The 72089-nt window shown below is 39.5% G+C and overlaps 1 protein-coding gene across 9 annotated transcripts; it reads left to right on the top strand.

Moving 5' to 3' along the window:
* Nucleotides 1-22822: 22822 nt before the first annotated feature.
* Nucleotides 22823-67832, top strand: AADAT (aminoadipate aminotransferase). 9 transcript variants are annotated; one of them, XM_078002446.1, is made up of 17 exons: nucleotides 22823-22848; nucleotides 27319-27465; nucleotides 28885-28963; nucleotides 35386-35484; nucleotides 38491-38602; nucleotides 39662-39830; nucleotides 40926-41058; nucleotides 50000-50074; nucleotides 54313-54522; nucleotides 57397-57462; nucleotides 58805-58887; nucleotides 59344-59440; nucleotides 60660-60721; nucleotides 61573-61637; nucleotides 63233-63339; nucleotides 66060-66161; nucleotides 67089-67832. In XM_078002446.1, the coding sequence occupies exons 5-17, from the start codon at nucleotides 38536-38538 to the stop codon at nucleotides 67128-67130; spliced, it is 1278 nt and encodes a 425-aa protein (XP_077858572.1). In that variant the 5' UTR covers nucleotides 22823-22848; nucleotides 27319-27465; nucleotides 28885-28963; nucleotides 35386-35484; nucleotides 38491-38535; the 3' UTR covers nucleotides 67131-67832. The 9 variants fall into 9 exon arrangements, with proteins under 9 accessions (XP_077858572.1, XP_077858574.1, XP_077858570.1 ...); XM_078002444.1 differs by lacking the exon at nucleotides 22823-22848 and adding an exon at nucleotides 23787-23993; XM_078002445.1 differs by lacking the exon at nucleotides 22823-22848 and adding an exon at nucleotides 23797-23895.
* The last annotated feature ends 4257 nt before the right edge of the window (nucleotides 67833-72089 follow it).

Here is a 72089-nt window from a genome sequence, read left to right as displayed (position 1 = left end):
CTGCAGCCTTCAATGATACCTGCCATGCTATTACTCTTCTCATTAAAGAAACTACCCAAATTGGTTGCATTACTTTGCAAAACTGTATGGCCCTAGTTATCTGAACTGCCATCCAAGGCATAACTTGTGTGTTAATTAAAACTAAATGTTATGTATATATCCCTGATGACTCTCACAATGTAACCCAGGCCATGCATTCCCTAAGTACCCATATTTCTGCTATAGAGTCTCTGTCTTTTTTTCAAGATGGCAGATAAGAGGCAGAGTTAGTGTGATTCTCCCACTTGGAAGAACAGAATAGTGGGTAGAGAGTAACACTGTGAATTTCTTTTTTCAAGAGCCACCACAGAAACTTACCAGGAAAGAAGCAGCAGGCTGTAGTATAGTCCATGAGACAGGCAAAAAAACTAAGTTCCCAGATTGCTAGAAGGGGAGAGTCTGCCTCCAAGCACTCATCCCCGCCAAGGAATCTGAAAATCCAGACCACAGGAGAAGGTCTTAACCCTACCCAGAGCTGGAATGGAACTGGGGAGCAGCATGCAATATACAAGTAGAAGCAGCATCAGGAAGTACTTGTAGGCACTCCCAATCTCCAGCATGAGCCTAGGGAAGACATTACTTACTAAATCTCACAGGGGTCCTCGGGGAAGTCAGCCAACAATCTTAGGGAAAAGTTGCAGGGTGAAAGAAGCTCCAAACTGAATTTTGTGACATAATCTCAAGTGGGGATGAACTCCCTCGAACAGAACCCGGAGTGGGGCGGTGAATGGGAAATGAACCACAGACACGAGGGCAGAGCTGGGCTCCCAGCCTTGCCAGCAGACATGGAGGAGCATGGCCTCAAAGCTCTGGTTTCTATCTCTGTGGGAAGCTTATGGCCTGGGGCAGGTCTGAGTTCTGTGCACAGACCTGGATCTAAACCCAGTGCTGTTGGTGGAGCACTGCAGGAGCAAGACCAGCCTCTCCAACTGCATGGGAGCTGGGTGCGACTTGCTGCTGCCCACAACTCCCCACTCCCTTTGTGAACTCTTCTGTGCAGCAGAGGCACAGAGGGGAGGGGCAGTTTTCCTCTCCCCTCTGGAACATTGCCCCAGTTGCCTGAGAATGACTCTCCCCAGAGGGACTATGGCCTGCCCCACCCAGGAGAGTCTGAACTTAGACCCACCTAACCCTGCCCCAACCTGGTGGTATTTCTCCACCAGCCCTGGTAGCTTAACACAAAGGACATAAACTTTTGGGAGCTTTATGGCCCCATCAATCACCTGAGAAACCAGATTACTTCCCCTGGACAACTTACAGAAAGCTCAAATCCCACTGCTACTATTGAAGCTGGTGCTCTCTTGCAAGCAACACCTCCTGGCTAGAGGCCAACCAACTCGGGCCATTACAGCACCTCTAGCACTGCACCCAGGAAGGAGAAAATGGCTGAATGATCTCAGCTATCACCACTGCCTGCAACACCCTGACTAACCAGAGATCCTGAGTCTGATCATGTCATGAGTTCACTACCAATATAAGCAGCATTTGAGAAAGCCAGCATACTAGGTTTGTCTCAAATCAAGGAATCTCACAGAGTCTACATCACTCCCCTTCCACCTTTGTCAGAGCAGGTGCTGGTATCCACTGCTGGGATATTTGAAGACAGGTTACATGACTGGATCTTTTGCAGATATTACCGAGCACCAGCAAAGAATCTGGTAACCCCATTGGGTTGCTAGAACCAGAAGAGCAGTAACAATCACTGTAGTCTGGCTCCCAGGAAATCCCATTCCTAGGGTAAGGGGGAGAGCACCATATCAAGGGAACACCCTGTGGGACAAAAGACTCTGAATGTCAGGACTTGAGTCCCAGATTGTTCCACTGGTGGAAAGCTTCTTACAATGGAGACACAACTGCAGTGCTGGGCACAGTAGGGAAAATCTGCACCTCTACCCCATCAGGCAGGCAGCCTCTGTGATCATAAAGGGTCTTGGAAAAGGGATCCTTGTTCTCCCAGGCACACTACTGCAGAAATGGTTAGGGCTTCTCCCATAGGCATGCAGCATAGATGAACCTATAGACAGCCTTCTTGGAACAATTCAGGTTGATTGCAGCCCCACAAGAGAAGCACTCTCCAGGTTCAGGACTGCACAAGAGGCAAAGTCATAATTCTTTTCTACTTGGAACATCAACATTTCTACAGATAAAAAGAGATGCCTGTCTGACCTGAGTAACCAGAACATTAGGATAGGAGTGGGGCTGTGAGGTGGATAGCTTTTCTGCTAGCTTTATAGGAGAGATAAGGTAGCTCCCATCATTCAACCTGATAAAACTTCAGCACATCTAATTGAGACCCCCCCACACCAACCACCACCTTCATCAAGGCTGGGACCTCTACCCACCATTGGCTGTTACATCTACACACCTGCTTTAGCTACAACTGGTGCCAACAGAGGGATACTTCCCCTAGTTGTCTGAGGCCTAAATCATTAACTCAATAAATAAAATACTGTGGAAAAGAGTTTCTGGGGTGTTAGTTGAGTTGGCCTCCCATGTGTGAGACACTCATGGGGAGCCATGGGCGACCTCTGAGGAGAAAAGTCTCCTTATTGCCTTCATGTCTTTATGCCCCGAGAGCATAACCACTCAGTGGCCTTCCACAGGTTGCTCAGGGAGACAACACTCCCTTGAAGCAGTGGAGTATAATCAAACATCTTGGCTTCTCCTGAAACCTGCTCCCATCCGTTTCAGTCCTAATAAGTTAAAGATCTTAAGTAGTTTAGACACGTGCTTTTGCTCAAGGAAATTCACAGAAACAGCCACTGCTGTACATCTTATTGAATTACTCATGAGTTCTCCTTCACTGATTAATCCTTTTCCTCATCACTTCCTCCCCCTCCCATCTGCCCTAAGAACAAAGAGCTTGTAAACCAATAAATTGTGAGGAGCCCGAGAGCTCTGGGCCATGAGCAAGCCTCCAATGCCCCGGACCCTTGGACCCACCTTTTAAATGCTTATTCTGTCTCTTTCTAACTCCTTTGTCTCTGCCGGACTCAGAGTACCCACTGGGTGGTGTTGGGCTGGTTTCCCCAACATCTGGCGCCCAACGTGGGGCTCCCTGTAATCTCTACAAATAACCCAGTGAAGAAAACCAAAGTGTGGAAAGTGGAGGATGACTGAAGAAGGACGCCTGGGTATGTTTTCACTTCAGGCTGTATGAGAAAGTAGGGCATTCAGAGAATTCCAGGGTAACCTCGGGAAAATATGGGTCAGGCTGAAAGTAAGTTTGCTAATTATTTAAGCCTAGTGTTGCAGTTATTGCACCATGGGGGGTAATTGTGAGTACCCAAAATCTCACATCTTTGTTCCATCTCGTAGAAAACTATTCTTCTTGGTTCCTGGAATATGGAACCATGAATGTAAAAGATTGGGACAAGGTTGGATCAGACTTAAAACGAGCACAACAAAAGGGCCACAATATTCCCTTCTCCACTTGGTCTGTGTGGTCAGCAATTAAAACAGCCCTGGAGCCCTTCCACACTGAGAAGCAGGAGGAGAGTTTCAGGATGACACAGAAAAGTTTAATAATAGTCTGATGATCAGCAAAGTGAACCATCACAGTCTAGTTTAGAAAAGGGGGAGAAACAGGAAGGTATATATGCTAACCTCCAAAAACTTACGAAAGAAACAGTTCCACCTACTGCAGAAACAGTGCCACCTACTGCACCTTTAGGGAAAGGTTCGGAAAGGCCACCACCACCTCAGCCTTACAAATTTTTGGAAGAGGAACCTGAGACGCAGCTTGCCGCTCCCATTGTTGCACACCCTGCCATTAACTATGGTGAAGGGAAGCTTCAGTTCACCCAACAGCCAATTAAAGTGAGGGAATGATCCAGGCTTTCCCACCTGTTAATTATTATAGAGGAATGCTGCAAGCCGGCCCAAATACAAATTATGGTGCAGGGACAATCCAGGCATCCATTCACCAGGCACAAGAAATGGGGGATTTAAATGCTTGGCAGTTTGCAGTAATTATTTCACCAGCTGAGGAGCCCGGAGAACATGCTCAAGCAGGCTGGGAGCCATTTCCTTTTAAAATATTAAAAGACTTAAAGCAAGCAATTGGACAAGATGGGCCAAATTCTCCTTATGTTCATTCCTTGTTACAATCTGTGGCTTATAACCAGTGTTTAATACCTATGGATTGGGAGTCATTAGCCCAATCCACCGTATCCCCCTCTGAACTTCTCCAATTTAAAACCTAGTGGATAGATGAAGCAACAAATCAGGCATGCAAAAATGCTCAAGCCCAACCACCCGTTAGTATCATATCTGATCAATTGCTTGGAATCAGACAGGCATGGGGTACTCTAAATCAACAGATGGCAATGGGTGATGAGGCTGTTGATCAGCTCAGAACTCTATGCCTAAGAGCCTGGGGAAAAATTCACAACCCTGGTACTGCTTATCCTTCTTTTAACTCAGTTTAACAGGGTCCCAGGGAGCCTTATCCAGATTTTATCACCCATTTGCAAGATGCGACTTGAAAGGCTATTTTGGATTCTCGTGCCAGGAAAGTGATCGTTCAGCTGCTTGCTTATGAAAATGCTAATACAGAATGTCAGGCAGCAATTAGACCTATTAAGGGAAAGGCAGATCTAAATGAGATCTAAAAATCTTTAAGTGAATACATTAAAGCCTGCAATGGCATTAGGGGACACTTACATAAGGCCAGCCTCCTTTCTCAGGCAATGGCTAGACTAAGGGTAACAAAAAATACATGAGCGTTCCCTGGATCTTGCTATAATTGTGGACAGATAGGACATACAAAAAGAGAGTGTACAAAGAGCCAAAAAAGGGAAAACTCAGGAAGAAAAAAGCAGGGAACCAGGTACCTGTCTTAGATGTAAAAAAGGAAAACACTGGGCTAATGAATGTCATTCAAAATTTGATAATAGTGGACAGCCCTTGCCAGAAAATGGACAGAGGGGCTAGCCCCAGGCCCGGATTCAAAATGGGGCATTCTCAATTCAGGACAGAATGTCCCTGACTCCAAATGGAGTGTTCCTGGCTCAGTCTATCCCTGTACAAATGTATAACAATTGTCCCCCTTCACAGCTAAAAGTAGGGCAGTAGATTTATGCTGTACCGAAGCCGTATCCCTCCTTCTTGGGGAGCCTCCTAGGAAGGTCCCAATGGGAGTTTACAGCCCATTGCCAAATGGCACAGTGGAACTTATACTGGGAAGGTCCAGCTTAAACTTAAAGGGAATTCAAGTACATACTGGAGTAGTGGATCTGATTGCCAGGGAGAAATTCAAATTGTTATCTCTTCCCACTGTTCCCTGGAGTACTAATCCAGGTGACAGAATAGCTCAACTGTTGCTTTTACCATATGTTAAGTTAGGAGAAAGCTCAGAAAAAAAGAACAGGAGGATTTGGAAGCACAAATTCAGCAGGCAAGGCTGCCTGTTGGGTAAATCAAGTCTCTGACAACAGACCTATTTGTATGGTCACTATTCAAGGAAAATAATTTGAGGATCTGGTCGACACAGGAGCAGATGTGTCAATCATAGCTCTTTATAAATGGCCAAAAAACTGGCCCAAACAAAAGGCCCCAGTGGGTCTTGTTGGGATTGGAACTGATTCAGAAGTTTTCCAAAGTACTTTTCTCTTACCATGTCTTGGTCCAGAAGAACAGGAAGGCACAATACAACCTCTAATTACACCCATTCCTGTTAACTTATAGGGGAGAGATCTGCTTCCACAATGGGGCACAGAAATTTCAATCCTTTCTCCCAGGTACAGTCAAGCTAGTCAAAAAATAGTATCAAACATGGGCTATGTTCCTGGAAAAGGCCTAGGAAAACAGGAGACAGGCATTATTGAACCCATACTATAAAAAATGACCAAAAAGGATTAGGTTACCATTTTTAGGGGCGGTCACTGTTGAGCCTCCAACTCCTATTCCCTTGAAATGGAAGACCCAAAATCCTGTTTGGGTCAAGCAGTGGCCGCTTTCTCAGGAAAAACTGGGGGCCTTATAGGAATTGGTCAAAGAGCAATTAAACAAAGGAAACATTGAGCCCATATTTTCTCCATGGAATTCGCCAGCGTTTGTAATAAAGAAAAAATCCGGCAGATGGCGCATGCTAACTGACTTACGAGTGGTCAGTGCAGTCATCCAGCCAATGGGAGCCCTGCAGCCAGGGCTTTCATCCCTCACCATGATTCCTGGAGACTGGCCATTAATAATTACAGATTTGAAGGATTGCTTTTTTAATATTCCTCTAGCAGAGTCTGATTTTGAGAAATATGCTTTTACTATTCCTGCCATGAACAACAAGGAACCAGCAGCCAGATATCATTGGAAAATCTTGCTGCAGGGCATGTTAATAGTCCTACTATTTGTCATACTTTTGTGGGGAAGGCTATTCAACCTGTGAGAGATCAGTTTCCAGATTCGTATATCATTCATTATATGGATGACATACTGTGTGCAGCCGAAAATCGAGACCCACTTATCCAGTGTTACTCATATTTACAGGAGGTGATAGCCAATGCTACATTGCTCATAGCACCAGATAAAATTCAAATGGCCACTCCTTTCCAATATTTGGGAATGCAGGTTCAGGAAAGGGCAATTAAGTCCCAAAAGGTTCAAATTTGAAAAGACTCTCTGAAAACTTAGATTTTCAAAAATTATTAGGGGATATCAGTTGGATTCGACCTACTTTGGGAATCCCTACCTACGCTATGTCTAATCTGTTCTCTATTTTAAGAGGAGACCCTGCTCTCAATAGTAAATGAGAACTGACTCTTGAGGCTGCCAAAGAATTACAAATGATTGAAGAAAAAATGCAACAGGCCCAGGGTAATAGAATACTCAAGTTTACCATTAAAGTTCATTGTGTTCCCTACTCTCCGTTCTCCTACAGGGGTTATAGTTCAGAGTGAGGACTTAGTTGAATGGTCCTTTCTGCCTCACAATACTGTCAGAACACTCACAGTACACTTGGATCAGATAGCAATCTTGATTGGGCAAGCTTGCCTTAGAGTTGTTAAACTTTGTGACTCAGATCCAGATAAGATTATAGTTCCAATGAATAAAAATCAGATTTGGCAAGCCTTTGTTAATTCAGCCAATTGGCAGATAAATTTAGCTGGCTTCATTGGAGTTCTTGACAATCATTATCCAAAAAAAAAAAAAAAAAACAGTGCAGTTTTTAAAGCTAACAATATGGATCCTTCCAAAATTACCCATAGTGCTCCATTGGAAGGAGCAGTGATTGTGTTTACACACGGCTCTAGCAATGGAAAAGCAGCTTATGTAGGACCTAAAAATGGAATTATTCAAACTGACTTTCAATTGGCACAGAGAGCTGAATTATAGGCAGTTATAGCTGTGTTAGAAGATGTTAAGCAACCTGTAAATATTGTCTCTGATTCAGCTTATGTTGTTCGATACATAGAAACTGTACTCATTAAATATCTTATGGATGAACAACTCTATCAGCTGTTTTCTTCTTTACAAAAGGCAATGCGTGATTTCTGTTTTCCTTTCTATATTACACACATTCAAGCACACACTAATCTTCCTGGGCCCCTTGTAAGGGCTAACGATCAAACTGATTTACTAGTTTCTACTGTGCTTACTAATGCCCAAGATTTTCACTCCTTAACACATGTAAATGCAGCAGATCTTAAACAAAAATATCAAATTACTTGAAGACAGGCAAAGGACATTGTGCAACATTGCCCTCAGTGCCAGGTACTACAACTGCCACATGAAGGGACTGGTGTTAACCCAGTATGTTGTGGCAAATGGATGTAACCCACGTACCTTCATTCAGGAAACTTCCATACATCCATGTTACTATAGACACCTTTTCTTATTTTGTATGGGTAACTTGCCAAACAGGTGAGGTGGCTGCTCATATTAAAAGACATTTACTTTCCTGTTTCGCTGCCATGGGCATCCCACAAAAGATTAAAGCAGACAATGGCCCAGGCTACTGTAGTAAATCTTTACAAGCGTTCCTTCAACAATGGCACATTGAGCACCATTCTGGAACACCCAATAATTCTCAAGGCCAAGCCATTGTTGAATAGGCTACTCGAACCTTAAAATCTCAATTACAAAAACAAAAGACAGAAGGGGGAACTAGAGAATACTCTACTCCACATATGCAGCTACAATTGACTCTTATCACTTTAAATTTTTTGAATTTGTCTGGAGATCAGGTTACAATGACAGCAGAGCAGCATTTAACAGGGCAAAAAATAAATCCTCATGAAGGAAAACATGTGTGGTGGAAGGACGTCAGAACCAAAACCTGGGAAAAGGGCAAAATCATTACATGGGGTCAAGGGTTTGCTTGTATCTCACCAGGAGAGAATCAGCTTCCTGTCTGGGTACCCACAAGACATCTTAAGCTGTGCCATAAGCCAGAATCCAAGGAAGAGGAAAAGACCTTGGAACATCCCTGCACACCCAGTTTGTCAGATGGCTCAGAGGAACATCTCTGTTGAGCAGATGGAAACCAGTAAAACTCACCAAGCAACTCCAGCAACCTGGGGGCAGATGAAGAGACTAGCTCACATTGCAGAAGAGAACCTGAGATCTCAGAACAAGTCACTGACCACTAGTAATCTAATGGTAGCTATGATGGCGGTAATCTCCCTGGTGGTGAGTCTCCCCATAGCTGAGGAAGATCAAAATTACATATAGCCCTAGTAGAGGTTCTCCATGAGAGTCTTGCCCCTGTAGCAAACTTCTGCCTGGACATTGAGGTGTTTCCAGACATCCTCTGAAATCTAGGCAAAGGTTCCCAAATTCCAATTCTTGACTTCTGTGCACTGGCAGACACAACACCACATGGAAGCTGCCAAGGCTTGAGGCTTTCACCCTCTGAAACCATGGCCCAAGCTCTACATTGGCCCCTTTCAGCCATGGCTGGAGTGGCTAGGACACAGAGCACCAAGTCCCTAGGCTGCACACAGCATGGGGGGCCTGAGCCCAACCCACAAAACCACATATTCCTCCTAGGCCTCTGGGCCTGTGATGGGATGGGTTGTCCTGAAGGTCTCTGACATGCCCTGGAGACATTTTCCCCATTGTTTTGGTGATTAACATTCAGCTCCTCATTACTTATGCAAACTTCTGCAGCCAGCTTGAATTTCTTCTCAGAAAATGGGATTTTCTTTTCAGTCACATTGTCAGGTTGCGAATTTCTGAACTTTTTTGCTCTGCTTCTCTTATAAAACTGAATGCCTTTAACAGCACCCAAGTCACATCTTGAATGTTTTGCTGGTTAGAAGTTTCTTCCACAAGATACCCTAAATCCTCTCTCTTAAGTTCAGTTTCACAAATCCCTAGGGCAGGAGAAAATGCTGCCAGTCTATTTGCTAAAACATAACAAGAGTCACCTTTGCTCCAGTTCCCAACTTCCTCATCTGAGACCACCTCAGCCTGGATTTCATTGCCGATATCATTATCAACATTTTGGCCAAAGTCATTCAACAAGTCTCTAGGGAGTTACAAACTTTCCCACATTTTCCTGTCTTCTTCTGAGCCCCCTACACTGTTCCAACCTCTTCTTGTTACCCAGTTCCAAAGTTACTTCCACATTTTTGGGTATCTTTTCGGCAGCACCCCACTTCTGGTACCAATTTACTGTATTATTCTGCTTTCGTGCTGCTGATAAAGACACTCCCAAGACTGGGCAATTTACAAAAGAGAGAGGTTTAATTGGACTCATAGTTTCACGGGGCTGAGGAGGCCTCACAATCATGATGGAAGGCAAGGAGGAGCAAGTCACATCTCACATGGAAGGTAACAGGCAAGAACAGAGCTTGTGCAGAGAAACTCGTGTTTTAAAACCATCAGATCTCATGAAACTCATTCACTATCACAAAAACAGTGCAAGAAAGACCTGCACCCATAATTCAAACACCTCCCACTGGGTTCCTCCTATGACATGCGGGAATTGTGGGAATTACAATTCAAGATGAGATTTGGGTGGGGACAAAGCCAAACCATATCACTATATAACCCAAATGCCACAAACAGTATAAAATAATTGAAGTGCTTACTTATTCTAGAAATATTTATGAAGTACCACAGATGTTTGAGGAACTAAGGAAAGCAATTCATTCTAAAAAAATGAAAGGAAATAAATTAAAAAGGCATGAGGGCCAAATGCTCTTGGCCCCCTAAATGACTGCTAAAAATCACTGACAGGAGGCAGATTGATTAATGCAAGAAAGGGCATACAAATTTATTTAACAGTGTATAGAAAGGAGCCTTCAGAATGAAGACCCAACATCCCAATGAGTTACAGACACTTACATACCATCCTGAGGCCACTGTAAAGAAAGCACACTCAGATGGCCAGAAACAAGTGAATCAGCTTTAGTGGCAAGAGGTGTTAAGAGAGAAAGGAAGAAGCTTGGCTAGCAAAGATGGCCTTGTTATGTGGATGAAGACTCCTTCAGAGGAAACAGATGGTAAATGTTTCCTTTCAGACTTTAAAAGGTGTCAGACTGTCAGTCTCTCCTGGATCCAGGGAAAGGAATAGGAAGGGAAGGAAGGCATGGCTGCATTAAGGGAGATTCTCCGCAGATGCAAATTTTCCCCACTTAAGACAGTTTTGCAATGCCACCTCTAATAAGATGGCCAAGAGGCAGCCATTTCAAAATACGTCAAAGAAATATATTTGGGGGTAAAATATTTTAATTTTCTTCAGTCTCTACCTTGCAATTTAAAATAAGTTTCACATATCAAAAGCCAAGCTGATAGCTTTGGAGAGATTTGATCTAGAGATTGTTAGATAGACATAGAGAAAGGAGTAGAAAGACAAATTGAGATGAATAGAAAGGAGCAAATTTAAGTATATGTTCCCATATCTTCTTTAGTCAGTCTCTGAGTACTGAGAATAGACCAGTTCAGTTAAACAACTGTGTCCCATTCTGAGAGGTGGCACTGCAGATGGACTAGGCCTCTATATATGATATAGGCAATCAGATCTCTAATAAAGGTATTTCTATAAAAACACAAGAAAAAGAAAAGATTAATGATTGGAGCAGTCTATATACAGCTTTCCTAAGGTCTCTGAGGCATCTTCAGATTGCAATGACAATCTGACAAATTCTTCTGGATTGCAATTCAAACCAGGCATTCAGGCTAACTTTCTGAGAAGTCTTTACATTAGCAAGTAGGCTCAAAGCTTATTTATATGTAAGTTGCTGTTATTTTCCCCTGGAGTTTAAGTTGCATAGCTTCAGTTTGCAGAGCTTTAAGAAAAGCAGAGTTTTAATTTCTAGTGATTTCAAGATAAAAAAAAATTGGAGGGCAGAAACTGAACATATTAGCTTGGTGACTTGTAGCCAGAAAAAAAAATTTAGGATCCAGTCCAAGTGGTATAAAATAATCAAAACTGAATGCAATGGATAAGGCTAAAATTCAATAACAGGTATAACATAGTTTCCTTCTAAATATAATTTTTGTGTCTCCAATCTTCCAATATTACTAAAGACAAAATCATAGTAGGATCAATTTCTTAGCAAAATTAGTTTAGTCTTATTATGCTTGGACTGATTATTTGCACAAAGTGCAGCAAGAATAATTATTTTTCATATAGACTGTTTTAAGATGACTTTTCCAAAAGCTTTTTTCATAAAGAATCACAAATTAGACCTTTTAAAAGTCATGAGCACAGCCAAGTATTTATCCCTGCAGGTACCTGTATGAATTGGGAAACTTCTCTCTTCCTGAAATCCCAAAATAACTTGGGGTTCCTGGGCCTGTCAGAAAGTGACATTCTTTACTTACCACAGGTCAGGAACATGTAAGGAAATCTGTAAAGGAACTACATAGAAAATGTTTGAGGTCAGTTTTTCCAAAGAACTTTTATCAGATCTATAAGTCAATCTCAATTCCTCACAGAAATCTGCTCATATCTGAAAATATACCCTTCCAATTAAAGCCTTGGTAAAAGAGCCAGTGCCTCCAACTGTGTCCTGTTACACAAGAAAACAGATCTTACTGAATTTATGCAAATAACTATATTACCATAAGTTAAGAATACTCACAAATAGCTTTCAAATTCTGGAAAAATCAAGTAGAAAGAAAGAAATGTGCTTCAAATTTTGCTCTAATCAATTGTTAATTGTTAATTGTTTTGAGTAAGTAACTCAAAAAAGATTTTCTCAACTCTGTAAAACGAAACAAAAAGAATTAGCACTGCTTCAAACACAAGAATTCATAAAAAAAATTATTTCAATCTTCTATTAGTTCAGTCCATGCAATTGTAACTGCCCCATGGGTTCACCTTGCCTGCTGTCTAGATAGAGCCAATTTATTGAGACAGGAGAATTGCAATGGAGATGGAGTAATTCACTCAGACCGGGCTGTGTGGGGAGATCAGAATTGTATTATTACTCAAATCAGTCTCCTCAAAAATGAAAACTTGGGATTGGAGTTTTTAAGGATAATTTGGTGGGTAGATAGTTGGGAAGTGAGGAGTACTGATAGGTTGGGCTGGATATGAAATCACAAGGGGTCAAAGTGAGTTCTTGCTGACATCTGTTCCTGTGTGGGATTGCAGAACTGGTTGAGCCAGATTACTGGTCTGGGCCATGTCAGCTGGTCCATCAGAATGCAGGGTTTGTGAAATATCTCAAGCACTGATCTTAGGCTTTACAACAGTGATGTTAATCCCCGGAGCAATTTGAGGAGGTTCAGGCTCTTGCAGCCAGAGGCTGCATGGCTCCTAAATGGTAATTTCTAATCTTGTAGCTGATTTGTTAGTCCTACAAAGGCAGACTGGTTCACAGGCAAAAAGGGATTTTTTTCAGGAAAGGACTATTATCAGTTTTGTTTTAGGGTTAAACTATAAATTAAATCATTTCCCAAAGCTAACTTGGCCTATACTCAGGAATGAACAGAACACCTTAGAGGTTAGAAGCAAGATAGAGTCTGTTAGGTCTGATCTCTTTCACTGTCACAATTTCCTCTGTTATAATTTTTCCAAAGGCAGTTTCACAGTTAGCTCCTGTTCTGCTCAGTATTGGGCCAGCAAGCCTCATGAACACATCATGAGTCCTAGATACTTTTTTCTCTGCTCCAATGGCACAATTTGTAAAGTTATCAGAAACCTGCATTTAAGGGCATCTGTGAGAATCATTTAACTATAATTAGTTTATAATTAAGCTGTCTTTATAAAAGATCAAAGCAAAATAATTTTAGATAACAAAAGTCTTAGAACAGTCACGGTCAAAGACACAATTGACAAAGAAATTTGGTTATTTCTGTGGTATATAACAATTTAACATAATAATTATAATTACTACTGATAATGTATGCTAATAGGTACCAGAATTACAGGAATTCACAATTTTGGAACACATACTAATAACACATTTACATAAATATAAACCAAAAAAAGTTGAACACTGTTTTATTTTTGACAATGTTTCCTGTATGATTTTAACATATTAATTAAGCTAAATCTCTCTCTCTCTCAGACTTCTATAAAGTTAGTTTGAGGTCAAAAGTTTGAATCTAGAATTTGACTTTGGAATAGTTGTCAAATATTGAAGATTTAGAACACTTTATATCACAAAATAGGATCATGAGTCATTGTAAAATAAAACAATTGTTTAGCCAAAATGATAACTTAAAATTTTCAGAAAGCGAAAACCTTTACTCTTTGAGAATGGAGACTTACTTCCCAAACAATAAGACCTAATAAAGACAGCATGAGGCCAACTAAATATGTCTCTCTCTCTCTCTCTCTTGCGATTTACTCAAAAGGTAAACACAAATTTTTCACTATGTCTTAATATTACACAAAAATTTTGTTCAAGAGAAAACCAATTTTTACCTTTGTGTGGTGTATTATTAGCACTAAATCTAATTTTAATAAAACCATATGAACAAATCTAACTTTAATGAATTTGGCCATAATATAAGGTTGTCATAAGCCTTTTATAACCTTTTCTAATTTCCTGTCGAAAAGCAGATAGATCAATACTCAAAAAAAACCCTGTTATTCAGACACAGGAGCCCAGATACTGGCTCTCCATCATTGTGCTTTTTATTTTAATGCTTAATTTACAGAAAAACTAAATAATCCCCTTCAAATTTTAGCAAACTCGTTCACATACAGAATTCCTTTTACAGGATCAATCTTTTCTCAAACTTTCCACAACTTGCTTAACATCTTCCATTTTGTTCTATTTATAACTTAAAAGAATCCTTAAAACCCCTTAAACTAGACAAAATTCCTTCCCCTTATTAAAAAAAAAAAAAAAAATATTCTCATGCCTTCTTTTAACTTTTATTTTTTTGCCAAAAATACGTCTTACTTTTCTTACACAGTTGAATATATCCAGTAATTTTCATTACATGCATTAATTGTAATGTTAATTCTCAGTAACTCTTATTTTAGTGAAAAACCCTAGTAAGTAAGCAATTTTAATTATGTACCAGGTGCATAACCCAGAGCAAAGAACAATGCCTGGAGTTAGGCTTCATATCCTAAAGGCATAAATCTAAGCACGTAAGTTACAGACAAGTTAAGCAAGTATCAGGAGCAAAGTTTTGTATCTTAAAACATCTAACAGAGACAGTGACTAATTCAGATCAAATGTCTAAATTCTGAACATGCTTCTATTTTATTTTACTGATAATTTTAAAACTATATTTACCAAAAATTACTAAAATCATATTACTTGAAAAGCATTTAGGATTATTTACTTTATTTATGAGTAAGTCAATTTAAAACCCATGCAGACAGTATACAGACAAACATATACCCATGTACACATAAAGATTATACTAACATAAAGACTTTGTAGTTTGTATTCATTTTAAGTCCCAGGCTACATGTGCAGGAAGTACAGGTTTGTTACATAGGTAAACGTGTGCCATGGTGGTTTGCTGCACCAATGGACTCATCACCTAAGTATTAAGCCCAACATGCATTAGCTATTTTTCCTGATGCTCTCCTTCCCACAATCACTTCCCCATAGGCCCCAGTGTGCGTCATTCCCCTCCCTGTGTCCATGTGTTCTCATTGTTCAGCTCCCACTTATGAGTGAGAACATGCAGTATTTGTTTTTCTGGTCCTGCATTAGTTTGCTGAGGATAATGTCTTTCAGCTTCATCCATGTCCCTGAAAAGGACATGATCCTTTTTATGGCTTCATAGCATTCCATGGTGTATATGTACCACATTTTCTTTATCCAGGACTTCATAGTTTGATTTTAAAATTTTAGTCATAAGATAGATACACTCACTAGTCCAAAAAGACAGTTGGATTAAATTGTGAAAATGTTAAAGTTTATCTATTTCTCATGGCCATGACTAATGCCCTCACTGAGTTTTGGAGAAAACAAGATAGCAAATTTACTTCTCAAATCAGAGAGAGAGAGAAAGTTTGTGTGTGTTAGAGAAGTTTTAAAATAGATGTCGGTCGGGCACAGTGGCTCATACCTGTAATCACAGCACTTTGGGAGGCCAAGGTGGGCAGATGACTTGAGGTCAAGAGTTCAAGACCAGCCTAGCCAACATGGAAAAATCCTGTCTCTACTATAAATACAAAAATTAGCCGGGCATGGTGGTGAGCGCCTGTAATCCCAGCTACTCGGTGGCTGAGGCACAAGAATCACTTGAACACAGGAGGCAGAGGTTGGAGGGAGCCAAGATCGTGCCACTGCACTCCAGCTTGGGCAACAGAGCAAAACCCTGTCTCAAAAAATAAAATAAAATAAAATAAAACAAAACATGGATGCCAAGACAGCACAAAATCATAAAAGTCTATCATAGTGTTTTGTTAGACCAATTTTATTTAGATAGGTGTTTTTTAATTTACTATCTTTTAACTGAACCACTGAGCCCAGAGCAGAGCCCACACTGAATCCTGAATCCCAAAAAGAGAGAAATGCCATGGGGCCAGGCCACATAATATTTTTACAGCGCATTTTGTCATGAAGACATTTCTCTACGTGTTTAAACCATGCCCTTTCTTATCTCAAACACACAGAGTATCCCCTGTAGTAATAACTATTTGCTCTAAGCAACTACCATTAACCATCTCAGAAAGTATATCTATTACAAACACCAATGTCAAACATTTTTTCATAATGCAAAGTAATTTTCAATTCCCCAAAAGCCAAAAAGATTAGGTAATGCAATACAAAAGAGAAAAGAGCTTTTAGATCTGAGTGGAATCTGTCCATTTACAACTCTTGGGATTCCATGAAGAAAATCAGAGGTTCCTTCCAGACACAGGAGTCTGGTACATTTTCCATTTTTCCCAGGGGATCCTGGGCTGTTAGAAATTCCTTTTTTATTTTTAGGTCCCTCATGTGGCATACATGATAGAAAGAGGAAGGAAGGTAGGGAGAAGTAAATGGTGGAACAGACAAAATTCACTGAGAAGTTTATACAGAGAGAGAACAGAGGCTTTAAAACAATATAGATACACATAGGTAGCCTAAATACCTGTTTTAATTACGTTGACTTTTGACTATAGAACTCTTTAAAAATTCTTTCAAATCTCTTATTATCAGATTTTAGTCAGGACAAACAGCTGATATTTCTGAACTTTTGAACTTCTTTACCAAAGGTAACTTCCTAGGTGAAATCAATAAGCCTAAGCTAAGGCTATGAGTTAACTATGGCAAATTTTTCTCAAAAAAAAATTATTAAGGCTAGCTATAACATTATTACATGTCTTTTTAAAAATTTAACCTTTTCATCAATTGTTTAGTATAAGAGATCTCACAAATCTTTCTTTTAATCTATCTTCTGGCCACTGGCAATTAGAATTTTCAATGGTGTACTTTATTCCAATAGCAACTATATTCAAAAGCCTCTGTAAAGCCCAGGTGGTAATTTTTCAGGTTTTACATTACTGGAGTATCCCCTGTAGTAATAAACACACACAGCATATCCCCTGTAGTAATAAACACACACAGAGTATCCCCTGTAGTAATAACTATTTGCTCTAATCAACTACCATTAGCCATCTCAGAAAGTATATCTATTACAAACATGAGGAAAAACATGAGACATCCTCATGACTCCCAAAAATCCACCCTGAGAAACAGAGTTAAGATAGACAAAAGATGACAAAAGCTCCATAGGGATGGGTCTTGTAAGGCAAAATTTCCCTAAGAGTGTGACACATTCAGTATAAAAAGTGTCTTGCTTAAAATATTATGTGTCTCAGACTCCCAGTCTTTTCAGACTGCCCATCTAATGTGAACCAAAAAATGCATGCCCTCTATTCTAAACAATTGATGAAAAGGTTACATTTTCTTTTTTTTTTCTTTTTTTTTTTTTTTTTTGAGATGGAGTCTTGCGCTGTTGCCCAGGCTGGAGTGCAGTGGCACGATCTCGGCTCACTGCAAGCTCCGCCTCCTGGGTTCATGCCATTCTCCTGCCTCAGCCTCCCAAGTAGCTGGGACTACAGGCTCCCACCACCACACCCAGCTAACTTTTTGTATTTTTAGTAGAGAGGGGGTTTCACCTTGTTAACCAGGACAGTCTCAATCTCCTGACCTCATGATCCGCCCACGACGGCCTCCCAAAGTGCTGGGATTACAGGCGTGAGCCACTGCACCGGGCTGAAAAGTTTAAATTTTTAAAAACACATGCCCAGATGGTAAAGACTAAGAGAGAGTATCCCCATGTAGCCACAAAGGCAAGTTCTTAAGGACATAGAACAAGATGAGAGGGAAACCTCATCTGATTTTTGTATCAGGGACTCACAGAAAAGTGTGTCTGAACACATGCTGGTCTATCCAGAATTGAAAAAAACTGACCAGTATGCAGGATAAGCTTGAACAGCAGGTACAAAGGGGTTCTAGACCCATGTTCTATCCAATGCCACCCCTCTTTATGACAGAACAACACAGAAAGATAAAAGAAAACAGCAACAGAAAAGGCTATTTCTGAGAGAAAAGGGGGCACACAATATGAGTATTCACACCACAAAGTACTGAAAGTACATCAGGGACACTACAATGCAAGACTAGTCAAATTCCTTTTTCCTGTTAATCAAAACCTTTCAGATGAGACTGTGATTTTTACCATCTGCTCACTGGGGTACACAGAGAAAGAGAGGCCAGTAGCCTAGTTGGTAGGAAATTTGTATCCCTTTGCCAGCAGAGCAGTCTCTTGGTTTCTCTTCACTGTAGCCTCTAGAAGAGAAGAGCAACTTTGATGATCATTCTGCTCTGTAGGGGGTCACAGGCTCCTGGACCCCTAAATGACCACTAAAAGTCACTGACAGGAGGCAGATTGATTAATAAGAGAAAAGGCATACAAATGTATTTAATGTATATATAAGGGAGCCTTCAATGTGAAGACCCAAATTCCCAAGGAGTTACAGAAACTTATATACCATCCTGGGGCCACAGTAAGGAACACAGACTCAGAGCATGGCCAGAAACAGGTAAATCAGGTTTAGTGGCAAGACAGGCTAACACAGAGAGAAAGAAAGAAGCCTTGGCTAGCAAAGATGGCCTTGTTATGTGGACGAAGCCTCCCTCGGAACAGATGGTAAATGTTTCTTTTCAGACTTTAAAAGGTGTCAGACTGTCAGTTTCTCCTGGATCCAGGGAAACGCATAGGAAGGGGAGGGAGGCAAACTTACTTTCATGGGGATTCTCTACAGATGCAAACTCTCCCTACTTAAGACAGCTGTGCAGTGCTACTTCTGACAGGGTGGCCAGGTGGCCATAATTTTTAAACATGTCAAAGAAGTACATTTTGGGGTAAAATATTTTAATTTCCTTCAAAGAGTGTCTATCCCCAAGTAGTTTACCAACTATTGGAAAGTGAGATGCTTATAAGCAATGTTGTAGATACTGTCTGTAATAAACTTGCACAGCATTATAAAACCAAAGAGAATGGCTGAGATCACTCTCGATTAATTTAGAGGTTTATTTTGCCAAGATTGACGATGCACCAAGGAAAAAGAGACACAAACCACAGTAGGCTCTGTGGTCCATACTTTTTCCAAAGAGGATTTTGAGAGTTTCAACACTTAAACGGGAAAAAGCAGGCAGGAGGGAAAAGAAAAAAAGAGGGGGGAAAGTATGGTCACATCCTTGTGAGGCTTTGATTAGAGTTCAATGAATCCATATGTTGTACATGAAAAGGAGGTGGTTGAGGGAACAATCGGTTATGTATTTGTCTCATGCTTAGTGTCTCACACTTAGTAAATCTGCACTTTACAAAAGATAAACAGAGAGAGCACAGGGAAAAGTCTAACAGGGATTTGTCTCAGGGTCCATGAGGGGATGATTTCTAGTTTTCTCTTGTCCCACACTTGTGAAGATAAGCTGTTGATTTACATTGTCAGCGTGAGAGAGGTCACCTGCAGAGACATGTGGCCTTCTATCCTTTAGCTATTTGTTTAGGAACAAAAGGAACGGCAGTTTTTGTTGTTGTTGTTGTTGTTGTTGTTGTTGTTGTTGTTGTTTTGGCATGACTCAGTTTTCAAGCTTAATTTTTCCCTTTTGGCATAGTAATCTAGAGTCTCAAGATTTTTATTTTTCTTTCACAGGGTAATGGTAGGAAGTGGTGAGTTAAAACCAGAACAGACATCTGTGATAAACCTCACAGAAGTAGATGAATTGGAGATCAATTATTATACATGTCCTTTGCTCTGGTAAGTCATTTTTCTGAGTCACTGCCCTACACAGACTTCTTTTCTGTCTCCTTATGCAATCATCTCCCTCCCTTCCTCCTACTCTTTCCTATTTTACCCATCCATGTGCAACAAATTATCTCAGTTATACTCTGGAGTCTTTTAAGCAACTCTGGTCTCAATTTTCAAACCCACACTATTTAAAGTGGACAGTTTCTGTAAGCAATGGCTGTAATACTGCATGGGTTTCCAAAAAGCAGACCACAAAATCTCATAAAGTGCAAACTGAAAACCTCATCCATCTCAGGACATGTCCCAGAGGCCCACTGCAAGGTGGACAGTGCTGACCACAGCATGTCCATGCGCTACCGATACATCATAGGTAAGATCCAGCCTACCTTGGAAAGGCTCCACATGCTTTTCTGATTGAAACAAGAACAGACAGACACTAGGAAGGCATTCTCTCTTCACAGGAGTACAGCTGCCATAGCAACCAGTATGGAGCAATAGAAAGGAAAGAAACACCCAAATACCCTGCCAGCCAAGTCCACCAAGTCAACTCTGGAAATCAATGTAATGTGTTAACAAAGATATTCCTGCCAACACCCACACATCCAACAACAACAGCCATAACAAAATCCTAAAACCTGTCAAGTGGGAATGTTTCCCTATTGTTCAATAAATCCCATTCTCTGGATGCAAGATGTTCCCATGGATGAATGCCATGGTTGCATCGTCAGTTTCAATTTCTACTATTACCTCTATGAGTACACATACTCACTGAGGAGACTTGAACAAAATACAAATAGATCATCCTGCATTTTTTAAATTTTACAACAATAAAATTCACAATATTCATGTCTGTTTCCCTTCTCCCAGATGTTATTAAAATATTCTGTTATTTTAATATCTTATTCCAGGTTTTAGCAATGTTTTCCCCATGTTTGCTAAGCAGGCTGTTTCTCAGAGCAGAATCTGAAACTTCAGTGGAATGCTGTGAACCCATATGACTAAGTCTAATATCTTGTAAAACAAAGGTACCTTAAATTGTTAATTCAGATTTTAGCAAAAACACTCCTAATCAACACACAGCATTCTCTTCAACTACTACTACTAATAATAATTAAACTTCATGCCTTATAAAAATTGGCTGAATGTGGTGACTCACGCCTATAATTCTCGCACTTTGAGAGGCTGAGGCAGGTGGATTGCTTGAGCTCAGGAATTGGAGACCAGCCTGTGAAACATAACAAAACTCTGTCTCTACCAAAAATACAAAAATTCGCCAGGGAGGTGGCATACACCTGTGGTCCCAGCTACTTGGGGGGTCAGGGGCACTGAGTGGGAGGATCCCTGGTGCCTGGGAAATCAAGGCTACAGTGAGCAGTGATCACACCACTGCACTTCAGCCTGGGTGACAGAGCGAGACCCTGTCTCAAAAATAAATAAAAATTAAAATCTTTTGCATAGATTATTTAAATTTTATTATTATGGATACAAGCCTCTTCTTGGCTTGTTCTCGTTGGTTATATCATTGATTTTGTATTTTCCTTGTCACTGATGGCCACACCTACAGAGGAAGCCCTTTTCTAGGCTGAAGGCCTTGTCATTCCAACACTTCTCCCAGATATCCTTGAAAAAGGTCTTTGCTTTCCTGCCCCATGCTTCAGGAGCGCCAACCCTATGGACAAGCCCCCATTCTTTGGGTAGAGATATGCAGTGTGCTAACCATCAGACTCTGAGCTTTCTAACTACATAATAATTATTAGTCCAAAAATATGACATCAGAGAGCCTGCTTGGGCTATTTCAAAGACAAAGAGATTTTCAAAATCATAACTCCAATCTAATCCTTGCTTTATTAGATCCTTTCTTAATGTGTTCTAACATAAAATATTCTCAATTTCAATTTTCCTTTCCTTTATCTGATACTAGATTTGACAAATGAATTGTCATATAGTCTACCTGTTTGTTGACATATTGCCCAAGATTTATTTTAAAATCTGTAACATTTTAGCCAACCAATTAGTGTTTCAAGGCTCTTGAATTTATAATAATTATTGTATTTCATTTATTAGCAGCAGTTCCTCTATCTGGTAGGTTCAGGTTAGTTTGTTTTCCATATCAGCTTTACCTAAAAGTCTTTATCTTCCTTAGAAATGATTGGCTCATGTGTACATTTTCTATAAAAATATTCATTACATATGTGAAGAATTACCCCCAAATAATTATCTATTCATGCACAATAATGGTTCATCTTATTTTATTGTGTTTAGCTTATTAAATTTCACAGATACTATGATTTGCACAAATTAAAGGTTTGTGGCAACCCTGTATCAAGCAAGTTTATCGGAGCCATTTTTCCAAGAGCATGTTCTCACTTTGTGTCTCTGTGTCACATTTTGGGTAGTCCTACAATATTTCAAACATTTACATTACTGTTATTTCTTTTATGGTGATCTGTGACAAGTGATATTTGATTTTACTACTGTAATTGTTTGGGGACACGAAGATTTACACCCATATGAGACACCAAATTTAATACATAGACGGTATGTGTGTTCTGACTACTCCACCTACCAGCCATTCCCCACATCTCTCTTCCTCTCCTCAGGTCTCCCTATTCCCTGAGAGAAACTGGGCCAATTATGAATCCTACAATAGCCTCTAAATGTTCAAGTGAAACGAAGAGTCACGTCTCTCACTTGAAATCAAAAGCTAGAAATGATTCTGCTTAGTGAGGAAGGCATGTCAAAAGCTGGCAGAGGCTGAAAACTAAGTCTCTTGCACCAGATAATTAGCCCAATTGTAAATACAAAAGAAAAGTTCTTGAGGAAAATTAAACGTGCGACTCCAGTCAGCATGTTACCAGCAGTGAATCCATACGGTCTGCAGCCACCTCAATTCTTCCCTTCTCCGAAGAACTAATTGGACCGAGGGGGCATAAGGCAGAAGGAGATACCGAGGTAAGTTTTAGAGCAGGAGTGAAAGTTTACTTAAAAACTTTAGAGCAGGAATGAAAGGAAGTAAAGTACACTTGGAAGAGGGCAGAGTGGGTGACTTGAGAGATCACCTGATGTCGCCTGACATTCCTGGTGGGGGTTGGGAGCCCTCTCCTACCCTGCTCATGTTTAACTAGTTGCCTACTGTAACATTTCCCCCTCTGGAGTCCAAGACTCCAATTCTTTGGGGAAAATGGATGAAGGTCAGTCTTCTGTAACTGCTTCCTACTGACAGAAGGGCAGTGGTGGTGGTTCTGTGGGTCTTGGCCTCTTACTAGCTGTCAGGACAGGGTTGGCTCTGTGGGTTGTAGAAACCAGTATCCAGCCAGGCTTAAGGGAGAAAGGGGCAGGATTTTGCCTCTGTTATGTTCTATTGACGGGCAGTCTAGAGGCCCGCTGCAGAAGGGTGACTTTTGACTATTTGAGAGGTCAGTATCCTTCACTGAGGATCATCTGGAGCTTGATGGCCTGAACGTGAAAGGGGACAAATCAAGTTATCAGATTTAGAAGAACAGTTTAAAAAAAAAAAAAAAAAAAGAGGAAGATGACCGCTCCAAAAAAAATCCTAGGGCTACCAACACACCTAGGTGGCTGGTGGGTATAGTCATGCCTGCTAAGACTTGGGTGTATGGAGTTGCTAGCTGATTTTAATACATGCCCAGAATTAGAATATTGTTCCAGAGTTTTACACTACCCATCCATCTTTTCTTCTGAGATGCAGCCAGAGATCACTGATTATTTCACAGGAATAAGAAGGGTTAGTCTAAATTGCAGACAGAAACTCAAAATAACTGATGAGACTGGAATCTAAATACAGGTGTACTATAGTTCTTGAAATGTATTTTTTCTCTCTCCAATCCTCATTTTTATTAAAAACAAATCATGATAGGACTGATTTGTTTGTGAAATAAGCTTCAGTCTTAATATACGTGGCCTGGTTATTTGCACAAAGCATAAATAAGAGTAAGCATTTGCCATTTAGCCTTCTGATACAGTTTTGATTTCTGTCCCTGCCCACATCTCATGTCAAATTTTAATCCCCAGTGTTGGAAGAGGGGCCTGGTTAGAGGTGATTGGATCATGCCGGCAGTTTCTAATGGTTTAGAACCATCCCCCTAGTGCTGTCTGGTGATAGAGTTCTCCTGAGATCTGCTTGTTTAAAAGTGTGTAGCACCTGCCCGCCTCTCTCTCTTTCTCCTGCTCCAGTCATGGTGGATGTGCCAGCTTCCCCTTCATCTTCTGCCATGATTGTAAGTTTCCTGAGGCCTCCCCAGAAGCAGAAGCCTGCACAGCTGGCAGAACCATGAGCTAATTAAATCTCTTTTCTTTATAAATTACCCAGGCTCAGGTATGTCTTTATAGCAGTGCGAGAACAGACTAATACAGCTCCTCTTTTCCTTTCTTCATTGGTTCTCTTAAATTTCTTGCATCAATGTTTTATAGTTTTCTATGTAGAGATCTTTCACTTCTTTGGATAAGTTTATTCCTAAGCATTTTATTTTATTTGTAACAATAATACATAAAAGTACTTTCTTGATTTCTTTTTCAGATTGTTCACTGTTGACATGTAGAAATGCTACAGATTTTTATACGTTGATTTTGTGTCCTGCGACTTTACTGAATTTGTTTGTTAGTTCTAATAGTTTTTTGGTGGTATCTTTAGGATTCTCCAAATATAAAAGCATACCATCTGAAAACAAGAGTAATTTGACTTTTTCTTTCTAATTTGGATGCCCTTTATTTATTTCTCTTGACTGATTCCTCTAGCTAGGAATTCCAGTACGATGTTGAATAGCAGTGGTAAAAGTTGGCATCCTTACCATGTTCTAGATCTTAGAGGAAAGACTTTAGTTTTTTGCTGTTCAGTATAATGCTAACTGCAGGTCTGTCATATTTGGCTTTTATTGTGTTCAGGTATGCTCTTTCTATCCCCAGTTTTTGAGGGTTTTTTAATCATGAAAGGGATTTTGAATTTTATCAAATGCTTTTTCAACATCAATTGAAATGATCATAAGGTTTTTGTCCTTCATTCTGTTGATATGATGTATCACATTGATTGATTTGTGTATGTTGAGCCAACCTTGTACCCCTGACATAAACTCTGCTTGGTCATGATAAATACTCTTTCTAATGTACTGATGAATTTGGTTTGCAAGTATTTTTAAGGATTTTTGCATCAATGTTCATCAGAAATATAGGCTCATTGTTTTCTTTTTTGATGTGTTTTTGTCTGCGTTTGGTATCAGGGCAATACTGACCACATAGAACAAGTTTGAACGTATTCCCACCTCCTCTATTTTTCAGAATAGGTGGACAGGATTTGTGCCAGTTCTTTAAGTGTTTGGTCGATTTCAGCAGTGAAGTCATTGGATCTCAGGCTTTTCTTTGCTGGGAGACAATTACAGCTTTGATCTTGTTACTTGTTATTGGTCTATTCAGGTTTTTAATTTCTTCATGATTCAATCTTGTAGCTTTTACATGTCTAGGAATTTATCCATTTCTTCTCAGTTTTCCAATTTATTGGCATATGAGTCACTTATAGTAGTCTTTAATAATCCTTTGAATTTCTGCAGTATCAATTGTAATGTGTCATCTCTGATTTTATTTATTTGTGTCTTTTTTTCATACATAGTTTGGCTAAAGGTTTGTTAATTGTTTTGTCAAAAAATCAACTTTTTATTTTGTTGATCTTTTGCATTTTTTATTTAAATGTTACTTATTTATACTCTGTTACTTATTATTTCTTTTCTTCTACTAATTTGGGGTTTGGTTTGCTCTTGCTTTTCTAGTTCTTTAAAATGCATTGTTAGATTGTTTATTTGAAGTTTTTCTACTCTTGATGTAGGCACTTATCGCTATAAATTTCCCTCTTAGTATGGCTTTTATTGTATCTCATAGGTTTTTGTATGTTGTTTTTCCATTTTCACTTGTTTCAAGAAATTTTTTAATTTCCTTCCTAATTTTTTTCATTGATTCACTGGTCATTCAGGAGAATATTGTGTAATTTCATGAGTTTGTATAGTTTCCAAAATTTCTCTTGTTATTGATTTCTAGATTTATCCCAGTGTGGTCAGATAATTTTCCAGCTCCAGAATTTCTGCTTGGTTTTTAAAAATTATTTCAATCTTTTCGTTAGTTTTATCTGATGGGATTCTGAATTCCATCTCTGTGTTATCTTGAATTTCAATGAGCTTCCTCAAAACAGCTATTCTGAATTCTCTGTCTGAAATTACATATCTCTGTAATTCTTGGATTGGTCATTGATGCTTTATTTAATTTGTTTTGATGAGGTCATGTTTTGCTGGATGATCTTAATGCTTGTGAATGTTCATCAATGTCTGGGCATTGAAGAGTTTGGTACTTATTCTGATCCTCACAATCTGTGCTTGTTTGTACTCATCCTTCTTGAGAAGGCTTTCCAAGTATTCAAAGGGACTTGAGTGTTGTAGTCCAAGTCTTTGGTCACTGCAGCTGTATTAGGGGGCACACTAAGCCCAGAAACACTGTGGCTCTTCCACACTTGTCACCTTGGGGGTCTTGGGTAAGATCCTGAAGAAATCTCTTGATTACCATGCAGTCTCTAGTTATCTTCCTTTACTTTCCCTCAAACCACATGAGTCACTGTCTCTGGAGCTGCCTGGAGATGGGAAAGGGGTTATGCAAGCACTTCCATGACTACCACTGCTGGGACTGGGCTGGTTCACACCTGAAGCCAGCATGGTACTGGGTCTTGGTCAATTCCTGTGGTGACTACTACCTAGCTACCACTGATGTTTCTCCAGGCCCAAGTGCTCTTTACTCAGCAGGTGATGGGACTTGCCAGGCCTGGATCTCTCCCTTCAACAAAGCAGGTTTCCTACTGGCCCAGGATGAGTCTAGAAATGCTATCCAGGAGCTAAGGCCTGAATCTGGGAACTTTAGGAATCTACTTGATGCTTTCTTTTACTTTGGCTGAGCAGGAATACAAGTCGTAAGACAAAGTGCTTTTTATTCTTCCATCTTCTTTGCTCAAGCAGAATCTTCTCTCCCAATGATTACCACAGCTGGGAATGTGCTGGTAAACACCTGAAGCTAGCACAGTATTGGGTATTGCCCCTGTGGTGACTTCTGCCTGACTACCACTGATCTTTATTCAAAGCCTACGGGCTCTTTACTCAGCAGATGGTGTATCCTGCTGAGGCTAGTTCCTTCCTTCAGTGTAGCAGGTTCCCTTTTGGCCCAGGGTGGGTCTAGAATTGCTTTCTGGGAGCTAGAGCTTGGATCTGGAAGCTTTAGGAATATACTTGGTACTTTATTTTACTGTAGCAAAGTCAGTACCTCAGTTGCAAAGCAGTTATTTTAATTCTTTCCTCTCCTTTCCTGAAAGAGAAGGATTATCTCCTGTGGCCATCACCATCCCAGGCCCCGGGCAACTACTGCCTGGCTACAACTGATGTTTGTTCAAGGCCCAAGGGCTGTTTAACCAGCAGGTGGTGAATCCAGCCAGGGCTGGTTCCTTCCCTTCAGTACAGCAGGCTCCCTTCTTGTCCCAGGGTGGGTCTAGATATATCCAGGAATTAGGGCCTAGAATCAGGAACATTAGAAATCTATGTAATGCTTCATTTTACTGTAGCTGAGGTAGTACCCAGGTTGCAAGACAAAGTCCTTTTTACTCTTTATTTTCCTTTCCTCAGGCAGAAACAGTCTCTCCCCATGGCCACCACTGTCCCAGATCCTTCACGACTACTGCCTGGCCACCACTGATGTTTGGTCAAGACCCGAGGACTCTTTAGTCAGCATGTGGTGAATCCTGCCAGGACTGGGTCCATCTCTTCAGTACAGTAAGCTCCCCTCTTGCCTAGGGTGGGTCTAGAAATGTTGTCCAGGAACTAGGGCCTGGATTTAAGAACTTGAGGAATCTACTTGGAGCTTCATTTTCCTGTGGCTGAGCTGGTACCCAAGTTGCAAGACAAAATCCTTCTTATTCTTTCCTCTTCCTTCCTCAAGCAGAAGGAATCTTTTCACATGGCCATCACCAGGCCACTGGCAATAACTGCCTAGCTACCACGATGTCTATTTCAGGCCCAAGGGCTCTTTAGTCAGCAGATGGTGAATCCTGCCAGGACTGAGTCCTTCGCATCTGTATAGCAGGTTCCATTCTGGCCCAGAGCGGGTCTAGAAATACTGTCCAGGAACTAGGGCCTAGAACTGGGGACTCTAGGAATCTGATTGGTGTCTTATTTTACTACAGCTGAGCTGCAACCCAAGTTGCAAGACAAAGTCCTTTTTACTCCTCCCTCTACTTTCTTCAAAAAGAGTCTTTCTCCATGGCCATCACTGTTCTAGGTCCGTGATGAGTACTGCCTGGCTGCTACTAATGTTTATTCAACGACCAACGGCTCTTTAGTCAGCAGGTGGTGAATTCTGCCAGGACTTTGTGTTTTTCTTCAGGGTAACAGGTTATTTTCTGGCCCAAGGTGGGTCTAGAAATGTCATCCTGGAGCTAGGTCCTGGAATGGAGACTTCAGGGATCTGCTTGTTGTTTTATGTTACTGTGGCTGGGCTGGTATCCCAGTTGCCAGACAAAATCCTCTTTACTCTTCCCTTTCCTTTCCTCAAGCAAAAGGAGTCTCTCCTAGAGTTGCAAGCTGTGCGTTCTGGAGTCAGGAAAGTGTGACACTAGCATTCCTTTGGCCACCCGAGCTGGTGTCTCACTAGGTCATACACATGGCAAGTCCTGTGAGTGGCTCTGAGTCCAACACTGTAGTAAGTAACAGGAAAATGCTCAGGAATTGCAGTCCTTGTGGTCTAGACTGCCTTTCCAATTTATTTGGGACTACAGAGTGCTTTAGCCCATGGTGAGTGGGGCTAAACAGAACTGAGTTTCCAACCTTTGGCATGGAAAATTTCCCTCTGGCTAAGGCTGGTCTAAATGGTCCTTCCATGGGCACTTAGCAGCTGAATTCTACCTATGTTGCTTTCTGCCATGACAGAGCAGCATTGAGTTTCAACACAAAGTCCCACAATCACTGCACTCTCCCTCCTGCAAGCACATAAACTCTCTCTCCATGCCACACAGCCACTGCTGAGGGAAAGGGGATGGGTGGTGTAGGTAATTCAAGACTGTATTTCCTACTCTCTTTAGTGCCTCTTTCCTTGACACGATGTTAAAACCAGGTACTGTGATTGCTCCTCTGATTTTTGGTTCTTATGAAGGTGATTTCTTGTGGGCATAGTTGTTCACTTTGGTGTTCTTGCAGGAGGGGACAATCACTGGAGGGTTCACTTGGTCATCTTGCTCCACCTCTCCACTCAGCAGTAAAATATTTTTAAATTAAGGTATGTATATTGATTTTCAGACACAATGCTTTTGCACACTTAGTAAACTACAGTATAATATAAACATAACTTTTACGTGTACTGGGAAACCAAAATATTTTCATGACTCACTATACTGAGATACTCACTTTATTGCAATGATCTGGAAGCAAACTCCTAATATCTATGAGGTATGCCTGTATATATATATATATGCACATGCAGAAGTAGGTACCAAGAGCAACAATTTGCCACAACAAATTTTATGCAGAAACTTGCTGATCTATTTTTCTCCCTTTACTTCAAACACAAAACACAATAGGGCATTAAATATTTTTAAAACATAAAAAGACAAACGTGAGCTCAAAAACAATTTAGAAATCTATATGAAACCAGAAACAGAATGGAACTACATAGTGGTGTCTGGGATATGAAAATGCATATCTATAGGGCTCTGAGCCTCAGTATAGGTTGTCCACCCTAACTCAAAGAATTGTTTTTGGGCGGATGCCATTTATGAACAGCAATTTCATAAACCTCTGCATGCAGCCAACCAGGGCTTTTTGCCCAGGGATACCGACCTTCCCTACCTTTCTAGTAACTTTCTTCTCCCTGCCCCCACCCACTCCAGCCCACCCAAAGTTTCCATTCTTACCTGTAGAGGTCATGATGGAAATTTGGGCCCCAATTCCCTGCAGCATGTGCAGTCTCTCCTCATATCCTGGGTGGTAATCATAGATGCAGGCAGTGAAGATGTGCAAGCTCATGTGTCTATTCTCCCTCAGAAATCCAGCAATTTCCTGGGCACAGTTGAAGCAGGAGCTCCAGGAGATGAAGTAGATGATCCTGTAGCACTGGGCAGGGTCTAGATGCCAAGAAGAAACCAAGTCCAGGAAGCACTGCTCCACATGGTGGCCTTGACAGCCATTGAGAAAAATCCAAGCCTAGAAAAGAAAACAAAGAGATTGGTCACTTGTGAACAGGAAGGAAGAACCTGGACGAGATGAGACTAAGGAGGCAAGGAGCCTCCAGCACGAAATTAGAAAAGGCACCAAAATCCCAGTTATCAGAATGAATGAATTTCTACAGAATATTTAAAATGTAAAAATTGAAGCAGCAATTCCAAGATGAATAAATATCAACCATGTAAATACAAAGAGATCAGGAGTGAGGATGTTTTATTTTGCCCCAACTCTGATATACTCAGCACATCACTGTTACTATGTCTTCTTCTTCTTTTTTTTTTTTTCCTCCCCCCAACTGTTTGTCTTTATCTAAAATCTTTTGGATGAATTCTGGTATTTCAACTCCTGCAAGGGAATGGGACTGATATGGTTTCGCTGTGTCCCCACCCAAATCTCATCTTCTCATCATATGAATTGTAGCTCTCATAATCCCCACATTCAAGGGAGGGACAACGTGGGAGGTAATTCAATCATGGGGGCAGGTTTTCCCATGCTGTTCTTGTGATAGTGAATAAGTCTCATAAGATCTGATAATTTTATAAAAGGCAGTTCCGCTGCACACACTCTCTTGCCTGCTACCATATAAGACGTGCCTTTGCTCCTCCTTCCCCTTCTGCCATGATTGTGAAGGCTCCTCAGCCATGTGGAACTGTCAATCCATTAAACCTCTTTTTCTTTATAAATTACCCAGCTTGGGTGTGTCTTCATAGCTGTATGAAAATGGATTAATACAGTAAATTGGTACTGGTAGAGTGGGGTATTTCTTTTAAGATACCCAAAAATATGGAAGTGACTTTGGAACTGGGTAACAAGCAGGAGTTGGAACAGTTTGGAGGACTCAGAAGAAGACAGGAAAATGTAGGAAAGTTCAGAACTTCCTAGAGGCTCAGAGGACTCAGAAGACAGGAAGATGTAGGAAAGTTTGGGACTTCCTGGAGACTTGTTGAATGGTTTTCACCAAAATGCTGATAGTGATATGAACAAAAATGTCCAGGCTGAGGTGGTCTCAGATGGGGATGAGGAACTTGTTGGGAACTGAAGCAAAGGTGACACTTGTTATGCTTTAGCAAAGACTGGAGGCATTTTGCTCCTGTCCTAGAGATCTGTGGAGCTTTGAACTTCGGAGAGATGATTTAGGGTATCTGGTAGAAGAAATTTTTAAGCAGAAAAGTGTTCAAGAGGAAGCAGAGAATAAAAGTTTGGAAAATTTGCAGCTGACCATGTGATAGAAAAGAAAAACCCATTTGCTGGGGAGAAATTCAAGCCTCTGCATAAATTGGCATAAGTAACAAGGAGCTGAGTGTTAATCACCAAAACAATAGGGAAAATGTCTCCAGGGCATGCCAGAGACCTTCATGGAAGCCCATCCCATCACAGGCCTGGAGGCCTAGTTGGAAAAAATGGTTTCACAGGCCAGGTCCGGGGAAAGGACTGCTGTTTGCAGCCTAAGGACTTGGTGCCCTTGTGTCCCAGCTCCAGCTGTGGCTAAAAGGGACCAAAGTACAGCTTGGGCCATGGCTTCAGAGGGTGCAAGCCCCAAGACTTGGAAGCTTCTATGTGGTGTTGAGCCTGAGGGTGCAAAGAAGTCAAGAATTGAGGTTTGGGAACATCTGCCTAGATTTCAGAGGATGTATGGAAACGACTCAATGTCCAGGCAGAAATTTGCTGTGGAGGTGGGGTGACTCATGGAGAACCCCAAGTAGGGCAGTATAGAAGGGAAATGTGGTGTTGGAGCCCCCACACAGAGTCCTCAGTGGGACATTTCCTACTGGAGCGGTAAGAAGAGGGCCACCATCCTCCAGACCCCAGAATGGTAGATCCACTGACAACTTGCACTGTGCACCTGGAAAAGCCGCAAACCCTCAACACCAGCCTGTGAAAGCAGACACTCAACACCAGCACCTGGAAAAGCCACAGATGCCCAACACCAGCCTGTGAAAGCAGCCAGAAGGGGGGCTATCCCCTTCAAAGTCACAGAGGTGGAGCTGCCCAAGGCTATGGGAGCCCATCTGTGACATCCTGTGAACAAGGGCCACAAACCTTTATAGTAGAGCTGATTCTACCTCTCTTGGAGTTTTGGAGGAAGCAATGAATACTGCCAGAAGAAAGGAGAGAGTACTAGGAGAGAAAACACCAAACTACTCATGCAAAATGTCAAAGACATGGGGAAAGCAGACACTATGAAATATAGGCCAAGGGAAGCTCAACAGATGGGAATTCACTCTCATGAAGACGAAAATAAGAAAGCAATATGAGAAAGACCTAAAAACAAGTTTATTTAAGACCTGAAAGAACTAGTGGTGAAAATGATACCCACTTTTCAAAATCTAAATAAAGCAGATGAATATGAGAAAGAATCACAAAGATGGAAAAGAATTAATCAGAATCCTAGAAATAAAAAATATTTTCACTGATATTTAAAACTCAGCTGGGCACAGTGGCTCATCCCCATAATCCCAGTACTTTGGAAGGCTGAGGTGTGCAGATTGCTTGAGCTCAGGAGTTCAAGACCAGCCTGGCCAATATGGCAAAACCCTGTCTCTACAAAAGCTACAAAAATTAGTCAGGAATGGTGGTGTGCACCAGTGGTCCCAGCTACTCGGGAGACTGAGATACGAGGATTACTGGAGCCCAGGAAGTCAAGGCTGCAGTGAGTCATACTTACATCACTGCACTCCAGTCTGGGTGACACAGCGAGACCCTGTTCTCAAAAAAAGGAAAAAACAACTGAGAAAAATGTGCAAACAACTACAAATAATTGAATAAAAAAATTAATACCTTAAAAATGTAACTACAAAATCCACATGGACACAGCACAGTGAAAGTAATAAAATATGAAAGATGTTAAAAGAAATGAGGAATAGATTGAGAAGATTTAAAATACATATAATATAAACAAGTATCCTACATACGATGCATATAATAATGGCATTATATCAAATGAACATTAGCTATTTAACAGTTGAGCAGCCAGCATCCTAAATGACAAGGACAGCATTCCACAGAGTCATCCTATGGTCTTCAGTCTAAAGATACATTGTGTCTCTTTCCAAAGACTATACCCATAGACTCAACACACAAGGGTGTTGATTCTGAACAGTTCTCTAAGATGATACTATTTCTATTTAATTATAAAGTTCTAGAGTTGCCTACCCATTTCATGACAGGTAATATCTGCCATCTCTCAAGCTTTGACTGGCAGTTCTATTATGATGGTTACTCTACGGACCTCAGTACATTTCTGTCTGCATCAGAACCCAGTGGTTATTTTTGTGTTTCTCTTCTGCACTCCAAACTGCACCCAAATTAATGACTGAGATCTCCAATATACATACCTCAACAGGGATATATTGGCCACAAGGCAAGGCTGTCCACCCTAACTCAAAGAATTATTTCTGAGGTAGATGCCATTTATGAATAGCAATTTTTTTCAAGTTACTGTGTGCTCTGGTTTGGATTTTGTTTGTCACCACAAAAACTCATGTTGAAGTTTAATTACCAGTGTAGAAGCATTGGGAGGTGGAGCATAATAGGAGGTCTTTGGTCATGGAGGCAGATCCCTCATGAATTGATTCATGCCATCTTATGGGAGTAAGTTTTCACTCTCACAGGACTGGATAAGTTAATGCAAGAACAAGTATTATGAAGTAAGCCCAGCCTTTAGTGTTTGTCTCTTTGCATATGTCCCCTTAGCATTCCACTTCTCTGCCACGTCTTGACACAACACATGGCCCTCCCCAGAAGCTGAAAAGATGCAAGAATCATGCTCTTATACTTTCTGACCTTCAGAATCATGAGTCAAATCAACCTATTTTCTTTATAAAGTACCCGCCCTCAGGTGTTCAGCTATAGCAACACTAAATGAACTAAGACACTAAGACACATCTCATGATTACTCCTTGATGAGACATGGGCTGGCATAAGAACCCAAAAGAGTCTTAAAGCAATTGAGTGTTACTCTTATTGGTTAGTGATAGTTGAATCTGTGATCCTGGAGTTCTGAGATAAAAGATATAAGTTTATCCTCTTAGGAGCCCTTCAGTCTTTCTCGAAACATTCCCTTCCTTCACTGTCTCACTGTAAATTTCTGGTTTTCCTCCTATCTCTCAGACTATTACATATTAGGCTCCTTTAGTCATTGACTATAGCAGGCTGAATAGTGTCTCCCAAAAATCATGCACACACACAACCTGTCAATGTGCTCTTATTTGTATAAGTTGTACATCTCTAATCCAAAAATTTGAAATCCAAAATGCTCCAAAATCTGAAACTTTTTGAGCACCAAAATGATGCCACAAGTGGATGATAAAGATGATGTTAACTCAGCAGGAAAAGTGTCTATAGCTGACATGGTGAAAATCTGTGATGGGCTTTTTTAAGCACTAGAGCAGCATGCATGTATAAGAGAACAAGAAACCATGTCAGCTTATGAAATCAAACAGCGCCTTCTCAGACAAAAACCATTGTTAATGAAGCAGATGACTCTAGAGGACAGAGTTTTAAAATCCATCCAGCAGATTGACTCCTCATCCCTAGGGGACCCACTTTCTGGTCCTTCAGCTGCTTCTGACATTTCTTCTTACCTAAAATACAAAATACGGTCTACATAACCTTAATCAAAACACAGCACCGTATCTAGAGACTGAAATCCTGCCATTGTTTGCTGTTACTGTTGTTTAACAGCTGATACAGGTATTGTGGTGATGCTGCTGTGCTGCTCAGTTGACCTAAACATATTATTTCTTCACTGTACTAATGATTAACAAAATATTTTACTGTTAAGTACTATGTGTGAATAATTATAAGAAAATGATTGCTTATCAGTAGCATATAAATTCAGAGTCAGGAATGATAATGATGCCAAACAACTACAGAGGGCCTACATGGGTGGTTCAATGTACGTGAACTTTGTTTCATGCACAAAATTATTTTAAATATTGTATTAAATTACTTTCAGGCTACGTGCATAAGGCATATATGAAATGTAAATGAATTTCTTGTTTAGGATTGGGTTCCATCCCCAAGATACCTTATTATGTATATGCAAATATTCCAAAATGTAAAGAAATCCAAAACCCCCAAATACTTCTGTTCCCAAGCATTTCAGATAAGGGATACTTAAGAAAAGAAAAGGAGAGGGGTGGGGAGGGGAGGGGAGGGAAAGGGAAGGGAGGGGAGAGAGGAGAAGAAAAGAGAGACTTCCTTCCCTCTGCTTTCCTTAGCAGCTTGCACCTGCCTCTGCCACAAACATTGTATTATCTGACATTATTGACGTCTTAATGTGCAAACAGTTGCTTTTCAAGAGTAGCGACTTGTCTTAGTTATCTTTTTAAATCAATTACAGTTCCTAGAACAGAGTAAGAATTCAGTAAATGTTTGGAGAAAGAATCTGACGTCTTTAATTCTATCCTCGGGCAGTCCTAAGCCAAGCTTCTAAAAAGGCAGCACTGAGCAATGAACCTTGCTCATTTATCTTAGTCCCTCAGAAGAAGCCTTCTGCTGTTGTCGCCTGACAAATCCAAAGTCTGGTTTCTCTGGCAATCAAATTTACCTTCAGTCTTCAGCTTCTATTGTCTGGTAAGCTCTTCCCAACTTAACCCTTGCTTGTCCCTTTCCCACCACTGTGACTATATTCTGCCTTGCATTTTCTGATCATGACCCCCAGTGCCCCTGCATTCCATTAGCCTGCCCTGATGGACCATTTCTCTGCCTCTCCATCTGGCCTGAATCATCAGCCAGCTTGTAATCAATCAGCACCCCCAACGTCTCAGCAGTACAACTCCAGGGCAGGCCAAATAGAAAATTCAGCAAACTGTTTAAGGGTTGAAAACCTGCACCTTAGGATTTGATGACCTCACGTCTCTTCAGTTCGGGTTCCTTAAATTGTGTCACCACTGTTTGGAAAGGGGGAAAATCAATTAATTATGTATTTTTAAAAATGCCTGTGTGAGGCCAAGCATGGTGGCTCATGCCTATAATCCCAGCATTTTCGGAGGCCAAAGTGGGAGGACTACTTGAAGCCAGGAGTTGAAGACTAGCCTGGGCAACATAGGGAGACCCTGTCTCTATAAGGTATTTTAAACACTTACCCTGCTGTGGTGGTGTTCTCCTGTAGTCCCAGCTATCCGGGAAGCTGAGGTGAGAGAAACGCTGGAGCCCAGGAGGACGAGGCTGCAGTGAGCTATGGTTGGCGCCACTGCATTCAAGCCTGGACAACAAAGTGAGACTCCAGACACTCTGTCTCTCAAAATAAAATAAAATAAATAGCCTGTGAGTAATAAATACTATAAATCACAGATCGGTGCATCAATGTGCTTACAAAAACCTTTAGTCTTTTGGCCCAGGACTTCAAACTCCTTTGACCAAACAGGTTGCTACTGCCAGAGGGAAGACATTTAAACTGAGACAGAGTCTCGCTCTATCCCCCAGCTTTATCCCCCACTGGAGTGCAGTGGCGTGATCTCAGCTTCGACTCACTGCAACTTCGGCCTCCCGGGTTCGAGCAATTCTCATGCCTCAGCCTCCCGAGTGGCTGAGATTACAGGTGCCTGCCACCATATCCGGCTAAAGACAAGGTTTTGCCACGTTGGCCAGGCTGGTCTCGAACTCCTGACCTCAGGTGATCCACCCACCTTGGCCTCCCAAAGTGCTAGGTTTACAAGCGTGAGCCACTGCACCTGGCCGAAGTTTAAATTTTCTTCTAAGTATCGGAGGAAACCATGCTCAGTTAGAGCCCTCCCCCTATCAAAAAAAAGCCTGAAGTCCCCAGGAACATCAATATATCTAGTTACAAGTCATAATTAACCTTGATCTACACCTTATTTAGATGTTTTTAGTGCTTCTTGAGTTAACTTCTGTAAAAATTCAGGGACAACTACTTTTAGAATAGACAAGCTCAAACAGATAAGGATCTGTGTGCAAGGATTAACTGGGAACATGCCTTAAAAGTTGCCAAATAGCTTCTCTAGTCAAAACCATGTGAAGGCTGAGTCCTTAAGTTTTGCTTAAAAGCATTTGTTACTAATAAAAACAGCCAATGTTCATAGAGTGTTTTTACAATGTGCAGACCACTGCACTTATTAGTTTAATACAGATTGTCTAATTTATTCCTGCCAACAGGCCTGTGAAAAAACCAATACACAGAAAGGTTAAGTAACTTGTCCAAAGACACCCAGCTGTTAAGCCATCAAGTGGCATTTCAACTACTTGAAGTCTCTGAATCCAGAAGCATCTTGCCTCTTGGGTTTCTAACAGGTTTACTAATGATACTCCCTTTTTGTTATTTAGCTGCTAGCATAAAGATTTTACTGGGTTATCTCAGCCTTTTGCTGCCAGGACCTAGATAAAAGCAGTGGCTCCTTGACCAACCTATTAAATAAAGATTAAAAGAGAGCCATTGGCAGTGAGCCAATAATCATCCAGGAAGTACTTAGCAAATTCGTACTGAATGAGTGAATCCAGTTCATTCATTTTAATGACCATTAAAGATTTTTTTTAAAAAAAGTGAAAGAGAGGTTTTCTGAAACCCTTCCCTCACTAAGTGCTCACATTAAACCTTGTACATTCCATTTTGGTGATTCAGGAAGGAAAAATTGCAGAAAAGTTGAGGAGGTGGGGCGTAAGCAGGATTATTTTGTAAGAAAAAAAAGGCAAGGTGCTAGACCCAAAAAGATCCGGATATTCACTTCCAAGATAATTCTTATTTAAGGAAAGGTCAGAAATTCAATGCGAGGGTAGACACTAAAACTGAAGAGACTCTCAGAGTGATTATTGAAAAATTTTTGTCAGAACTCCATCGTCACTCCAAAATGCTGAGATCTTCGAGAAAGTGATGTTGAAATTCGTCTGGGTCGCCGGGGTGCTTCCCAGGAGAGTGCCCAGAGTTTCACTAACGAAAGATGGGTATTTAGCATAGCCATGGTCTGAGCGGGCAAAATGCACAGTCCCAGTGACTGAGAGGAGGCCAGCGGAGCGCGCGGGAACGAAGGTGCGGCCTCTCCAGGCTGGGCGCAGCTCGGGAGCCCCCTGCAGTGGACCCAAGCGGCCGCCAGATGGTTCCCGAGGATTAGGATCACGGGCACTTCCGGTCCCCTCGGGCAGCCCCTGGGCTGGCCTCCCGGCCGGCACCTAGGCAGGCCAACGCGGACGCCGGCTTCTGGTGACTCCCAGCGGCGAGGTCAAGAGTCATTGGCCTGGGGCTGCAAGCGCCTCGCACCCGGGCTCCCCCGCGCGCCCTGCGCTCTGAGGGCGATGATCCGGGACGGGGAGGCGCGCGCGGCGGGCGGCCATAGGCCACGGCGCGGGGCGGGAGGGGGCGCGGCGAGGCCCGCGGCGGGGCAAAACTGGCGTGGGCCCTGGCGGCCGCCGGAGCGCGTGCGGCGTGGACTTTGCCAGGCTCGCCACCAGCCCCAGACCCGTTTAGGACCGGGAGACCGAACGCAGCGTCCAGCCGGGGAGTTTCGGCGGCGTTCTCCGGGCACTGCGCGCGGGAAGCCAGACGCAGCGGGGGGACAGCTCGCGTTGGCGTTGCCAGAGTGAGGAAGTTAGCAGGCAGGACTTGACGAGGCTCTTTGGTTTTTCTAGTCCTCAGCCACTGAAGAGGAAGCTTGATGCTTGGCTGTCAGAGACATGAATTACGCACGGTTCATCACCGCAGCGAGCGCAGCCAGAAACCCTTCTCCCATCCGGACCGCGAGTGAGAAACGGGGCGACCATCACTCCTTTGGGGTGGGACATTCCTCGCACAGCCTCTAAGGAGGGTTCCCTAGCAAGCCACCGCTTGGCTGCATCCATGCGTACCCCTGTGCACGCTCGCGATGAGCCAGACTCTGCGTGCAGAAATGAAATAGGCAGAGCCTTTGTTCTCAAAGAACTCGGGCTGAAACGGAAGGCGGGTATTTCTGCTGGAGCAGAGTCCGAGCAGCTGTAGAGAGAGGCGCAGACTGCTGTGGGGCACGGCCTTGGAAGGGAGGGGGCGTGCTATGGAGAAAGGCTCTTCCTGGGAAGCTGAGAAGGGGCAGGCACAGCGTGCAGATGGGTGTGCAGTGGAGAGGGCCAGGTAAATGGGAGAGGTAGGGGTGGGCCATGAAGCTCACAGACAGGTCGGGGCTAAGTGGAGGAGGGCTTCTGCTGTTGTGGCCCTTTGCTGTCTTCCTGATCCCTCTGCCTTCTCTTTGGTCACCTTCATTCTTTAGTCCCTCCACAGGTGAGGCGGCCCAGAAAAAGTTATTCTGTATGTTTATTTTAGACTAGCGTTTGTCTTAGTCCATTCAGGCCGCTATAACAAATACCACAAACTGGGTAATTTATAAACAATAGAATTATTTCTCACAGTTCTGGAGACTAGGAAGTCTAAGATCAAAGTGCCAGCAGATTCTGTATCTGGTGAGAGCCCTTCCTTATAGACAGAGGCTTCTTGCTGCATCCTCACGTAGTAGAAGGGGGAACCTGTGTCCTCACATGGCACAAGGGTCAAGGGCATTCCTCAGCCTTCTTTTATAAGTGCACCAATCCCATTCAGGAGGGTGGATCCCTTCTGACCTAATCACCTCTACAGACCCCACCTCTTAAAACTATCACATTAGTATTAAGTTCCAAGTATGAATGTGGGGGGAACACCAACATTTAGACCATAGCACATTCTATCACTAGAAATTGTTAAACTTTATAGTTTTATTGATGATAATGCATGCTTAACTATCTGCTTATAACAATCTTCAGTGAAATTGTTTCTTCTCTTCCATGTGTATGATAGCTGAAATATCGAGCAGAGGACCAAAATCGATGATCTCCTTGGCTGGTGGCTTACCAAATCCAAACATGTTTCCTTTTAAGACTGCTGTAATCACTGTAGAAAATGGAAAGACCATCGAATTTGGAGAAGAGATGATGAAGAGAGCACTTCAGTATTCTCCGAGTGCTGGGTAAGTATCAATACTTAACATAATTTTATTGGCTTATTTTCATGAGAAATATTCTAAGGCCCATTGATAAAGAATATTAAAGAAATATTCTAAGGCCCATTAATAAACATTCTAAGGCCATTGACTCATTTGGTCATTCAGTGACCAAATACTCACTTGGTCATTGAATACTAACCAAGTGAGTATTCAATAGTTAGGAAGGTCTGGGGAAAGGTTTTCAAAGGATAATTAAGAGCAGAAAGGATATTGAATGCTTAACACTCCTCAGTGATTGCTTCTCAATTGCAAATGACCAAGAAGGCTTATAGAAGGAAATACGATTAGAGCTGAGTCCAAAAAAGTGAGAAGATATCCAGGTGAAAAAAACATATCAGGAGAAATGAAGAAATGGAAAGTCCAGGAGGCAGCAACTTTAAGTCCCCAGGCAATTTTTTAATAATTATATTCCCTTTCTAAACAAGCAGCCATGCAAATACATTGCCCTCATGGGTTCAAATGTCTTTAATTTCTTAAAGGCAAGCTGAAACATATCTGACGACTTTCTTTAGCTGGTCTTCTTCCAGTGATAAAGGATAATTTATGGAGAACCTATAAATTATACTTTATTAAAACCTTGTTTGTTCTGTGATTGAAAAGTATATTGAAATATGTTATTCGTGCATACATGCATTAGTTATATAATATGTTAAATATACATAGTCTTATTCGAACGTTCCGTAATACAAACAACTTATTGAGCCTGAACTTCTAGATAGCCATAGAACTCTTCCTAGAGGGAACAAAGAATCGATTATGCAATGATTCCTCTAAAGACTTCAGATTTGGAATAAGAAAGATATAGATTCAAATCTCAGCTCGTTGATTACATAATTGACTTTATGAGAATTTCTGGCTGATTGACTTATGGGAATTTCCTAATCTCTAAGTCTACTGCCTATCTTTTAAATAAGAATATTAATACTGGCAAAAAGCATTTGAGGGTTTTTTAATTGAGTGTACAAAGTACTTGATAAAGCTGTCATTTATTATTTCCTGTCTACTACTATTACTATGATTTTTACTACTATGAATTTAAAAATACATTTTATGCTTTAGAATTCCAGAGCTTTTGTCCTGGCTAAAACAGTTACAAATAAAATTGCATAATCCTCCTACTGTCCATTACCCACCCAGTCAAGGACAAATGGACCTATGTGTCACATCTGGCAGCCAACAAGGTCTTTGTAAGGTAAGACTGAAAGGAAAACTCAGCCAAAATGGAGAATTGGAAGCATTCGTTTCTATAGTCCTCTCTCACTTAATCACAGAGAATCAAATCATATTTTATGGATTACTGGTCGTCTTTCTTGTCTTCACCTAGAATTATTAACAGGGAACTAAAAGACAAGTCATAGGATGCCGGTGGGAGCAGTTGTGGCCGGGGATGGGCAAGGGTGGGTAGGGGATGTTGACTGTAAGCAAAAGCCAGGCAGAAATATTGTAGGTTGATCTATCAATATTTCCCCTTAGTTTTCCTCATTGTGAACACAAGGACTTTCAAACATTATCTGTTCTTAACATCATTCACTAGCCTAATCTGTTAAATATTAAATACAGAGCGTGTGGTCAATTATGCAGACCTATTAACCATTAAAGCAGGATTCCCACTAAGGGAGTACTCAACTCCTACCAACAGCTTAGTGAACATTGCTTAATTTCATCTGGCTCAAAAATTCAAGTTACACTTGATTTCTGCCTATAGTTAGGAAATTTCAATATGATTTTTAAATTTTTTAGAGGGCATACCTTCATATTCCTGAGATAAAAATATTTATATTCCTTTGCATATCTGTCTATGGAATCTCTGTGCTTGCCACTGCTTGTATCTTGTCCCCCTCTTGGGTGCATTTCTCTAGATCTGTTTATATGTCTGTATCTCTGACTTCTTACATGGATTGGTTCTCTCTCTCCCTCTCCTCGTGGCATTAGTTATTCCATCTTCTTCCCTTCTGGGTTCCAGAAACTCCACGGATGTAAACACCACTGGTTAGTTGCCACAATAAAGAGACCACATCTGTGGTCCTCAGTTTAATCTGTTCTTTTCTTTTCTTTTTTTTTTCTTTCTTTCTTTTTTTTTTTTTTTTTTTTTTTTTTGAGACGGGGTCTCACCCTGTCATGCAGACTGGAGTGCAGTGGCGCAATCATGGCTCACGGTAGTCTCGACATCCCTGGGCTCCAACAATTCTTCCACCTTAGCCTCCCAAGTAGCTAGGACTGCAGGTGTACACCAATATGCCTAGCTAATTTTTATATTATTTTGCCATGTTGGACAGGCTGGTCTTGATCTTGTGGGCTCAAGCAATCTGCCCACCTTGGCCTCCCAAAGTGCTGGTATACTTTCTCCTTTGTTTTCCATGAATAATAAGATTCTCTATATTCATTCTCAGATCTAGATTAATCTCTGACTCCCATTTATCTTAATCTGAAACCAGAGTATTTTCTTTTTCATGGAAATATGAAAACTGTAATCTGGTTTGCTTTAATGAATTTTAATTAAATTATTGTTATGGAATAATGAGTTACAGTAGTAAAAACATTTTTTAAAGTTTTTAAAAATTAAAAAAAAACTTACCCTTTTTGTATATAATTAGGAAAAGTAAAAGAATAGCTAGTGTTTGAGTCTTTGCTTGAAGAGAAACATTTGTGATTGTATAGAATGATATAAGGGTATTTTTCAATGAAATTCTTTCCTCAAGAAAGGGTGCCAGGACTTTTTCTTCCAGAAAGTTGCTTAAGACAGTTTCTTCTTTATCCATCACAGCACCAGTTATACAAAGAAGACAGCATAGATGGCTAAATACGTCAGTAACTTACTACTTACAGACATGCTTATTACAGAGGCACTAATATGTATCTGGTTTAATATTTCTTCCACGTTGTTCTCTAGGATTCATGTTATTTTAGGCTCCTGTGTTTCTCTCTCATCTTTTAAACAATGCTCCCAGATGATAACAGCCTTCCCTTCTAATTTAATATATTTGAAATTTGTATGTCCCCTAACTGATGTGGAAAATATATTTACAGTTGACCCTTGAACAACACAGGGATTTAAGGGCAATGACTCCATGCAGTTGAAAATCTGCATATAACTTTTGACTCCTCTAAAACATAACTACTAATAGCCTACTCTTGACCAGAAGCCTTACTGATAATATAGTCAGTTAACACATATTTTATATTTTATATGTATTATACACTATATTTTTACAATAAAGTAAACCAGAGAAAATAAAATGGTATTAAGAAAGTCATGAGCAAGAGAAAATATATTTACCATTAAGTGGAAGTGGATCATCATATAGGTCTTCATCCTCATCTGCATGTTGATTAGGCTGCGGAGAAGGAGGAAGAGGAGGGGTTGGTCTTGCTGTCTCAGGGGAGGCAGAGGCAGAAGAAACTGTGCGTATAAGTGAACTTGTGCAGTTCAAATCCATGTTGTTCAAGGATCAACGCTAATTAGGTTTTCCTTTGATCTGTTAATATGTGCATGCCACCCAAGTGAATCCTTTGGTCCTAGGATGTCTTGTAAAGCTTAACTCAATTAGAAACTTTCCAGAGGAGGATACTGTTTGTCATAAGATGCCAAAAGTTCATAAGGAAAAGATAAACTGAACATGACAGGCCAATTGGGAAACAAAAGTTAAGTCTTCTATCTCAATTGATAATGGCCCTACTGTTTGTGGTGAGATGTGGGTTGATAAAATGATAGGAAAAAGGACTCAAACTGGGGATTGTGAAACATCACATGTTAAGAAGCAATTATTCTGTGACTTATGTATGATTTAGTCATAATAGACCCCTTTGATTTAGGCTGGAAAAATCTATTGCCTGGCTCTAGTGACTGTAGTAGAAATCATATTATCCACATAATTTCCAAAGATTTGTCAAACCTTCTATTACTTGACCTAGAAATATCCTTTAACACTGTTGATCTCCCCATCCATTTTATTTTTAAAAATTAATTTTTAATTTTTTCTGTTGCCATAATATATATATACACACACACACATATATATATAAAATTTGCTATCCTTACCATTTTTAAGTATACAGTTCAGTGGTAATAAGTACATTTATATTCTTTATTTTTTCTTTCACCCTATCTCCCCCATGTCCTTTCCATCCTTCAGTAACCACCAGTCTACTCTCTATCCTTATGAGATCCACTGTTTTAGCTCCCACAGATAAGGGAGAACATGCAATATTTGTGTTTCTGTACTTGGCTTATTTCCCTTAACATAATGACCTCCAGTTCTATCCACGTTGCTGCAAATGACAGGATTTTATTCCTTTTTTATGGTTGAATAATATTCCATTGTGTGTATACCACATTTTCCTTATCCATTCATCAGCTGATGGACACTTAGGTTGGTTCCATATTTTGGCTATTGTGAATAAGTGCCATAATAAAGATGGAGGTGCAGATACTGCTTTGATATGTTGATATTTTTGTTTTGGATATATACTCAGCAGTGGGATTGCAGGATTATATGGTAGTTCTATTTTCAGTTTTTTGAGGAACCTCTGTACTGTTCTCCATAGTGGCTGTACCAATTTACATTCCCATCAAAGTGTACAAGGGTTCCCCTTTCTCTACCCTCATCAGCATCTGTTATTACTTGTCTTTTTGAAGCTAGCCATTTTGACTGTGGTGAGGTAATATCTCATTGTGGTTTTGGTTTGCATTTCTGATTGCATTAGTAATATTGAACTTTTTAAATGCCTTTTGGGCATTTTTATGTCTTCTTTTAGAAATGTCTGTTAAGATCTTTTGCCCATTTTTTAATGGGATTATTTGGGGTTTTTGCTATCGAGTTGTTAATCCCTTGTCAGATGGGTGGTTTGCAAATATTTTCTCCTATCCTGTAGGTTGTTCTAGTTCCTTGAAGTGCATTATTAGGTTGTTAATTTGAAGTCTTTCTACTTTCTTGATACAGGCATTTATTGCTGTAAACTTTCCTCTTACAACTGCTTTTGCTGTATTTCACAAATTTTAGTATATTGCATTTCCATTTTCATTTTTCTTAGTAAAACTTTTAATTTCCTGCTTCATTTTTCATTGACCCATTCAGGAGCACGTTGTTTAATTTTCATGTCCTTGCATATTTTATAAAGTTCCTCTTGTTATTGATTTCTAGTTTTATTATTGTGGTCAGAAAAGATATTTGATAAGATTTGTTTTTTTTTTTTTATTTGTTCAAACTTGTTTTATAGCCTAAGGTATGGTCTGTTCTGCAGACTCTTCATTGTGCTGATGAAAAGAATGTATATGCTGCAGCAGTTGGTTGAATATTTTTGTAAATGTCTATTAGGTCTGTTAGATCTAGTGTGTAGTTTTACCTCACTGTTTCTTTATGTTGATTTTCTGTCTGGATAATCTGTTTATTACTGAGAGTGAAGTGTTAAAGTCTCCTACTATTATTGTATTACATTCTATCTCTCCCTTTATATTTATTAATACTTGCTTTGTATACTTGGGAGGTATGGTATTGGGTGCATATATATTTATAATTGTTATATTATCTTGCCGAATTGACCCCTTTATCATTATATAGTGACCTTCTTTGTTTCTTTTTATCTTATATTTGTAATCTATTTTACGTAAGTGTAGCTACATCTACTCTTTTTAGGTTTCCAATTCCATGGAATATGTTTTTCCACCTCCTCACTTTCAGAATGTGTGTCTTTATAGGTGAGGTAGGTTTCTTGTAGGCTGCATATGATTGGGTCTTGTTTCTTTATCCACTGAGCCACTCTATGCCTTTTAATTGGAGAATGGAGACCATTTACATTCAGTGTTATTATTGATATGTTAGGACTTACTACTGGCATTTTGTTGCTTGTGTTCTGGTTGTTTTGAGACTCCTCTCTTCATTTCTTCCTTTCTTACTGTCTTCCGTTGTGGTTAAGTGATTTTCTCTGGTACTATTATGTAATTTGTTGCTCTTTATTTTTAGTGAATCAATTATAAGTTTTTGTACTGTGGTTACCATGAGGCTTACAAAAAAAAAAAAAACTTATTGATATAAAAAGTTATTTTAAAGAGGTAACAACTTATCTTGGATCAACTTATCTTATGTTGGAGAAGCAAACAAATGCAAAAAAACACACACAAAAAAAATCCTCTATTCTTTAACTCCATTCCCCCCACATTTTGACTTTGAGATATCTCAATTTACGTATTACCTATCTTAACAGGTTGCTGTAGCTATTAATGTTTTTGATTGATTTGTCATTTGGGCTTCATATGAGAATTATGAGTGGATCACACACCATAATTACAATCATAGAATATTCTGGGTTTGTCCACGTACTTAATTTTACCAGTGGGATTTTTACCTTGAAAAGTTTTCTTTTGTACATTAGTACTTTTTTATTTCAGGTTGAAGAATTCCCTTTAGCATTTTTCATACGATCTGGTGGTGGTAAATTCTCTCAGCTTTAGTTTGTCTGAGAAAGACTTTATCTCTCCATCATATTTGAAGGATAATTTTGCTGGATACAGTATTCTTGGATGATCGCTTCTCAGCCTTCTGGCTAAGATCAAGTGTACAATATTCTTGGATGGGCCAGGAATGGTAGCTCACACCTGTAATCCCAGTGCTTTGGGAGGCTGAGATGGGAAAATTGCTTGAGGCCAGGAGTTCGAGACCAGCCTTGTTAACATAGCGAGGCCCCATCTCAATCAATCAATCAGTTAAAAAAAAAAACAATATTCTTAGACAGCAGCTTTTTTCTTTGGGCACGTTTAAAATGCCATGTCTCTTCTTCCTGGCCTGTGTGGTTTCCATTGAGACGTCTGTTGTGGGACAAATTAGAGCTCGTGTATGTATTATTTTCTTCTTTTGTCTTGTTGCTTTTCATATCTTCTGTTTGTTCTTAGCCTTTGAGAGTTTGATTCTTATATGCTTTGAGGTAGTTTTATTTGGATTAAATCTGTTTGATGTTCTCAGACCTTCTTTTGTGGCCTGGATATTTATCTGTCTCAAATTTTAGAAACTTTTTCTGTTATTATTTCTCTAAATAAGCTTTGTACTCCTTGCTTTTGCTCACCTTCCTCTTGCAGACCAATGATTCTTAGATTTAGTCTTTCGGGGTAATTTTCTGTATTTTGTAGGCATTCTTTGTTCTTTTTTCTTTTTTCCCTGACTGTATTTTCACATAGCCAATCTTCAAGCGTACTGATTCTTCCTTCTGCTGGGTCCATTTTGATTTTGAGAGCCTCTAATGAGTTCCTCAGTTCAACAATTCTGAGTTCAGTATTTCTCAGTTCCAAAATTTCTGGGGCGTTTTATTTTTATTATTTCAATCTCTTTGTTAAATGTCTCTGATAAATTTCTGAATTGCTGTTCTGAGTTATCTTGAAGATCACTGAGTTTTCTTTTCTTTTTTTTTTTTTTTTTTTTTTTTTTTGAGACGGAGTCTTGCTCTGTCGCCCAGGCTGGAGTGCAGTGGTGTGATGTCGGCTCACTGCAAGTGCCACCTGCCAGGTTTACGCCATTCTCCTGCCTCAGCCTCTTGGGTAGCTGGGACTACAGGTGCCCGCCACTACGCCCAGCTCATTTTTTGTATTTTTAGTAGAGACAGGGTTTCACCGTGTTAGCCAGGATGGTCTTGATCTCTTAACCTCGTGATCCACCCGCCTCGGCCTCCCAAAGTGCTGGGATTACAGGTGTGAGCCACCGCGCCCGGCCCTGAGTTTTCTTAAAACTGCTATTTTGAATTTTTGGTCAAAGAGCTTACAAATTGCCATCTTGTTAGGATCAGTCACTGGATTGTTGCTCTGTCATTTTGGGGAAGTCATGGTTTCCTGTTTGCTATTGTTTCTTGTAGGTATACATCTGTTTTTTGCATTAAAGGATTACTTATTTATTCTAGTTTTTTGTTTGTTTTGTCTGGCTTGCTTTGCTTTTTATCGGATATATTTGCTTAGTAAATCTCTATTGCTGGGTCACTGCTTCCTTGTTGGCATCTTTGTAGGTAGCACCTTAAGCCCAGGTTTAGTAAATAATTCGAGAATAGCCTGTCCCAAATCAGGGAGGTCTCAAAGGATTTATTCCATTGGCATGAGGTGGCTAGCAAAATAATTATGCCCAGGAACCTCTGGAGCATTCCTCCTGCAGTGTGGTGCTGCTGAACAATCACTCTGATTTGGCATGCCCTTTTTGCTGAGTTACAGTGCAGAGTTTCCAGGGCTTGGGATGGTAGTCCTGCCTTCCCATTTTGTCTCTGCCTTTCCTCAGGGATGTTTTTTCCTCCAGTCAATCATGATGCTTTCCAAGGGTTAAGGCAAGGACAGGACTCCTGCCAGGGAACCAAAGATGGTGGGGAAACTCTTGGCCACCTCAATCTCACTTTTTCTAGTGTAGAAGCCGTGAGTTGGGGGGAGATTTTCCATGTGCTTGGTGCCAGGCAGAATTGGGAGGAGGAGTATCATAGATGCAGAAGTATGTTTTTCTTACCATCTGCTCAGAGTTTTTTCACTTCTCTATAGTCCTAGGAACTGACTCATCCTCATATTTGAGTTCTGGGTTGTTTCTGGTGAAAATTTTAGCACTGTATATTTGTTAGTGGTTTTGTGGGAGGGAATGAAGCCAACTTGCTTCTACACCACCATTTTGGAACTGGAAGTCTCCCCCACCCTTTTGGAAACACTGTCCTCCTCCACCTCTCTCAGTAGCATGTTGTGTGGTTCTCCTCCCGCCCACTTGCCCTGCCTTCCTTGCAGTGTCCTCCTCTACCCAGCCATTATTGATTGGAGTTCCCTGTAGCTCCGTCCTTGAACATCTCTCCTTAGTCTATGTACTTTTCCTGGGTATCTCTATTAACATTCACATGATCAACCATATGCCAGTAACTTCCAAGCTCCTTCCAAATCCATTTGTCCATCTATCCATCTGACATCATCACAGGATGTTTCAAAGGCATCTCACACTAAAACAAATCATCCTCTCACTCAGATATGGATGGCTTTTTGGTTTTGTGTTTCAGTGAATAGCACCACCCCCACCATCTATCTAGTTCCATAACCAAATACCTAGGCATCATTCTTGACACCTCCACTTCCTCATTTCCCTATTGTCCATAATCATGTTCCGTTACTTTTCATTTCCTAATACCTCTCAGTTCTTCTCTACAATTCCACTGTCACCACTCTACTTTAAGATGACCCTTATCTGTTTCCAGGACCGTGGCAGTAACTTCCCAAACAATCCTAAAAACTTTCCAAACTTTCCACATGTATTCTCACCCTTCTTTTATTCTTTCATACTGCAGTCGGATTGATCTTTTCAAGATGAGTATCTGATCATGCAACTCTCCCTCCCCACTCTCTTCTTAAAATCCTTACTTCCCTCCCTTGGCTCAAATGCCTACATGGTTGGTCTCTGCCCACTTCTGTCTGATCTCACACCACTCTTTACCTTCTGCCTCAAGACACATAATTATTTTGGCTCTTCACATGTAACTATTGTCACCCCCTACACCAACTCATCACTTCTTCCAGGATGCCTTCCCTGAGTTTCCTCAATGCCTAGGTCTTCCTACAATGAGCTCTCATGTCATTGTGCATCTGTACTTAATATCACTTACCACTGTTTTTAATTGCACATTTATTGGGTAGTTATTTAATTGGTGTCTAGCTTTCCCAGTGGACCAGTAGCTCCATGAGAGTAAGAACCATGTCATTTTGCTCACTATTTTATCTCTGACACTTTACACAGGCCTGGCTTATAGTAAACATTTAATAGATTTTCAAAGAAGCAATGAAAGGAATAAATGAATGTTAGGAGCCAAACCTCTGTTCACCTTACTCAGGAACAGGAGTTGGCAAACTGTGGCTTGAGAGCCAAATCCAGCCCTTCATCAAATTTTGTAAATAAAGTTTTATTGGAATGCAGTCACACCCATTCATTTATATATTGTCTATGGCTGCTTTTTCACTATAGAGGCAGAGTAGTTGCAACAGAAATACTATGATCCACAAAATGTTTACTGTTTGGCCCTTTATAAACAATTTGCTAATTCTTACTCTAGAATCATGTGAGCTCAAACTAAAAAATGGGCTTCTGAGCATGGAAACAGTACTAACCTATGCTGACTAACAAGCTAACCTATGCTTCTTTTGTTAGGTGTTTGAAATGATCATTAACCCTGGAGATAATGTCCTCCTAGATGAACCTGCTTATTCAGGAACTCTTCAAAGTGTGAGTATACATTTTACAAAAGGCAACTCTGTTGTGGTAAATAAGAAGAAAACTTATAATAAAAGTTTTATAATAACTTTATAATAATAAAGTTAATATCTTATTAGCTTTAGAATAATCTATACACAGAAAAATGAAGTAGCATCTTTTATCCATAAGCAGGATAATCTTAAATGATATACACAAAATATGTTAAAGGTACCCTCTTCTTTATACATTTCTTTTTAAAAATCCAAGTGTATAGGCATTAAAATTAGGTTATACAAAATCGTGTCCAATTCTCTTAATATTTCACTTTAAATGTAATTTAAATTACAAAAATTTATTTTTTATTACTATCTTATTACCATATGCATAAGTACAACCATGTTATATGTCAGTTTAGTATACTAATATAGTATAATTAGGACTTTCCACTCCAAAGTTAGATCCGTGGAACTGTGATATACAGAATGAGGAAGCGGATGATCTGACTCTGCTCTGCACTGGTCAGAGCACATTGCTGAGAATTAGGTTTGTTTGGGGCAGTCTACTTTAAGAAAGAAATGTCCACAACTGGAGCATATTCAGAGAAAGATAGTCAGAGTAAATAGGGAATTGGAAACCATACCATATGATGAATGTTGTAGGAACTGGAGCTATTTTCCCCAGAAAGAAAAGACTCAAGAGAGGCATGAAAACTGTCCTCAAATACATAGAAGTTAGTCATGTAACAAAAGAATTAGATTTATTTGTACATGACCTTAGGTTAATAAAACTGGAACCACAGGGAAACAATTTCAGCTCTATATAAGAACTTGCTAACCACTGGCCTTACCGGACTTCATAAGAGGTTACAACATTGCCCATCACTGTAGGTGCTCAGTTACTTTTGACTGCCACCTAACACAAATACGGCAAATGTAATTCTAGCTTAGAGTAGGGGAATTGAATGAGATGACCTTTATGCTCTGTTGATTCCAACTACATGGATTATCTTATTTTTTAAAAATTTTATATTATTTTTATGAAAATCAACATATAAAGCAATATATAAAACAATTCCATTTGTAATAGCATCCAAAAGAATAAAATACCTAGGAATAAATCTAACAAAGGAGGTGGAAGACTTTTACATTAAAAACTGAAAAATTTTGCTGAAAGAAATTAAGCAAAACTCAAATAAATGGAAAGACTTCCACTGTTCGTAGAATGTAAGACTTACTATTGTTAAGGTATTAATACTACCCTAAGCAATTTACAGATTCAATACAATCCCTATCGATATGCCAACAGCCTTTTTTGCAGAAATAGAAAAGCCAATCCTTAAATTGATGTGAGTTTAAAGGACCTAAATAGCCAAAATAATCTTGAAAAAGAACAAATTTGGAAGACTCTCACTTCCCAATTTCAAAACTGCAAAGCTACAGTAATCAAACAATGTGGTACTGGCATAAAGACAATCATATAGACCAATAGAATAGAACTGAGCATCCAGAAATAAACCCACAAATCCAGTTGATTTCAGTAAGGGTACCAAGATCATTCAGTGGGGGAAAGGGTAGTCTCTTCAACTGTGGTGCTGGGACAACTGGATTTCCACATGCATATGAAAGAACTTGGACCCTTACCTCACACCATATGAAAATTTAACTCAAAATGGATCAAAGACATAAATATAAGCACAAAAGCTACAAACACTTAGGAGAAAACATAAGGGCAAATTTTTATGACCTTAGATTTGGTGGATTTTTTAGATATGACCAAAAATATGAACAACAACAACCACAAAAATAGATAAATTGGACTTGAAGATTTAAACGTGGTTGTGTATCAAAGGACATTATGAAAGAAGCGAAAAAAGAGTCTATACAATGGGAGAAAATATTTATAATAATATATCTGATAAAGCTTTAATATCCAGAACATATAAAGAACTCCTACAACTCAACAACAGAAAGATAAACAACCCAATTTAAAAATGGACAAAGGACTTAAATAGACATTAGTCTGAAGAACATGTGCAAAAGACCAATAAGCACATAAAAAGATGCTCAGCATCATTAGTGATTAGAGAAATGCAAAGCAGCATAAATCAACATATGAAAGCTGCAAGTTCCATGATCATGTAGTGGTTAGTACTCTACAATGTGTGACAGCTGTACCTGCAGTCTGATTATTTGGCAAGACTCAGGCTTGGGGAAAAAAAATTTTTAAGTAGAGAAATGCAAATCAAAAGTACTGTGAGATACTACCTCACACATACCAGGATATTATTTTTTAAAAAAATAGTGAATATGTGAAGACACTGGGTTCATTCATTGCTGGTGGAAATGTAAAATGGTATGGCCACCATGGGAAAGTTTGTCAGTTCCTCAGAAAATTAAAATAGAATTACCGTGTGACCCACAATTCCACTCATGGGTATATACCCAGAAAGAATTGAAAACTGGGACTGAAACAGATACTTGTATACAAATGTTCATTGCAATATTATTTACAATAGCCAAAAGGTAGAAGCAACTCAAGTGTCCATCAGTGGATGAATGGATAAATAAAATGTGTTATATACATACAATGGAGTATTATTCAGCCATAAGAAGGAACACAGATCTGTTACATATTACAATATGGATGAACTTTGAAAGCATTTTAACTTTAAGAAGCCAGACAAAAGGACAAATATTGTATTATTCCAATTATATGAAACATCTAGAATAGACAAATTAATAGAGATAGAAAGTAGATGGGTGGTTACCAGTGGCTGGGAAGAGTAGAGAATGGAGAGTTATTGATTAATAGGTACAGAGTCTCTATTTGGGGTGAGGAAACAGTTTTGGAAATAGAGGTGATGGATGCACACATTGTGAATGTAATTAATGCCACTGAATTGTACTCCTAAAAATAGTTAAAATGAACTAGACGAGGTGGCTCACGCCTGTAATCCCAGCACTTTGGGAAGCCGAGGCTGAAGGATTACTTGAGGTCAGGAGTTCGAGACCATACTGGGCAACATAGCAAAGCACGTGTCTACAAAGTTTTTTTGTTTGTTTAATTAGCCAGGCAGAAGGCAGAGGTGGAAGGATCACTTGAACCCAGGAGCATGGTGTTACAGGGAGCCATAATTGCACCACTGCACTTCAGCCCGGGCAACAAAGTGAGACCTAGTCACTTAAAAAAAAATTTGTCGCTTAAAAAAAAAAAAAAAAAGGCTTAAAATGGCAACAATTTTACCACAATAAAAAACCTAAAATAAAATAATTACTTTTTCTTAATGATTGGATACTCATAATTTACTTTCCTAAACTCCTGAGATTTAAGATTACATAATGCCTGTGAATGTAAAACCAGTGTCTACATACAAAGCGTGCATCTACACACACACAAATGTTTTCACATACCCAAACAGAAAAACAGAAGCTGTATGCCAAGCTTTGAGGAAATATGCTAATAAGCAGTATGCGTTTATTGTATGGCGCAGTGTTGATTTGCTTTATTCATGGTAGATGTGCTTTATAAGATTAAGGCCTTTTAAATTTGTCATAAGGAGGATCTGAATTGTTCTTTTTTATGCATAATTCTACATTTGACTGCTAAAAGAGTATTTGCTTTTCATTTGCAATTTTTTTAGAACCTCATTCAATTATTATTTCTTAAGTTCCTTTTTTAAATTTTAATGCTCAACCATGAATGAGATTCCACAAATTTGTATAAAGCTAAGTCTATAAGCAATGCCAGTACATGCCAGTACAGCCTTAGCAATTGGTAAAATATGGAAATTCTACTATACTGCTTGGTGATCTGCTCATCCCATTCATTGTCCCACCACCACCTGTAATCCCAGAACTTTGGGAGGCCGAGGAGGGTGGATCACGAGTTCAGGAGATCCAGACCATCCTGGCTAACATGGTGAAACTCCGACTTTACTAAAAATACAAAAAATTACCTGGGTGTGGTGGCATGCACCTCTAGTCCCAGCTACTCAGGAGGCTGAAGCAGGAGAATCTCTTGAACCAGGGAGTCGGAGGTTGCAGTGAGCCAAGATCGCACCATTGCATTCTAGCCTGGGCGATAGAGCAAGACTCCATCTCAGAAAAAAAAAAAAGTGTATAACCTCAACCCTCAGGAGCTCAGAGCTGCGTGCAGGTTTATATATTTTTAAGGGTATGAATGAGCAAGTTCTTGGTTAGAAGGAAAAAAAAAATAGCACTTACATTTTGTAATCACGACTGACTCAGGCTTTCTTTTGTGCTCAACAGCTGCACCCACTGGGCTGCAACATTATTAATGTTGCCAGTGATGAACATGGGATTGTTCCAGATTCCCTAAGAGACATACTTTCCAGATGGAAACCAGAAGATTCAAAGAATCCCCAGAAAAACACCCCCAAATTTCTTTATACTGTTCCAAGTGGCAACAACCCTACTGGAAACTCATTAACAAGTGAACGCAAAAAGGAAATCTATGAGGTACTGTAGAATGGGTTAAAGCAGTTATGTTCCTGTTTCTTTGTGACTTTTTAGAAGAGCACTATGCAAGCTCCCTTTCTCATTAGCCTTTTGCTTTCAAGGAATATAATTTTTAATAAAAGGAAATCATATATGCTCAGGGTCCTAATAAATTTAGACACAATAAATTTCTGCATCTTTCCTTAGTTATTAGATTTTTCTTTCCCCATAATTGATGTTTTAATACAAAAGAAATAGCATCCTTGGCCTGATGTTAAATTTTATGAGATTATTTAATATTTTACCCCAAGTTTGATTTCTGTTTTTTCTGTGTTGTTAACTTGCCTGTTCTGCTTCCTACTCCTTGTCATCTTAGGTTACCAAGAATTCTTTAAAAATAAGAGGCATGCTCCCCTTTTATGAAACCTCTCTGAGATACCAATGATGCCTAGCTTTTCACTATAAACATTTTTTTAAGTATCAAACATATGTTAAGCTCCACAGAAATCTTTGAAAAATAAGAGAAATTTTGCCTTTTAGAAAGTCTCTTTTATGTATCTGACTGTGCCCCCAACCTTTTACTACAAATAGCTTTTTAAAATAAATACCAAACCCTTTTTAAACTCTATAGAATTTAGTCACATCCAGTGGAATCATAGGAAAGATTTCAGCCAGTTCCTTTTACTTAGAAAATTTTAGGTTCAGGCCGGGTGCAGTGGCTCATGCCTGTAATCCCAGCACTTTGGGAGGCCCAGGCGGGTGGATCACAAGGTCAGGAGATGGAGACCATACTGGCTAATACAGTGAAACCCCATCTCTACTAAAAATACAAAAAATTAGCCCGGCGTGGTGGCAGGCACCTGTGGTCCCAGCTACTTGGGAGGCTGAGGCAGGAGAATGGCATCAACCCGGGAGGTGGAGCTTGCAGTGGGCTGAGATCGTGCCACTGCACTCCAGCCTGGGTGACACAGCAAGACTCCGTCTCAAAAAAAAAAAAAGAAAAAGAAAATTTAGGTACAAAATATTGTCTCAGATTGGGTGCAGTGACTTACACCTGTAATCCCAGCACTTTGGAAGGCTGAGGTGGGAGGATCGCTTCAGCCCAGGAGTTTGAGACCAACCTGGACAACACAGCAAGACTCCAACTCTAAATATATATATACACACACACACACATATATACATCTAATACATGTATATAATACATGTAAGTATATCTATATACACTTATATACATACACACATATATTTACACATATATACACACACATATACATACGCATATATACACATGTATATATACACATATATATACACACACATATATATGTACACACACCACATACACCGTCATGTTCTTATGTTTGTACTTCCCGGGCTCTGTCCTGAGTTCTCTTCTTTGTTTACATACCCCCCAGGCAGCCTTGTCCAGTTTTGTGTCTGTCTATTCCATTACATACACAATGACTGCCACATTGCCTGGCCCCTACCTCTTCCCTGAGCCCCAGGCTTCTGTATCCAACTTTCTACTGATATCTCCACAGAGATATCTAATAATCGTTTCACACTTAACATGCCCAAAATAGAACTCCTGATTTTCCACTGCCCTACCCCAAACCTCTGATCTCCAGCCTCTCACATTCTCCATCTCCATAAAGAGTGCAACTATGAATGGTTACCCTTTATTCCTGTCTTTCCCTCCTTTGCCCCACATTCCCCACATCTAGTTCCTCCTGTGGACTGTACCACTGAGCTTATCCAAGTCCATCCATTTTTCTCTGTTGTCATCACTGTCCCCATCTTCTGAGCCCCTGCCTGCCCTCACTGGACTCCTCCAGTGCCTTCACTGCACCAGCTGCATTTCACCCTGCGCTCTTAACCAGTCACACTCTTCCCACAGCAGCCAGCCACATCCATCCCTGCAGAAATGTCAGTATAAAGCCGGGCTCCAGGCTCCAGTGGTTTCTCCTTGCAGTTAAAATAAAGCCCAAATTCTTTTATCTGCCCTGCAGAGCTAGGTAACATGGTCAGTCTATTCTCAAGCTTTCTCTCTTATCATTCTTCTTGCTGCACTTGGGGCAGCCGCACTGTCCTTTTTAGCCCTTAAACATGTCAAGCATTTTGCGTATCCTGCCGCCTTTGCCCTCATTCATCCCTCAGTCTAGATTCTTCTTCTTCTGATATTTGCACAGCTGACTCCTTCCTGTCATTTTAAGCTCTGATGTTACCTGGTCCGGAAGGCCTTCTCAGTGATTGAACCTGAAATAGCTACCCTGTCGCTCTCTTCCCTCACCTGTTGTAATGCGCTGCCCAGCACTTTAAAGCCACCCATCTAGCTGGGCACAGTGGCTCACTCCTGTAATCCCAGCACTTTGGGAGGCTGAGGCAGGTGGATCATTTGAGGTCAGGAGTTCGAGACTAGCCTGGCCAACATGGTGAAACCCCATCTCTAGCAAAAAATATAAAAATTAGCTGGGTGTGGTGGTGCATGCCTGTAATCCCAGCTACTCGGGAGGCTGAGGCAGGAGAATCGCTTGAGCCCAGGAGGCGGAGGTTGCAGTGAGCCAAGATCGTGCCACTGTACTCCAGCCTGGGCGACAGAGCAAGACTCCATCTCAAAAAAGAAAGTAAATAAAACCACTCATCTAATGTTTATTCTGCTCATGATCCACAGGCTTATGTATATGCTGTCTTTTCCCCTGGAATCTAACTTCCATGAGAATAAGAGCCTTTAATGCCTTGTTCATCTTTTTATCCTCATTGTCTAAGACAATAGACACACAGTAGTTTTTTGAATGAGTACAAAGAATTACAATTCCAAGTGAATTTAATTTTAAATAACTTTTAAGAAATAGATTGCTTTAAGAAATAAACAATTACCTCAACCTTTTTTAGCTTGCAAGAAAATATGATTTCCTCATAATAGAAGATGATCCTTACTATTTTCTCCAGTTTAACAAGGTAAGTGATGATATGAACTTATTTCACTATTAGAAGATAAGTTGTTGTAAGTTACTGCACTGTGTTGGATATTAGGCTGACTACGGAGTCAGAACTAATCCACTTTTACATGGAAAGTAAATCAATTATGATTAATTTGCTACTACTTTACTTTTCAGTCTCCCAGTTTTATTATGGAATTAGTACCTTTCTTTTTTGTTATTACTGCTCTTTCCAGAAATTACTTTCCTTCAAAACAGTAGCTGGCTTTCTGTACCAGGCACTGGGGCAAACAGTAGATCAGGGCTGATGGATGCCTTGAACTCCACATCCAAGTTCACAGCTCCTCAAACATCACCCAGGGATGTGAACTGAGTTTCATCTTTGGCTGTCGACTTCTGTGTCTTGGTGGTGGCCGATTAGAATGATGTATGAGAAGGGTTAGGAAGCCATGCTCAAGCTGAAGGAGAAAGACGGCTGTGCTCCGTTAGCAGTGTCTCCCATGGACACAAGAGGAGGCATCACAGGCAGCACACCACACATTTGCCACCCTGTCATTTCTGTCGTGGATCTTACTTCAGAGTAATGGGCATTTAGATTGATTCTCACACGTGTGCAACCTTTCATGATGATTTTTTCTGATAGATGATAATAATAGTAAGACCAAAGCCTGATTCTTCAAAAGCCAACACTTTCTTTGCTCTCAGGGCCGCAGAGAACATACACTTGGATTCAGCTTGCCCCTTAAATATAGTGGGAAAAGATAAGAGCTCTTTATTTCTCTACAGGGTTTCCTAAAACATCACTTTTGCCTCCTGCCTCCCACCATCAGCATGCCAGCAAATTTCCTTTCTCATTTGTAGCTACTTTTAAAGTAAATGTTGAAGTCAGTCTTTCATATTGACTAATTTCTCATCTTCATTCGCATCATTTTTCCTTCTGCCGATCGTAAGGATCAGCTCTCTCTCTGAATACCCTTGAGTGCTGCTGGCCATCTTCATTATAGTCTTGTTCAAACTAGTGTTCCTTGAGTCCCTCCTGTAAGTCTGTTAATCCTGGATTTCAACCTCTGGGGCAAAGAGGGCCTGTTTGAAGTTTCCCTAAGTTCATAATAATGGCGTCTGAAGCAAATAATAAGCCCTTGTGTGTGTTTTTGGCAGAAAAGCCATGAAGACAAGCAGATGCTAATAAAAGAACATGCATCTTTGTTTGTTATTCCATGTTAAAGGGTTGAAATAAAGGTAAGAGAATATTTGTACTGTTGTTATCCAAATCCATCTCCTGTCTACTCTCTATTCAGAATAATCATACAGTGACTAACAGAGCTTTCAGATCAACAGTATTTTTTATTTTTCATTTTAAGTTCAGGGTACCAACATTTCTTTCCATGGATGTTGATGGACGTGTCATCAGAGCTGACTCTTTTTCAAAAATCATTTCCTCTGGGTAAGGCCCTGTGTCTCTAACTTGATGCGAGATCTAATAGAGCCAGAGACAGTACCTCAGTATCTTTTAGTCTAGACAAATTTTTTCATTTAAAATGCTTGTAGTCTGCTTGTCTTAAAATATTAGTTTCATTATTAATATTAACATAGGCCTTTTTTTTGCTTTATTCACCTCCAATAATCAAAGATTCTTGACTGTTTATCTAACATTGTAGTGAGACCAGTCAGGTTTTTGATATCAGGTATGAAAGGGCACATTTGGAAATACATGGTCAATCTTGTTTTAAATATACACTTAAATTTATTTTTGAAGTAAGAAGTAGTTTTATTAGAATGTTTTAATTATCTAGATCCTTTTGTCCCCAGGTCACAATTGTCTGTCTGATGAAATCAGGAAAGTGATATGTAATAATTGTTAATATGGAATTGGTATCGTGCCTTTTCTCTTTTGACATAGGTTGAGAATAGGATTTTTAACTGGTCCGAAACCCTTAATAGAGAGAGTTATTTTACACATACAAGTTTCAACATTGCACCCCAGCACTTTCAACCAGGTAAGGACAATTTAGGAAATAGATTTTTTTTTTGTAATTAGATCAGAATTTTTTAAAAAAATAGATGGTAGAGAACAGAAACTCCAAACCTGTTTAGTGACTCATAGTTTGCCTTCTTTGCAGACATGCTAATCTTTCCTAAATAAATTGGTTGGAATGCGTTTTAATTAAAATAAAGTAAAATTAATTTAAGAGAATATGTAAATTTCCTTACAAACTTTGAGAAATTATTGGATCCCTCTGTAACACAACCTTGCAAGAATGAATAGAACAGAAAAGTTTGCGTAGAATAGGACACTTGTTTGATGTATGTTCCATAAAGTGCAGATGGCCCCATGTTTTGCCAAGTTGGGGACTTTTTTCATATTTTTTGTATCTGTTATCAACAGAAGTTCACATATTTTTGCATCTGTTATCAACAGAAGTTCACTATCAATTTATAACATTTTAAACTTTTTTTTTTTTTTTTTTGAGACAGAGTCTTGCTCTGTCACCCAGGCTGGAGTACAGTGGCATGACCTTGGCTCACTGCAACCTCTGCCTCCCAGGTTCAAGCGATTCTCCTGCCTCAGCCCCCCAAGTAGCTGGGATTACAGGCACACATCACTATGCCCAGCTCATTTTTGTATTTTTGGTAGAGACAGAGTTTCACCATGTTGGCCAGGCTGGTCTCTAACTCCTGGTCTCTGGTGATCCCCCCGGCTGGGCCTCCCAAAGTGCTGGAGTTACAGGTGTGAGCCACTGCGCCCAACCTATAATTTCTATTTTAAATAGAAAATCTCCAAATATGTCATGTAACTTTACATATCTACTGTACATTTTTATATTTAGAGAAGCGGTATAGTATGGCAATTAACAGCACGGGTCAGGAGCTGGATAGCCTGACTGAATTCAGGCTGGGGGACTCAGAAAAGTTAACTTAACCCTTGTGCCTCATTAGTAAAACAGAAATTTATGGAGATTACATTTGGTAAAATATATTAGTATCTTACAATAGTGCCTGCTACATAACAAGTACTGTATCAATATTTGTTATTTTTACTAGTATTGTCATTGTTATTAATTGACATTTGTTTTAAATCACTGACCATATAAGCTAGGCTCAGCTTGTTATATCTTATTATGGTTTACATGTAATCAAAAGTGGTTTGCTTTTATATATGCAAAAATTATATTTTCAGGGGATGAAACATGGTATTTTTGATTTTATCTCTTTTAGCTCATGATATCACAGCTTCTACATGATTGGGGAGAAGAGGGTTTCATGGCTCATGTAGACAGGTATTGTATCATTTCTTTAAATATTTATGAACAAAATAGGAGCCCAGTGAACATAATACAGATCACCTACAGTATTGATTTATTCTTCCTTCCTAAGTATCCTGGGAAAGGAGAGACAATAGGAATGGTCTACTATAAGTCAAAAGTCTATTCATTTTATTAGCTCTTCACCTAGCAAGTCTTCTCAGCATCCAAGGTGTGGTTTGAAAGCAGTGTCCACCCACTCCTAAGGTAGTCCAAAATTCCCACCAGGGTTAGGATTTACTTACTTAAATGATTTAATGGGTAAATTATTCATACACAGAAATATTTTATTTAATAATGATTAATTGTGAAGGATACATGACATGGGATTTGGCTCAAGTAAAGATGAGTGTGAACATAATTTACCTAAATAGTCTGTATATTGGTACAAGTTATGGATTACTTTAGCTGTGTAAATGTGGTACCTCCTAGGACATTTAGAAATAAGGAGGAATTGGGTATTCGCATTCCCAGACCAGTGATTCATTATTTCAATAGTATTGTCTTTTATCCTGAGTGATGAGAACCAGTATTTAGACAACTAAACACAAAGATTGATCCTGCTACTTCTAGGTTCCATATTTTACATAGAAATGGACTTCTCTTTTTGAATTTTTATTTTGTAATTATTCTACAATGAAGGAAAAAACACAGCGGTTAAAAGTTTATCACCAGACAAGTGAAACAAATATGCTCCATTCTTCCATCAAGCATTCAACATTTTAATCAAGATAGAAAACAAATTCTTATAGCCTGGACTCTGGAGCCTTTTTCGCTTCTGCAATCAATGTACTGAGCACATCTATTTCATTGTTTTCTTCTTCTAGGGTTACTGATTTCTATAGTAACCAGAAGGATGCAATATTGGCAGCTGCAGACAAGTGGTTAACTGGTGAGTGGAACATATATCCGTCCTCATGATAAACAGTATAAGAGTAGGGGCTAAACACTGCATATTACTAACAATCCTGGTGGAAAAGAAACAGTCCAGGAGTATTCTTGCTAAGGAAACATTACACCATAAATCATCTTAGAAGCAACATTTGATAAACCCGGGCACAGGCCTTCCTATCTACTTTACCTGTCTGCTGCAAAGAATTTGTGATTTAAAAAAAAAAAAAAAAAAAGATCTAAAAATCAACCTCTAACTTACTTAAAGCTTAATATTACCTATTTTCAAAAATGTTAGTTATTTCGGAATTTTACCCCAAAGGGTAAAATTGTCAAACCGTGTTTCTTCTCTAACTAAACTGTACAAAGGCAGATGTCTCCTTGACACATAATTTGCCTTCTAATCATTAACCTCATTTTTCTCTGTAGTATTATCTATTGCTAACTTGATTACATGATGTTTTAGATTCATTTTTCTATTATGAAGGTCAAATTAATCGCATGGCTTTAATTGTATTGCTAAAATGCCTTTGATATAAATAATAGTAAACCAAAAATAGCAATTCCTTATTTCTGTCCTATCTTATTTTCTATAAAGTCTTGGTAAAAACAGAATTAGTGGCCGGGTGTGGTGGCTTACGCCTGTAATCCCAGCACTTTGGGAGGCCAAGGCGGGTGAATCACCTGAGGTCAGGAGTTCGAGACCAGCCTGGCCAACATGGCGAAACCCTGTCTCTGCTAAAAATATACAAATTAGCTGGGCATGATGGCGGTCACCTGTAATCTCAGCCACTCAGGAGGCTGAGGCAGGAGAATCGCTTGAACCTGGGAGGCAGAGGTGGCAGTGAGCCAAGATCATGCCATTGCGCTCCAGCCTGGGTGAAGCAAAACTCCATCCAAAAAAAAAAAAAAAACAGAATTAGTATCTTTTTGACACGAGCACTATTTTACCACTTTGCATAATAGTACTGAAGAAAAACTTTTGATCAACAGCAAGTTCTTTTTTAAAAAAAATAGTAATGTAAATCAAAAATCATTAGGCTTTGTTTTTGATTTCTGTATCCTAATACTCAATGAAACATAAAGCCCACAACTGCTTCTGGAATTCTTGAATTTTAAGTATTTCTTTTCATAATTAATTACATTCTGATAAAAACGCTAATCCACTGGACATCTAAACTGTTACAAGAATAATAGAATTTGTTGTAATGCTGGAAGAATCCACAAATAATGGAAGAATCCTCTTCTAAATTGAAATAGCCATGTTTGTCTAAGTATGGTTCTAAGTGAAGGAGAGGTGAGTGGGATTTCTTGCACTACCCTGACTGACTGCGTTGTAAATATGCACACGTGAGCTATCACTTGCCCACCTTACCTCTCCCTTCCTCCCTCACCCGTAGTAACTCGTTGAAATAAAATCCAGAACATCAATTTTCAAGGCTCACAAAATGTTATTTTTTAAAATGCTATAATTGAAGGAACTTTTTTAGGAATACTAGTTTCTACTTACTACATTTATGCCATTTAACAACACACTTTGATATCATCCAAGATGCTTTACTTTAGAAGACATTTATTCTCTTCTTTTGTTTGTAGGTTTGGCAGAATGGCATGTTCCTGCTGCTGGAATGTTTTTATGGATTAAAGTTAAAGGCATTAATGATGTAAAAGAACTGATTGAAGAAAAAGCCGTTAAGATGGGGGTAAAACTGGGAGGCGAAGGGCTGGGAAACCTAAAGAAAAGTTACACTTTTTCTTTAATATTTTACTTGAATAGAAATAGAAAGAGATGCTTCTTGTTGCCCACCAGCCAACTCATAATGTTCTAATGTTAGATATTTTATTGCATTATCAAAATCGTAAGAGGTTTTTGGGTTACATAATTATCCAGCTGGTCTAAATTAGTGGAAATACAGTTGTTCATCTCAGCTACTGATTAGCATAGTAGCTGAGTGTGGTCTCTGGAGTCGCACTTGTTGGGTTTGAGTCCCAGCACCACCCTTTAGGGGATGTGTGGCCTTGAATAGGTTATCCTTTCTGTGCTTTGTCTGTAAAACAGAGGTAGTAAGAATCCCTCTCTCATAGGGTTGCTCTGATGATTAAGTGAGTTAATATGTGTAAAGCCCTTAGACTAGTATGTGGCACATACTCAGTGCTCAGTAAGAGCCACTGATATTTAAAATGAAGGGATTTTTTTCTGATGATGAAGATAAAGTATACTCATGGTAGGATATTTGGAAAATGTATAAAAGTATAATGAAAATTTTTTAAATAGCCCATGATTTTACCACCCAGATTTTGTGACCATTTATAGTATAGTTTCTTGAAACGCTTGTTCTTTTAGTATTTTGGCTGTGCACTTATGTTACATGGTTAAAATTATACGGAAAAGTTTGTATCCTGATTTTTTTTTTCACTTAAAATTAGCTCATAGAATGTATTCTAGGTTTCTTTTTTTTCCCCTCTTTTTATATTTAAATTATAAGTCTACTTAGGTTTCATTTGGGGCATCAAGTAAGCTGAAAATTCTAAACATTCTTCTGTGTAGCTTTCCAGTTTACCAGATAAATTATTCCTTCTCCATTAATTAAAGCCATTAGCATATTTGTCAGTCTTTTACACACACTGAAACCTACTGCTAGAGTCAGTTTTGTCTTGAATCATAAGAACTAAAGGACAGATTGGACTGATGATGGCAAAGTGCCATGCTAGTGCCTAAGAGACAAGGTGCTCTAGAAGTTAGATCTAGAGACAGACTGCCTGGACTTCAGTCCTACCTCCACCGCCTGGGTAAAGCTATTATCCTCTCTTAACCATCTTATTTGAGGGCAGGACTCAAACTTTATTAATGGTTCTAACCCTAATCACAGCACATAGTAGGTACTTGATAAACACTTAATTGACTTATTTCAAATAATACATTGTAGTATAATAAATCAATTTGATACATTCTTTTCTTTTCTGTCAATGCCATCATCCTCAAAATATGTGGTAAGTGCTTATCTATAGGTATGTCTGAGTGAGGTGCCGAGGATATAGACTTTGTTTTTACTATACTCTTCTTCAGTCCTCTTCATTTACTCCATATATCCTGCTACATGTTCTTTTTTTACGTTTACTAAATAATCTCCAGCTTTATCCCCACTTCGTTAGCCCAGATGTTGGTTATCTTGCAAAGAGATTATTACCACTCCCTTCTCTTTCAGCTCCTTGCTTCTAGTACATCCCAAAACTCATCCATGCTACTGGGAGAAATGATGGCTTTCATTTTATTTTTAACCAGGACAGAGAAACCCATCTTCTGCCTTGAAATCTTTTCCCCAGAGTACTCCAGATCATGTCACTCCCAATTCCTCTTGTTTTAGCAGACAGTGTAACAAGCAGTTACTCAGTGCTTTTGAAGATCATGATTATACTAGTCAACCCTAATTATCGTAGAAGATAAACTTGAAAATATCAAAGACTTAATAAGCAATAGAAGTTTATCTCTGACTCGCATATAATTCTAAGATGTGACCTGCAGCCTGCTGTGTTCCAACAGTGATTCAGAGACCCGTGTTTCTTACATCTCGTTGCCTTTCATTCTTCAATACACGGATTCCAAGATGGCCACAAAATGGAAAGAGCGTGGCAGATCACACGTGGGATTATTTGTATGGGCCAGCCTTAGATGTCGCTTACCTGGCTTCTGCTCACATCCATTGGTTAGGATTCGCTCTCATGGTCACACACAGCTAGAAAGAGGCTGGGGAATAGGGTACATGTGATGCCCAGGAAGAAGAGGAAATGGAGCTTACCATCAGTGAGCTGTCTGCCTGTGTGGCCATCAAGAACAGCAGCTGTTCCGACCACCCCATCTTGACATGCTTACTTAATACTTTTATTCCTTCATTTGATACATTACATCTTTTACCTCCTTTCAGTTCTTTGCACCAATTTTCCTCCCATCTCAGGGCCTTTACTCTGTGTACCTTTGCCCTCAAATACTGCTCCCTGCTTTTTGTCTGACCTAATTTGTGTTTCAGGCCCCAGCTTAAAAGTAACTTTCAAACTTAATTACTTAAAAATTACTTTCTAGTTCAACATTTGTTTGTATTTGTTACCATTTATCTTTCTTTAGTAAACTGTCCTTTCTACATTAAAGCTAGAATTTGAGTGTTCTCAGTTTTTCTATATTCCTGACAGTTTGAGAAGAGATAGCATTTGCCATATTTATTCTGAACATTTTTTCAGTTTCTATGTGTTTAGTTTTGTTCATTGTATGACATACACAATTCTTATATAAATTAGTATTTTTTCTTGTGATTTCTTTAACTGCTTTTAAATTTAAAACATCCTTCCCTACTCTGAGATTAGGCTGAACTATATTATCTTTGAGTTTTTCTTTAGTGGTACATTACCTATCTTCCACAAACTCTCTTAGGTATTAATGCTCCCTGGAAATGCTTTCTACATCGATAGCTCAGCTCCTAGCCCTTACTTGAGAGCATCCTTCTCTTCAGCTTCTCCAGAACAGATGGATATGGTGAGTGTAGTATTCTCTTCAGAGTAATACTAGCTAGCAGTTCTATTTTTTTAATGCATGTGTATACTTTGTGAATTAGAATATTACTTAATATCTGTTTGGGTTTCTAAAATTCAGGTATTTGTTGACCAGTCATGAACTATCATTCAAAGACCCATTTTACTTTGTTGCTAGACTTCTATAGAAATGAGACTAAATTGGAGTTAAAATTTATTGTCTGCATGAATAATGTATCACAACCTACTGAGCTGGGTAAATTGTCATGTTATGAGGAAAACTTCTTTCCTTCCTTTAATGAATTAATACGAGCCAGAAGTACAAATTCATGATGGCTGTCAGTCTCTTTCTCTGAAGAAAAAAGTATCAGCAAGGGTCAAATAGAATAATTTTCTTAATCGCAATCTAGCTTTAACCAACATAAGCTGTGTATGTGGAAATAAAACAGAAGAGCTATAAATTGAACAGTGCCATTAACCTTGAGAAGAGTTTATATTTATCCTTGGAAAGGGACATTTTTGGCATGTTCTTTATTTACTTGCATTCTCATGTCATTAAATGTGTTTTTCATAAGTTCTCTCTGTTTTAATTTATTAGTGGAGTTGGGCAATTGAATCTATATAAAATGCAGGTGAGAGGTTATATAAAATCTAAAATAATTCATGTTATGGATAAAATGGAAAATGATCTTGAAGGCCACAAGTAAAACAACAACAACAAAAAATCCTGGAAATCTGATGTACTTCAGTCTTCATATTTTAATAGACATTGATGGCATCCTGCATGGATAAAGTTGATGTTCAACTTGACTTTCCAATGCCTTCTCTCAACCTTAGACAGATACTCTTTGTTTGGATTTTTAAAGTTATTACAGAGTTTTCCAATGTAGTATCCTAATTTAATTAATTCTAATATTTTTTTCTGTTTTAGGCCTTCCAGGTATTAGCACAACTTATAAAAGAATCTTTATGAAGAAATTAAACTAGGTTGGGCATGGTGGCTCACACCTATAATCCCAGCACTTTGGGAGGCTGAGGAGGGAGGATCACTTGAGCCCAGGAATTCAAGGCTGCAGTAAGCTACGATCACACCACTGCACTGTGGCCTGCGTGGCAGAACAAGACCCTGTCTCTTAAAAAAGAGAAAGAAAGAAATCAAACTAATCATGCTGCTCATGGATTTTTCCAATAAATTTCTTGTTTTGGCAGGAAGAAATGAACACTGGTATTATTAGACTTACAGATTAAATTAAATTTCCTCAAACATGTCCTATCTGTAGTAGTTCAACTAGACACCTTTTAAAGTGCCTCTAAATTCATCAGATGGCCAAAATGTATTTATAATCCACTGAAGCATTTTGAAAAATTTTCAACCTGTAAAAAATTACTTTTATCTTGGATTTATTATAAAGAACTTTATAGTTGCTTTATAATTTCCCATAAATTGTCTTTGAAACTAACATTTTACACTGAATTATTTTGAGATTTTAAAGAAATAATTAAGTTCAAAATGGTATATAATGTGTACTTTTTCTACTTTTAGGAAAATTTAATGAGAGCTTATTGCAAAAATTGTTATAAGTTGATCATTATAAGTGACTTTCAGTAAAAGTACCATAAACATTATGTTATGCCACAGAAATTCCTTTAAAATAAAATTCTTAAACTAAACATACCTAAAGGCTTCAGACCCATTAATTCTAAGTAAGGAGGGGAGATCATGGACTTAGGAAAATTTACTACATTGTATTTTCATAATAGTACATAATCTACAAAAACACATTCTTACCAATTATGTAATTTAAATCTACTACAACCCTTTAAGGTATTGGGAAATACTTTTTTAATGATTTTTTCTCACCTTTTAAAATCTTTATTAAAGTAAGATATGCTCATTTTAGAATTTTCAAACAATCCAGAATATATAAGGAATAAAGTAAAAGCCACTCACTGTCTCACCCCCAGTGATAACTGCTATAAGCATTTAGCATTCTTCCTTTGCAATGTTCTTCTCTGCATACACATGTAATATGTAGAATAGGATCTCATTGTGACAGTGTATCATAAATACCCTGTATTTATTTTCTATCGCTGTTTAACCAATTGACGAAGTGTTCCGTGACCCAGTAATTGTGAAGTTGTAAGTATCTTTGAGGAATTAGGAAGTTTATGTCATTATTATTGATGCCATCCCTTGTGTATATAAACATCTCCATCACAGTTATTATTTTCCTGGACGTCTGGATGAGATGTTACATCTTTCAACAGCTAAAATTCTCAAGCAGAAATCTCAACCTCAAAGATCAAAGCAGCTGTGACCCCAAGCCCAAATCCCTATTTCTGAGGCAACCAGTGATAATTATGTAGGACCGATTGAAGAGATGCAGGGCTTGGAGGAAGACCAAGATGAGGAACCTGACAATTCACTGTGGGAACAGAAAATTATAAATTAGACTTATAAAAGTAAAATCAGCCTTCCCCTTACTTTATTCAGTACTTTTCAACAATAACCAAAATTGCTTAGCCCAGCATTGCATAGATGAGTGCCTTGCTTTGATTTTGTTTGTTTTTAAGTCACCATCATAGAACAGTTGATTTGTAGATCGACTTATAATTCCCAGCTTTCAAGCAAGGGATTACTCCTAACCACAATCTTAAGAAATCTGTTTCTTCAAAGAAAACAGAGCGAGAAAAAGAGTGGGCACACACAGTGCCTTATGACTTAGTGCTTGTTTTTGTCTACTGAGATTATCTTTCCCTCATTAGGAAACTATAAAGTGTTGGCAAAATGGAACGTTATTCATTGCTATTGCCATTGTGAATTTTTCCAACCTTCTGGAAAAGCAATTTGGCAGTGTCTACCAAGAAACGTTAAAATGTTCATACCCTTGAATGCAATGTGTTTGATACTGTGGATTAGCTCACTCAGCATAAATTCGAATTTCCTGCTTGTATCTTTGAGCACTGTAAATGCAAAATGCTCCATTTCCAGATGCCCCTGCAGCTACAGTGTCAGATATGGCTGTCATTCAGATGCCCGGATTCAGAACTGAGTTAAGAGGGCAGCAAGGTAAGATGTAAGGCACGCGTTTTGCTGACATGGATCCTAGCTAAGGCAGTATGATTTTTATAGCAAGTAGCTTATTAGTTTGGTGGCTTTCTAATTCTGGCAGAAGCAGTGAAATGCTGGTGCTAGAAATGGTTCCTGGAAGCTGTATCTACTTTTTTAGCAATTCCAACATCTTTGGAAACCACAGAATACATGATAGTAAACAATTTTCAACAATTTTGGAAATCATAGAATACATGATAATAAACACTTTTTGCTTTAATCAGCTAGAATAGTTTTCATTATCTACAACTGAATGCCAATCAGTATAGCCAGGGGTGTCAAGGGTCTCCAAGCTTGACGATTTACTAAATGGACTCACGTGTGATTATGCACGGAGCAAAGTCTGGAGGAAACTTCCAGGCACAAGTTTCTGAGACTCCTGTCTCAGTAGAGTCTCTGTGAGGTCCCAGAGGATGTACTTAATTCCTCCAGCAAGGATGTGTGATAACACACGCAACCACACCTCACCTGAGACTGGTGGCCCAGAGATTTTTGTTGATGGCCAGTCACATATGCATACAGTGCCTGTATGGCTGACCTCAGTTACTGAAGCTCCACCCCACAGAGGGAACGCAGGTGTTCACTGTAAATCACATTGTTAGGATGAACTAAATGGATAAACTAAATGGAGTACAGTGTGGCTGAACACCTCCCAGCATGCAAAACGCTCTTATCAGTCAGAATATTGCAAGGGCTCAGTTCCGAGGAGCCAGCCAAGGGCCAGTCGTGAAAACCCCGCTTCCTTGGTAATGTGCGTGGTTTAAGTGGCCTAGAGCTGCTCAATTAACCCTTTCCTTCCCGCCATGGATCCCACTTTCAGACATTTATAGTAAACAATTATGCAAACTATGGAAAATACTTTAAAAATCTGAAGATAGTAATTGCAGTTTCAAATAGCAGAAAGCTGGGGGCAGGGGCAGAGCTGTTGTGACTAAAGGTCTCACAATAGGAAAATGGTTGTCAATTATGGTTCATCCACTTAACTGAATATGAGGCAACCACTAAAACACCATTATGAAGCAGTATTATTCATTTTAGGATGAGGCGGTAAGGTAAAAATGAGTATAATAGGAATGAAAACCCAGGGTATAAGAAGCATAGCCATAGTTCAATTACAACTATGTGAACACAGAAAACATTACCAAAATGGTAACAGTTGGGTAATATTTTTCTTTATTTTCAAAATATTCTATAACGTGGCTCTTTCATCATTTACAAATACATTTAACACCTTAAGTGAACTGGTGACATGATCCCTTTTTCAGTTGGACAAACAGATTCCTAAAGGCAATGGTAAAAATATATAAATATCAGGTGGCAAAGGGGCTGCTACCAAACAATAGGAATCACATGGGAAGTCACATCCGTGCAATGACAGTCAGTGTGGGCCTGGACAAAAATTGCATGGGTGTCCTACCATTAGTCTGCTTAACTTCTGTGTGGAAGCCATGGTCTCCCTGGTCATGGTCTACAATGACTTCAAGCAGCTGGAGTAGCTGGTCCTGGTGGTGTTCAACATGGCAATTTCGAGGAGGCCGATAATGGAGCAGTTGTCACTTGGCATACTTTTCTTTTAATTTAAATTTGACTATTTATTTGTCCACTTTAGGAATTTCCTCCCCTGCGTGTAAGATGCTTTCCCTGTAATTCTTGTAGAGCATAGTATATCTTCAAATTTCTTTTCTAACACAGCTAATTAAATACTCAGTGGGTAGGAAGTATTAGCTTTATCAAAAGTAGTTTTAATTATTTTAGAGAATCTAAAGTCTTAATGAAAGTGAAATATCAGCCAGTCATACAATTTTCACTTGTGAGGTGTGTTTATTAACATTTTAAGTTCTCTGAAGTCCAGAACCATACTCTCTTTCTCTAGGACCCAGTGGTAACTAGGAATATCACATTTTAAAAAGGAATGTATTGGTTAGCATGCCTTCACAGTTACCCTAGTTCCAAGCTTCAGGATTTAAATTTTCACATATATATGTGTGTGTGTGTGTATGTATATGTGTGTATATATATGTATATATATATGTGTTTGTATATATGTATGTGTGTATATATGTGTGTGTGTGTGTGTGTGTATATATATATATATATATTTTTTTTTTTTTGAGATGGACTCTCACTCTGTTACACAGGCTGGAGTACAATGGGATGATCTCAACTCACTGCAACATCCACCTCTCAGGTTCAAATGATTCTCCTGCCTCAGCCTCCCAAGTAGCTGGGATTACAGGTGCACACCACCATGCCCAGCTAAGTTTTGTATTTTTAGGAGAGATGGGGTTTCACCATATTGGTCAGGCTGGTCTTGAACTCCTGACCTCAGGTGATCCACCTGCCTCTGCTTTCCAAAGTGCTGGGATACAGACGTGAGCCACTGCACCTGACCTTTGCTTATGTATTTTATTCATTCATTCAGCAAATATTTATTGAGTGCCTATTACTCTAGACTCAGCATATACCAGTGAACAAATTAAAGAAATTCTTGACCTTCATGGAGCTTATATTTGGGGTAAGGGATTGGTGAGGGATGACAGTAAAATTTATTAAAGTACTTTAAATATGTTAAGTGCTACAGAAAAAAAAAATACAGGGTAAAGGGATAGAGCATAAAAGAGCAGGAGTGCTGTTTTTGTTTTTTGTTTGTTTGGAGATGAAGTCTCGCTCTGTTGCCAGGCTGGAGTGCAGTGGTGCGATCTTGGCTCACTGCAACCTCCGCCTCCCAGGTTCAAGCAATCCTCATGCCTCAGCCTCCCGCGTAGCTCAGACTACAGGCATCCGCCACCATGCCCAGCTAATTTTTATATTTTTAGTAGA

This window comes from Macaca mulatta, chromosome 5, assembly GCF_049350105.2.
Source record: "Macaca mulatta isolate MMU2019108-1 chromosome 5, T2T-MMU8v2.0, whole genome shotgun sequence".
Taxonomy (NCBI): Eukaryota; Metazoa; Chordata; class Mammalia; order Primates; family Cercopithecidae; genus Macaca; species Macaca mulatta.
The sequence above is the reverse complement of the archived record's forward strand: the minus strand, read 5'-3'. Positions and strand labels throughout refer to the sequence as shown.

Coding starts and splice junctions, on each gene's coding strand:
- AADAT (XM_028848885.2), top strand. CDS start 38,992: ATGAAGCTCACAGACAGGTCGGGGCTAAGTGGAGGAGGGCTTCTGCTG. Junction 39,113..39,661: donor ATTCTTTAGTCCCTCCACAG/GTGAGGCGGCCC, acceptor TGTGTATGATAG/CTGAAATATCGAGCAGAGGA. Junction 57,463..58,804: donor ATTTTCTCCAGTTTAACAAG/GTAAGTGATGAT, acceptor TTTCATTTTAAG/TTCAGGGTACCAACATTTCT.